Source organism: Artemia franciscana, chromosome 11 (assembly GCF_032884065.1).
Source record: "Artemia franciscana chromosome 11, ASM3288406v1, whole genome shotgun sequence".
Lineage (NCBI taxonomy): Eukaryota > Metazoa > Arthropoda > Branchiopoda > Anostraca > Artemiidae > Artemia > Artemia franciscana.
The window spans coordinates 42,099,414-42,161,513 of record NC_088873.1 but is presented as its reverse complement, the minus strand read 5'-3'; the positions used below and the strand labels follow the sequence as shown (position 1 = coordinate 42,161,513).

At 33.1% G+C, this 62,100-nt stretch overlaps 2 protein-coding genes across 6 annotated transcripts in view; one reads left to right on the top strand and one right to left on the bottom strand.

The window, feature by feature from the left end:
• Positions 1 to 2,577: 2,577 nt before the first annotated feature.
• LOC136033247 (vacuolar protein sorting-associated protein 72 homolog) lies at positions 2,578 to 55,265 on the top strand. 5 transcript variants are annotated; one of them, XM_065713967.1, is made up of 10 exons: positions 2,578 to 2,624; positions 15,166 to 15,319; positions 20,972 to 21,107; positions 25,335 to 25,428; positions 33,367 to 33,555; positions 36,455 to 36,577; positions 39,219 to 39,400; positions 46,263 to 46,440; positions 50,968 to 51,147; positions 55,117 to 55,265. In XM_065713967.1, exons 2-9 carry the CDS (start codon positions 15,180 to 15,182, stop codon positions 51,135 to 51,137), a joined length of 1,212 nt encoding a protein of 403 aa, XP_065570039.1. In that variant the 5' UTR covers positions 2,578 to 2,624; positions 15,166 to 15,179; the 3' UTR covers positions 51,138 to 51,147; positions 55,117 to 55,265. The 5 variants fall into 5 exon arrangements, with proteins under 5 accessions (XP_065570039.1, XP_065570043.1, XP_065570038.1 ...); XM_065713971.1 differs by having other exon boundaries at positions 2,591 to 2,731; positions 50,971 to 51,147; XM_065713966.1 differs by having other exon boundaries at positions 2,591 to 2,731.
• A 5,626-nt stretch (positions 55,266 to 60,891) lies between these two features.
• LOC136033248 (lysozyme c-1-like) overlaps positions 60,892 to 62,100 on the bottom strand; it is a 14,239-nt gene continuing 13,030 nt past the window's right edge. Inside the window, exon 4 of the mRNA XM_065713972.1 lies at positions 60,892 to 62,100. This exon is cut by the window's right edge and continues 277 nt beyond it. The gene's annotated coding sequence lies outside the window, so the exon portion shown is untranslated.

The following is a 62,100-nucleotide window of genomic DNA, read 5'->3' as shown; positions in this document are numbered from 1 at the left end:
GAGACACAACTATTGCATCCACTTTACCACCCCCTATAAATGCATCATTGCATCTAAAGTTGATTACCGTGGACGAGATAAGGGATACCATGTATGCTATGAATAATAATTCGTCTGGTAGTGATTTGATGAGTTTAAAAATTCTGAAATGTATTTTTCCATCTATATCCAGCATTCTAACATCATAAATTAATGATTGTTTCATACAAGGTAAGTTTCCAGATTGTTTAAAGTATGCAAGAGTGACCCCGGTTTATAAAGATGGGGAAAAAAATTGGTCTTGGTAATTATCGCCTAATATCAGTTTTGTCAGTTATTTCTCGTCTGATTGAAAAATATTTTAGTTCTTGGTTAACCACATTTCTTGAGAAGTTTCATATTTTTAATATTAATCAGTTTGGATTCCGGAAGAATAGGAAGACGGAGGATGCATTGATAATTTTAACAAGTATTATTAATATGGCTTTAGACAAAGGACTGCAGGTTGGTGCAGTATTTCTGGATCTGATGAAGGCTTTTGATACAGTTGACCATGTTCGGGATCCGATTTGAATCGTTTGCGAGAGCCTGTGACACCGAGTTAGTTGATGGAGTTCATAAAAAATGCGTTAGGTTTTACCAAATGCTTTGTGAGCAGATCCGAGTCCGAATCAGCGATCAAGACGTTCTTTTACATCACCTAAAGTATTTGGGCCCTACTGTTGAAGTTTCTGGCTCTGTTTCAATAATTACTGAATTGTATGATCGCTTCTCGCAGACAATAGATCTAGAAGTGGGAGCTTTAAACCAAGAATGGCAGTTAATTCCATATAGAAGAGAAATGATTCCAGTGCATGAGAGAGAGAGAAAACATTTAGAAAGGGAATGTTTAGAATGTTTAGAACATTTAGAATGTGAAAAATTCCTCGTGCTCTTGTGGTTTCTGCAAAAAAGTAGAAACATGATGTACAAAACGAAAATATAACAACAATATAAACTTTGTGAGAGCCTGCCTTAATTGTAGATGGATGCAGTTTTTTACCTATGATATTTCTAAATGAATGAATATATAATCGAAAACCATGTTGTTTTACAGCAAAGTAGATTCAGGTGAGCAGCACAGGCTTTTTTTGTAGCTTAAATATTAGAATGTACAATTGCCACCAACAAACAAAAACGTATATGGGAGAAAAAGATTATCTTTGAATCTTTTTTTTATTAAAGAAGCCATATCAAATTTTATCGAAATTTGGGAAGGATAGAACAAACTTTTTCCATTAAAATATGAATAAGTCATTTTCAAAATTGTCACTGGTGTCCCAGTAATTATGTAAGCTCAACTAGAATAAAAAAAGAATAGTTTATATATTTTCCTTGAAAAACTAGGGGTTTTGAATCGACAAGAAAAAAACATTAAAAAGGAAGAGTAAATATTTCGTATTTACTAAAATATTAGTAAATATGGTTATCACCGATAACCAATTTTCAGTGATCATGTTAAAAGCCAAGGGTTCTAATTTGGGAAAATAGGTGAACGAAGCGAGGATTTTGTTCTATTCTCTGCATAAAAATACGAAAAGGCATTTTTTTTTAAATTCAAGGGCGATTTTCGCATGAGCAAAGAACAAAACATCAATCCAAAGGCATTTTTCCACATCTGGGGGGTAATTTTACCCCCTTACCCCTGTGTAGAATATTTTAAGGAAACAAACCTATTGTTAATTAAAATGATAAAGTGTATTATAATTCTAGTGGTTAATAGTCATTAATCTAGCAATTTACTTTCTGATTTAGTGATTTTTTCAAGAATCAAGTGTTTTGTTTCCACCGGGTGGCATCACTTTCGAAGAGGCCAGCTTCTTGTTTTTGGACAGCACAGCCTATATAGAAACAAGTTGCGCAAAAATTTTTCAAATGGAAGACATAGCTATCGTCGCGACACTAATTTGCGTTGAGTCAGAACTAGACACTCTCGCAGTTGGAAACTGAATTCCGAAGAGGCAACATGTGCAGCGTGAAAATGCGCCGTGACAACTAAAAGCTGTGGTGCCAAACAACAAATAAAATGGCGTTTGCAAAATATTTAGTCCTCGGATGTGACAGCAGCAAAAAGAATCGTGAATCTTTGGGACTACGCATGCTGAAGTAGGTCCAGTAATTATCAATTATCGTAACCTTTTTAATTATGCTTGTCACAACGAAATTACCATGCCTTATAATACGTTTTTACGCAATTATTCCTTTCGAATTCCTTTGCAATAAATGGGAGACCTCCACTGCTTTCTTCTGGTAATATTACGCACCCACGGTGGTCACAACAGAAATTTCTGTTTTCACTCCCGGAATAGAGCCAAGATCTTTCCACGCTGATTGGCTGTTGGAGCGCCGGAGGTTAACGCCGAGTTTAAAAATGTGTGTTGAAATCTTTCTATGGGCAACATACAACTCCATGCAACTGTCTATATGGACTGTGATAAAAAAAGCATCGGAAACTATAAGAGTGGAAACTTCAGCGATTTAACATGGAAAGATAGGAGCTGAAAAACTACTAGCGCCAGACGCAGCGTAGTGGCTGGGGAAATCATTAAAAATGTATTTAAATAAATAGAACAATTCATAGTCGAACTGGCTGAATAGGCTAATTGGTAAAGGTCAAACCGAATAGTATTGAAAACTCACAGTTTTCATGCTCTTTGGGCCTGATCTGCATATTTATATAACATTTATACAATAAAAAAATCTCAGGCGCTAGGTAACTTCCAAAAACTAATTTAGCTCAGTAGGCCCTGGTTTGATGGGGGTAAATTGTGGCTAATTAGGCTCATTGAGCTAAGTGACTTTTAACAGATAGGTCAACTAGTTAAATAGTTTTGGGTTCTTTAGCCTCACATGTATCTTAAGCTTCCTAAAAAAGCAAGTATTTGGCTGTTTAGGGTGGGTAAACCTACTGTTTAAAAGACATAGCCTACAAGGCTTAGCTTGTTTGACAATGATGAAGTTTTATTTTTGGTAAAATTCTAGTTCAGTGACTTCTTGCTATCTCAGAAAGAGGTTTGGTTAGGAAAATGAAACTTTCAGGGATAGGTCTACAGGCTAAAGTAAATCCCATAAAGGTATTTTAAAGTACCCACCTCCACTCCTTCTCCCTCTAGAGAGCCCTGAACTTTGCCTACATAATAGGTCTATACCTATTGAAATTTTGACAAAACTTGCTTTTTCTCTGCCTTTAGTTCTGAAAATACAATTCCTGTTAGGCCTATTTGAGTAGAATGTTTGTTTCAAAATTTAGGATATGTATTTGGATATCTTTAAAACCCTATAAATTAGGATTGAGCATAGTTCTGAAGCTGAAAGCCATTTTGTTATACTTCATTCAAGCAGAAGATCTATTTTGCAAGATTTCACTTTTATAACACACATATTTTTGAAGCTCATTAAAGGTCAGGGCCCTCTAGAGGAAGAAGATGTAGAGGTAGGTACTTCAAAATACCTTCCCAGGACATACTTTAGCCTATAGACCCATTCCTAAAAGTTTCATTTTCCTAACCTAGCCCCTTTCTGAGATAGCAAGAAGGCAATGAACTAGAATTTTACCTTATTTTTAATTGACTTGTTGATATAGTTTATTTGATTCTTTTAAAAGGCTAGGTTCAAGATGAAATGCTTTTTGCTAACTTGAAAATATTTTTGAGGTTAGTCTAGCCTATGTAACTTCCCAAGCCTTATAAATATTAAAGGGGTAGAGAAGCAGCTTAAAAGCACCTTCCTAGGGATGAAATTGTGCTTCAAATTCATTCATGAAGGTTTATTATTCTAACTGAACTGCCTTCCTTAAGGTTATAGGTTGCCTTCCTAAGGTTATAGTAGTTGGGCTGCTAATAACAACTTCAATATTTAAACCACTGTATGTTCTTAAATGTGATTACATAAAAAAACTAGTTTTTTAACTGAAATTAAGGAGCAACATTAAAACTTAAAATGAACAGAAATTACTCCATATATGAAATGGGCTATCCCCTGTGCAATCCCTTGCTCTTTACACTAAAGCTTTTAATTGTTTTAAACAGCAGAATTGTGGCAAAGAGTCAGACTTTAGTGTAAAGAGCAAGGGATTGCAGAGGGGACAACCCATTTCATATATGGAGTAATTTCTGTTTGTTTTAAGTTTTAATGTTGCTCCTTACTTTCAGTCAAAAAAACTAGTTTTTTTATGTAGTTTCTGAATGTTTTTGAATTAATGCATGTTTAATTTTGGCTCTCCACACATAAATTATTAAAATGAAATTTGCATATTAATTCCTTTTTTGGCTAAATGGCTTTCTCTTAGTTTTGATCAGACGATTTTGAGAAATAAGGGATAGGGAAGGAGGCCTAGTTGCCAGGCAATTTTTTGGTTACATAAAAAGGCAACTATAAATTTTAATTTTTAACAAATTTTTTTATTAGTAAAAAATATACATAATTTAAGAATTAACTTACATAACAAACTTTTATATTCTTTAATTTTTATTATGTATATGAGGGGGTTTGTACCCTTGTTAATACCTTGTTCTTTACCCTAAATCATAAGTTTTGTCCCAATTCTTTAAGAATGACCCCTGAATCAGAAAGGCCATTGAATAAATAGTTGAAATGACTAAAAATACTTTAGCATAAAGAGCAAAGTATTTATCTCCTCTTAAATACCTTGCTCTTTATGCTAAAGTATTTTTAGAACCCCTCACATGCGTAATAATCTCTGTTTGTTTTAAGTTTCAATGCTACTCTTTACTTTCAATTGGAAAAAACTTTTCCATGTTCATTTTTTCATTGTTTTTCTATAGTAATTTTAGAAAATTCCCAAAGACATAGTTATTGTGGTTTTTGACTATGCAGAACAAAATGGCTATCTCAAAATTTTGATCTGTTCACTTTGGAGAAAGAATGAGTGTGGGAGGGGGCCTAGGTTCCCTCCAATTTTTTCGGTCACTTAAAAAGGGCACTAGAACTTTTCATTTCCATTAGAATGAGCTCTCTTGTGACATTCTAGGCCCACTTGGTCAATACAATGACCCCTGGGGAAAAGAAAAACGAGCAAACAAATAAACACGCACCTGTGATTTGTCTTCTGGCAAAAAATACGAAATTCCACATTTTTGTAGATAGGAGCTTGAAAATTTTGCTAGAGGGTTCTCTGATAGGTCAAATGTGATGGTGTGATTTTCGTTAAGATTCTGTGACTTTTAGGGGGTGTTTTCCCCGATTTTCTAAAATAAGGCAAATTTTTTCAGGCTTGTAACTTTTGATGACAAAGACTAAATTTTATGAAACTTATATATTTAAATCAGCATGAAAATCTGATTCTTTTGATGTATATTTTAGCATCAAAATTCCTTATTTTAGAGTTTTGTTTACTATTGAGCCAGGTTGCTCCTTACTACAGTTTGTTATCATGAACTGTTTGATAGACCTTGCTTGAATATTTCAGCCTTATGTAATGATGAATATTTTAAAAATACTGATAAGCAATGATGGACCCTAATCATTAATGCACATTTTAAGCTCAAGCTTGATCTCATTTCTGACAGTTTTATTTGCCTAATTAAACTACTTTCCAAGGTTGTCAAAATCCCTTCATCTAGAATTCTACCCAACTTGTATGCTGTATCAAGGTATATAAAACATAGACAGACCCAATCTTGCACAGATTTAATATATGGTGAATATTATAAAGCAGAATTGTTGTTCAATCACTGACAGCCTAGGTAATAATGGACCTTAATCATGGACACACATTTTAAACTTGAGCTTGGTGTTACCAAGCTTACCAAACATGAGTTACCAATACTCTTTGCTTTGGGCTATGATGGACAAGAATTAAATCTAGTTTCAGGGGAAGGTATCAGTAGCCTACTATATTGTTCTCTGCTATACCTAATTTGGATTGTAGCTTTTTCATTATGCTTTTCTTTATTTAGTTGATTACTGACATAGAGAAATTGATTAGACCTGTCATATAGCTTCTAAAATAGGCCTATGGAAAGGGTGAGTAGCCTAAATTAGTGTGGCAACATCTTTAACATCATAATTAAGTGCTGAAAGCTTCATTTTGCTAATTTTTAGAATAGCAAGAAGTTCCCCACCTAGGCCAGAACTTCAACCCCCACCCTGCTGGACAAATATAGGTTAGGCCCACAGCATACTATAAATGCTCACAGTATTTTTAAAGTAGTAAAATTATTTACTTCCTGCTAATGATTAGCATTTGCTACATAATAATAAGGAATAGCTATAGAAAATATAGGCTATTCTAAATGGTAAATTTACAGTTTAGAACATATGCTATTTTTGCTAGGATAAAAGTGAAACAGCCCATAGTAGCCGAAAGTTAAAAACATTAATAAAAAAAAACCGTCTAGTGAGAAGAAGTTGCTGCATATTGTTTATATTAACAGACTATTCAGGTAGGTAAGGAACAAATTTCATCTATAGTCACAATTACCAATTCCCAATTCATATATAGGCCTACCAATTCATATATGGGCCAACCAATTCAGGGTATAGTCCTATATTTGTACCACAGCTTAGATACCAATACAGTTATGAAAACCCCTTTCTTACCTATGAGAAGCTTTTGGTACACAGCTCTGAACTTGGTGCCTTCTCCAAGCCAGCACTCCAATGTGTAGATTGTACTACAACACCATAGGTTGGGATGTAATTTTGTTTTGTTGCATACACAGCTTAAATACCAATATCAGTTTCCTGTCTCCAGCTGCTAGCATCACTACCGCACACTGTGTCCCAAAAATAATTCAAGTTTTCAGAACTGTATTGGTATCTAAGCTGTGATTTGTACATTGAGGGGGGGGGGGGTAATGTTTATTGCTGATGCAAATGAATGTTAAATTTGGATTCAGGATACAATTTTTATCATAGAGTTAAGTTTGAACTGTATTCCCCCCTCCCCAACAGTTTGAAAATATACCCTGACTTGCTCATTTCCAAATGCAAATGCACATTAAATTTGGATTCAGGATGCAATTCCAACTATAGATGTGAGTTTGTTTCTTAGCTACCTGAATAGTCTGTTAGATGAAGACAGATATAGACAAAGACAGACTTATTTTACTTATTATATCAATTACATATGCAATTTTATCAGTAGCCTTGTAGAAAAAAAAAACAAAAAAAAAAAACTTACTGATAAGATTAAAGCCTTATATAAAAGGTACTGACAAAGAGAAAAGAAAAATACCAACAGAATAGCATAGATAGTAAAAGAGCAAAATCAGAAAAAAAATTTTTCCTCATCTTTGGAGCACATGGGAGAGCCAAAGGCTTCAATCATGGTTATGGTCAAAACTAAAGGTATTCAAGACAATAACAGTGAGGACAGCCAACAGCAGTGCTGGATGATTATTACTAAAAAATTAAGAAAAAGAGATGGTAGAAATTTTCCAGAGAAAAATTCAGGAGTAGTACATTTTATGTGCACATGTTTTGTGATGAGCCACATAAAGAGCAATTTGGATTGACCCCACTCAGTGAGTGGGCTCTCTGCTTGTAAAACTGTAAGTAAGGATCAAACTGGACTCACAGTAGCCAAAACTCTAAAAAAAGAAATTTTGATAACAATTAGTACATCAAAAGAATTAGTTTGTTATGTTAATTCCAAATATATAAAATCCATCAGGTTTAAAGCTACCCACCAAAAGCTCAGGACTTGAGGAAATTTGCCTGATTTTAAGAAAGAGGGAAACACCCTTAAAAGACAAGAAATCCTGATGAAAATCACAACATCCAATTTAGAATATAAGATAACTCTAAAACGGGTGTATCAAGCTCCTATCTACAAAAACCTGCTCTGTTTGTTTTGAGCTTTAATATCATTCCTTAAGTAACTTGATTCTTAACAAAAAAACAGGCCTAGTCCAAAGGCCCAAGCCCTTTGATATTGATGTTTGAAGGTCCAAGCAAGCAGAGGGAGGTTGAAAAGCCAACTTGACTTGATTCATTGACAAAATAAAAAACATTACATACACTTATTCCCGTACTGCCAACATACCAGAGGCTATAAATGACCAATATGGGAATTTGAGAAATCAATTGTTTGATAAAATGTCGCATAAAATTTGACAAAATATCCTTTTTCTAATATCATTAAGCAGAAAAACTAAACAAACAAAAACTAAACAACAAAAATTGTAAGTATTTTTTTCATCTACTCAATTAGATATTTTAAAATATTTTTTTTCAGAACAAGATTAGCAAAATCAGTTCTTCTATATATTTGAGCAATTTAATAGTTTTCCACATATGAAAGGAAATAAATCACTTTACAAGGCTATCACATATACCTTATTCACAAAAAAAGTAAATGGAAAAACTAAACAAACACCTTTTACCTATTCAATAAGATATTTTTTAAGAACAAACTTATCAAATTTGTCTCCTTTATACAGTGGGGAAACATGTTCAACACCTCTACACCAACATGTGATAACAGTGCACCTCTATGGCTGTAGCTTATTCTTGTTACAAGTAAATTATTTTCAGTTGAGGTTGTTGGGTATGAATAATATTCTAAATCTGTTTGAGACATATTAAGTTGTCTTAGTCCAAGTGGTGCTAAAGAATTAATACATGAGTTAACCAAACTTGCAACTTGGGGCATAAATATTTTTAGAAACATTCAGAACTTTTGCCAGCAGAAGAAATCACTTGTAGAGTATGCATATTTTATACCTGTGTTTTTAATACTATAAACATTACTCAAATTGCCATTTGTAGCTGATTCCAAAATTGTAATTATTATTTTCCTTAGTCTTAGGAGTAAAATATTATTAGGCTAAGGAAACAAATTTGCAAAATAAAAAAAAAACAAAAAAACATGAAGCCCACCAAAGAAAGATGAGCCTAGGATTCCAGCCATACATAAAAAAACATTACCTTAAATCACATTGTCCAGTGAAATAAGGATTAAATCCTTTAGAATCACTGGAGACATGACATAGTACATGTTAAGAAAACAGTTCTTATTTCATAATATGTAGAACAATCCTAGCTAGCACATTTTTGCAGGGAGAGAACCTTTATCTTCAGTTCTTTCACTGTTTTACAATTTTTTCAAACAAAATTCTGAAAAATAAGCATGGATGATACTGCATTTTCCTGTTTAAAATAATCTATGTAATTAATTAAACACCATCAGTGCCATCTAATTATTTCTCACAAAAACATATCAACAGACAAATAGTGATAAATTAGGGTATGGTTAAGGTTATGGTAGATTAGATAGTGTTTGAGTATTTGTATATAAACAATTATCAAAACTTAGAGAATTGACACAAATATTTAGAAGTGTGATAGAAACACTGGAAATACAACTGGAAAGAAGTGAAGATAAAGGTTTTCTCCATGCAAAATCTGTTAACTTGGATTATTCAGCATATTATAAAATAAGATTTGTTTTCTTAATATGTTTCCTTATTCATGGCTGAAAAACCTAGGCTTATAAAAAAAAAACACAGCAAAACTGACATCCTTTTTGAGGGATTTCTAGCTCCTAAAAATATCTGCAAATTTGTTTTTAAAATAGCATTTTATTATTAAGACTAAGAAAAGTTATAATTATCATCCCCAAATCAGCTGCAACTAGGGTCGTTATTAGCCAAAATGTTTCTTTTTTTTTGGGGAGGGGGAGCAAGATATTTTACCAACTGGCAGGTAATTTTTAATGACTGTTTTTGTTAAAAATTAGCATAACATCTGTTTTAAGTACAGTATGTAACAGCACTGTACAAGTCAGTAAAATTGTTGTAGATTCATATTTCAGTACATATCGTGTAACTTTTTTATGCTGTTTATTTAACCAAATGGAAAATTGTGGCACTATCTATAAAATCAGAGCAGGAGTCAGTAAAACTGATGAGTTTACCAACCAAATTAAAATTTCTTTAGATGACATGTCAGTATTTTTGTGTTCTTTATTGAATCAAGCAAAAAATTTTAGTGGCATTAGATGCCACAGTTTAACCAACTTTTTTTTACCAAATGACAAAAAAATTGGGGGGGGGGGTCCCCTCTCCCCTCCGAATGTGACAGCCCTGGCTCTTCAAATAACAATTTTTTATAACTAGTTTAAAAAAAAAACATACTCTTAACTTTGGGGACTATGGGCTGTTTTGGCACCTCTTTGCCCTTTAAGGGCTCAAAATGGAATTTCACCCTGAAGAGATTATTGAATTATGAAAGATTATACAAAAGATGTCAAGTGATACATTCACTTTCATCCTAGCTAAATTGTGTTGTAAAGTACAAATTTTTTGTTTGGATAACATAGGCCTATATGGAAAAGATTGTATATTTATCCATTAGAAGGGGCTGGAATGAGACAATATGCTTCTAGGAGCAAGAATCGTACAAGTATTTATTATTAATTTATAGTAGTTTCTGAAATTTTTGGCAACCATTTTCTAAAAAGGAACAAGATATCACTTTAAGGGCTTGAAATAAAATTTGAAAAAAACAGTATATTTAGAAAGAGTATCAAAAGCTGCACTGAGTTGTGTGTTCACCTTCTACCCTACTAAGCAATGGAATAGCTCAGAATGTACTAATGAATATATTACTCAGTCCTTTTATGTCTTCATTTAAATATACTAATCACTCACCTTACAAATGAACCCTAGCCTCTCCCCTCCCTGTTTATATTAGTTTTTTTTCTTGATTAATCTGCTAGCCTAGTTCAAGCATGAACATAGGCCTAGGCTTAGCAGTTGATGCACCCCTTAACACTCTTGGCAACTATACTAATATGGCATTATTTTGGTAAAATTCTAGACACTTGGCTTTTTGCCATCATGGAAAATAGTGAAGTTAGGAAAATAAAACTTTTAAAATGATATAAGGGTGAGTGTATATTATTAGGCAGAAATCAAATTGGAAAAAAATATTCCGTAAGAATATTTGGCAAATCTGTAGATGTTTTAATTAGCTTGTCAGGTAGAAGTTGAATACCCACCTTAGTACATTTTTTTTATGTTTTATTTATTTAAATATTGATGCATCAAACGGTAAACATTAATTCTTGTCACTATAGACACAAACCAAGAAATAAGCTAATTACCAATACTAATAGATGTTAGAAGAAGAAAGAAAAAAAAAAACAAAAAAAAACTCTTATCCAAAACTCGTAAACTCAAACAAAACTCATAACCAAAAAAATCAATGTAACTAATAACTAAACATCAAAAACTTCCAAATAGAAAGGTTCTTTCCAAATGTACCAATCACTTCGTTTGCAAATTATTTATGGCCCTTAAATGGAGTCTAAGTTTCAACTTGTCTCTTGTTGTTTGAAGTAGAAATGGGTCAAACATAATCATAAATACCTGTTCCTCAAAAACAATTTGCTTCAATTTACTCCAATCTTCTCTGATGGATGGATATACAGCCTTGTATGCATATTCACTCTATATTTTACAGTAGTGTAACTCTTTTTATTATTTTACAATATACACAAATCAATATTAGATTATTTAAGGGAGAGATTGTAGCAAAAAAATATGTTTTTAAAAATGAGGTAAGGAAGTTTTGCAAGAAAAATCAGACTTGTCCATACTGTATCCACTAACTTCAGTGATGGTTTTGAGCTGACTTGTCCACAGTGTCCCAAATGGTGCACCATGGTTGTTTGAACCTATTGCCTTCCACTTCAGCTGATTTTACTGCCCGGGATTTGTTTGTGTACCAAAACCATTTGGTGCACTCAAACGGTGCACCATGGTTTGTTGAACCTATTGCCTTCCACCTCAACTGATTTTGCAGTTCGGCATTTGTTTGTGCACCAAAACCATTTGGTTCACCCAAATGGTCTATCATGGTTGTTTGAACCTATTGCCTTCCACTTCAACTGGTTTTGCAATCCGGCATTTGTTTGTTTTTGAAAAGCTTATGAGGAAGGTTCTGACAGTTTGGGACATTGTGCTAAATGACCTTTTAATTCTCCCAAGTGTCTAATTAGCCTTGGCAAAGGCTGCTTGTGCATGGAGATAAAAGTCAGCGTGTTGTACATCAAGGTTTCTTTCTGCATTGCTGCTGGAGATAATATTGCTGTACCCTTCACTGCACTCCATAAAGTACAGGATAAGCAGGTTTTTTGTCCCAAGATGGATTGTCTTGCAAAGCTTTTGGATTGTCTGAATATTCTCTGCTGTGTCTGCTCAACTGACAAGTTTTAAATCATTGGTGTAGAGACTTACTTATATAGAGATTTACTTATGCATATTATTTTTATAAATATTGTTTAGGATAGGTCCCAAGACTTTTTCTTGGGGCTCTCCATGTCCAACTTCAGCCACACCAAAGAAGAATATCTTTCCTTCCTCACCAAAAATTCTAATCATCTGTTTTCAGTTTGGTAGAAACTACATCACTAGTGTGCAAGTAGTAAGTTACTTCTGGGTAACTTACCTGGTAATGGTAAGTCTTAGGTCAAGCTTACTGGTAAGATTCATAAGTGGTAATTGTAAGTTTTTGATGAACAAAAATGTTCTCAATTGAAACAAATCCATCCCTTAATGAAAAAATTTTCATTCATCAGATTCAATGCATGAGTCATACCCCTTTGAGCTTATGTTAATATCACTCTGTCAGACTACCTCTTTGTCATTTCCTGCCTGAGTAAAAAAAAAGGGGGGTTATGCAATGAGTCAGCCAGTCTGAATAAATAAGATGTTCATAACAGAGATCAATTTAATTTGGTGGGTTTTTGACTTTTGACTGAATTTTTTTGACTGGTTGACTTTTCCTATAGAATAAATGATCAGCAAATCATATATTCGGCTATAATATTGGTAGTAAGGCCTGCTAATAAAAAATCTTTCTATCCAATCTCTTCTAATCTAGCATTGCAATGGTGACGCAGCAGCAACTAGTGCCCAAATATAAATCTTTCCATCATCCCAAGATTCTTAATTATTTCTGGATGAAGCATCATTATAAGGAGGTTTCCACAACGTGAAATTGAATCTTTTCTTTTGATCTTTGTTTTCAAATAGATACTTGTGCTGGCTTTTGCCAATGTTTTCACTTTTTAATCTTATTTTACAATCCTAACCAAGTCTACTTCAATGTCTTTAGTTGTTTTCCATGCTCTCTATCTGTCCATCACTGCATATGTTTATCAAATACTTTTCATGATTTATTGTATTCATTAGTATTGGGTAAAAAAAAAAGGCGGATTTGGTTTCTAATTTGTTAAACTGCTATTGTTGCTAGCTTTTATTTTTCTTGGTTGACCTTGTCAACAAAAAGTGGCTATGTAAAGAAATCATTACTAATAGTAATTGTGTTACCAAAGCTTTCTGCAAGCATTGAGGTTGTTCATTAGCCAAAAATACTTGTCTCCAAAAGCATCACTTTGCAATATGGGAAAAGGCACCAATTGACATCTGTGAATATTACAATGTACAGACGTCATCCATCCATAAAAAAGTTTTTGCATAAAAAAAGAAGTGTATGAAGAAGGAGTTGTATGAAAGAGGCAATGGTGCAGAATCTGAAGATGTCAGCACTGATTCCTACAGTTGTGATGAAGGTGGTTCTAATCAAGCTCCAGTACTTTCAAATGCTTTGGCTAGAATATCATTGCTTCCCAGTACTTCTGGGTCTTTTATTCCAACTCTTTGCCTCCCTCTTCCTTATGTAACCAAAGTGGCATAACGACCAAAAATTACATGTATCCAAAAATTGACCATAGAACAACAGGAAGCCTGCAACAAAGGTTGGGCTAGTGCATTTTACGTATGCAATATACCATTTGCTGTGGTCAAAAATGAATATTTTGCAGAGGCAATAAGAGCTGCATATCCAGCTATGAAGAAAATTTTGGATCACAAAGTGCAAATCAAGTATTTGGATGAATGCTTTGCTGAAAGCATGCTCGACATTAAACTGTAAACTGCAAAACAGGAACTGCAAAACTGGAACTGCAAAACAGTCAAAACCCTTTGTTTCAATGGATGTAAAAATAATGGATGGGGAACTCATTGTTAACTATGTCCTTGTTGCTGACAAATATCTCTTCCTTGAATCATCAGAAACTGGCAACAAGCAGCACACTGCATAATTGTAGCTGATGAACTGGACCTTACCTTAGACCTTAGTTCCTCCAGAGCCATCGGTGGGGCATAGGGCGTCGACAAAGCCTCTCCATTCGTCTCGCATTGGTGTTGCAGCGATGACGTCTTCCCATTCAGGTATTAGTGAGTTGCCGGCAGTACTGGAACTAGTGGCTAAATTCTAGTGTCCTGCTATGATTGGAGACAGGAATACAATGAAAGGGATTGACACTATTTGCCTTGATAATCCTAGTGTAAATAAACTTGCTACCTTGTTATTGAAGCAAAAATATCCCCACCCTCAAACCATTTGGGTGTATCCCTCACATTTTGAATCTAGTTGTTCAAGATACTATGAAAAGCTTAGACCAATATGTCAATAATATCTTTTAGTCTTTTATATTTTTATCTTTTTAGATCTATTAGTCCTTAAATTGAAATTAATAAAAGCTAGTGAAACTGTCCAATCAATTTCGTTTAATCTTGTTGCATAAATTAAGAATATTTGTAATAGCCAAAATAAGCTGATTATTTAGAGCAAAGTGCTCCCTTAACTAAGCTACAAATCATAAACTGTATGAAAATTGTCATTTATAACAAATTAAAAATTGTTATAATTGACAAAGGACAATTTGTCATCTATGAAAATAGTCATTTGTAAAGAAAAGTCAGGATCAGAAGCTTTTTGCACTTTAGATTAAACTAGAGTTTTAATTAAACCTTAATTAAATGATGTTTAATTAATCTAGAGTGATGAAACTAAGATGTAGAGTATTTGCATGGTTTGTTAGTAGAAAATAGTTTTTCTTATTTAGAATTTAAATTAAAAAAAGGGAACTTTTCAAATCCTGGGGAGGGTTAATTTTTTTATGAAATTGTCAAAAAAGCTATTTATGAAAATCTAGCCGGCCAACAGAATATTGGAAACAAAATACATGAAAAATTACCCCCCCCCCTCTAATTGGCGCCACTGGAACTAATGTTGGTTACCAGTACATCTGGGATCCTAGTTTATACTTTTTGTTATCAAAAACTTTTTTTTGCCAGATTTATCTTTGTAATAATGGCTTTTAATTTTTAGCAAATGGTGTGATAATGGCTGCAACAAGAGAAAAACGAGCAACTGCTGGAAACAAATTAGCTAAACTATTAGATGAAGAAGAAGAAGATGACTTTTACAAAACTACCTATGGTGGATTTGAAGAGGAAGAACATGATGAAGAATTCCAATTCAAGTAAGAACTAAATAACTTCTCAAGGAATTTCTTTTCGTTAAATTTATTGTAAGGGTATGAATCTCCCTCTTAGAATTAAAACTCTGGGCCAGCTTTAAATGCTTTAATTCAATATCGTCATTTTGATGCAACATCAGCACAGCAATAAGAAAGCTTAAAAAATATGTGCACTTAACAATCTACAATGCTACTTATTTTTTTGTCATTAATTTATCATAATTCTTATACATTTGACAAAAGTGCTGCAAGTGCAGAATGTCATTTTGTCATTTTGATGCAACATCAGCACAGGAATAAGAAAGTCTGTAAAATATGAACACTTAACACTCTACAATGCTACTTATTTTTTTTTGTCATTAATTTATCATAATTCTTATACATTTGACAAAAGTGCTGCAAGTGCAGAATGTCAGTTTGATACAACGTCAGCACAGGAATAAGAAAGCTTAAAAAATATGTGCATTTAACAATCTACAATGCTACTTATTTTTTTTTCATTAATTTATCATAATTCTTATACATTTGACAAAAGTGCTGCAAGTGCAGAATGTCATTTGTCATTTTGATGCAACATCAGCACAGGAATAAGAAAGTCTGTAAAATATGAACACTTAACACTCTACAATGCTACTTATTTTCTTGTCATTAATTTATCATAATTCTTATACATTTGACAAAAGTGCTGCAAGTGCAGAATGTCAGTTTGATACAACGTCAGCACAGGAATAAGAAAGCTTAAAAAATATGTGCATTTAACAATCTACAATGCTACTTATTTTTTTTTCATTAATTTATCATAATTCTTATACATTTGACAAAAGTGCTGCAAGTGCAGAATGTCATTTGTCATTTTGATGCAGCATCAGCACAGGAATAAGAAAGTCTGTAAAATATGAACACTTAGCACTCTACAATGCTACTTATTTTTTTTGTCATTAATTTATCATAATTCTTATACCTTTGACAAAAGTGCTGCAAGCGCAGAATGTCATTTTGATAGAACGTCAGCACAGGAATAAGAAAGTCTGAAAAATATGAACACTTAACACTCTACAATGCTATTTATTTTCTTATCATTAATTTATCATAATTACAATACATTTGACAAAAGTGCTGCAAGTGCAGAATGTCATTTTGATGCAGCATCAGCACAGGAATAAGAAAGTCTGAAAAATATGAACACTTAACGCTTTACAATGCTACTCATTTTCTTGTCATTAATCTATATATATAAAAATAAGTTGTCTGTCTGTGTGTCTGTCTGTCTGTCAGGTGACGTCATGTTTCTGTGTCGACTGACGTCATGAAGTTAGTTGTCGTCATTTTTGCTATGACGGTGACGTCATTAAAGATATTTAATCATGGACTTAGTTGTCGTCATTTTTGCTATGACGGTGACGTCATTAAATATATTTAAGACATATATGTTCACGTAGAAATCTATTAATGTTTAAGTTTAAAATGACTGATGAACTTACAATGGCAAAAGCCGATGAAGATGCTCAAAGAGTCTATGCCAAAAAACTTGCTGCTGATAGAGAAAGTCAGAAAAGAAAGCGTGCCGAGGAATCAAAAGAACAGCAAGGAAACAGGCTTGAGGCTGATAGAGAAAGAAAGAACAGAAAGCGTGCCGAGGAATCAAAAGAACAGCAAGGAAACAGGCTTGAGGCTGATAGAGAAAGAAAGAACAGAAAGCGTGCCGAGGAACTACCAGAGCAACGCGAAAGCAGACTTGCTGCTAAAAGAGAAAGTGAAAAAAGAAGGCGTGCCGAGGAATCACAAGAACAGCAAGAAATCAGGCTTGCTGCTGATAGAGAAAGTAAGAAAAGAAAGCGTGCCGAGGAATCACAAGAACAACAAGAAATCAGGCTTGCTGCTGATAGAGAAAGTAAGAAAAGAAAGCGTGCCGAGGAATCAGAGCAACCTGAAAGTTATCGCCTGGCATTCAGGTACAGCCCAGTCGATGATTATAGCTTGAGTAGATGTGTTCAAATCGGGACAATGTCTGAAATTTGTCCCTATTGCAAGGCCTTGAAATTCAATGGTGAAACAATGGGAATGTGTTGCGCCTCAGGAAAAGTTAAACTTCCTCTATTGGCTGCACCACCAGAGCCATTGAAGACTTTCCTTACTGGAACTACGTCAGTTTTTAAGCGTTTTTTGTCAAAAATCAGAAAATACAACTCATGTTTCCAAATGACGTCGTTTGGAGCCCAAATCGAAAATCCTGATCAATTTATGTCTACTTTCAAAGTAAAAGGGCAAATTTATCATAGAGCAGGGTCCCTTCTACCTTTCTCAGGCGAGAATCATAAATTTTTACAATTGTACTTCATCAGTAATAGAAATTCTGAATTGAATGCACATTGCGAAATTTCTCCCAACGTTGAAAGGACAATCGTTTCCCAATTGCAACATCTTTTCCACGAAAATAATAATTTAGTGCGTCTGTTCAAAACAGCCATCGATTTGATGCCTACTGTTACGCATAAAATTGTTATTTCCGCTGACAAAACGCCTCCTGGCCAACATGTGCGTAGATACAATGCTCCAACTATCGACGAAGTGGCAATCGTTATGGTCGGTGATCAGTTTTTACCTCGAGATATTATTCTTCATAAGCGAAACGCTATCTATCTATCTATCTATCTATATAAAAACGAGTTGTGTGTATGCATGTTTGTTTGTTTGTAAAAAGAGCGTTTGTATATGACGTCATTATTAGTACATACGGCTTTGTATATGCACAGACAATGGGAAAGCCAAGAATGTTGTATATTCGCAATTTTTACGTAGTTTAACTCCTGCAGACGAAATTAATGCTTGCCTGAAAAAGTCTAATTTATGGGCACACGTAAAAATATTAAAATTAACTACAAATATGCGTGTCCGATTGCAAAACGATGACTCTGGTCAAACATTTTCAGATCAATTGCTGGCAATTGGAAACGGAAAGCCCCCAGTAGACTCAATTTCAGGACGTATACAGCTACCTGCTGATTTCTGTAATTTAGTGACGTCCAAAAATGAATTGATGAAAAAATATTTCTGAATATTCTAAAAAATTATAAAAATAATAAATGGCTAAGTGAAAGAGCTATTCTCGCACCCAAAAATATAGACGTCCACGAAATCAACAATATTGTTTTGACCAAGATTCGAGACCAGGCAGTCCTTTACAAGTCAGTCGACACAGTTTTGGAACCAAATGAAGCGGTTAATTATCCATCTGAATTTTTAAATTCCATATATCCTTCAGGGTTTCCACCACACGTGCTACAACTAAAAATAGGCTTACCAATAATACTTTTAAGAAATATCAACCCACCAAAGCTTTGCAATGGCACGCGACTTGCCGTAAAAAAAACAATGGAAAACCTAATAGAGGCCACAATCTTGACAGGGCCTTTTGAGGGTGAGGCTGTTCTTATTCCTCGCATTCCCATGATTCCAACGGATCTGCCTTTTCAATTTAAGAGATTGCAATTCCCAATTCGATTAGCATTTGCAATCACCATTAACAAAGCTCAAGGTCAATCATTAGAAAAATGTGGTATAGATCTTAATACTGATTGTTTTTCCCATGGACAATTGTACGTTGCATGTTCGAGGGTCGGTAAACCTGACAATCTATTTATATGCAGCGACAATTGGACAGCGAAGAATGTTGTATATTCGCAAGTTTTACGCAGTTAATTTGTATTGTATCTATCTTTCTATCTATATAAAAACGAGTTGTGTGTATGCATGTTTGTTTGTTTGTAAAAAGAGCGTTTGTATATGACGTCATTATTAGTACATACGGCTTTGTATATGCACAGACAATGGGAAAGCCAAGAATGTTGTATATTCGCAATTTTTACGTAGTTTGAAACACATATATAAATCTATCTATATTCACAGGTGGGACACAGGGACACAACTACAATGGCGCGTAACTAATATGGCGCGTAACGACTTACACGCGCGGGGTGGCTTGGGGGGCGCGAAGCGCCCCACCAACTAGGTGTTGGGGTGGCGCGAAGCGCCACCCCAACAGCTAGTTTATCATAATTCTTGTACAGTTGACAAAAGTGCTGTAAGTGCAGAATGTCATTTTGTCATTTTGATGCAACATCAGCACAGGAATAAGAAAGTCTGTAAAATATGAACACTTAACACCCTACAATGCTACTTATTTTCTTGTCATTAATCTATATATATAAAAATAAGTTGTCTGTGTGTCTGTGTGTCGAGTGACGTCACTGTCCGCATATGACGTCTGAATTATTTCATCACATACCAATTCAAAAACGAATGTATTCAAGCCGAAGTAGTTCAGTTATATAACTACCTGTGTTGGCGCAGTGGGTTTGACCTTAGCGTGGTAATACAGGACCCAGAGATCGAACCATGCTGCAGGAATGCACTACAGGGTCGACGCAGGGACCTTAGTAGTCAAGAAGCGTCGTTAATCCAATACAAATACAGTAGCTCAGTTGGTAAAGCGTTATGTTCCAGGTTCTAGGTCCGAGAGGTTCCAGGTTCGAACCTTGGCTTTAGCATTAATACAAAAGAAGAAAAAAACTAAAAAAGATAAAAACTACAAAAAAAAAACTAAAAAGAAAATACTAAAAAAACTAAAAAAGCTAAAAAACTAAAAAAAACTAAAAAATACTAAAAATAGGGTAAAAAACTAAAAACTAAAAAAGTAAAAAAACTAAAAAAAAACTAAAAAAAGGTAAAAACTACAAAAAAACTAAAAAGAAAAAAAAACTAAAAACTAATAAAAAACTAAAAAAACTAAAAACTGAAAAAGAAAAAAAAAACTAAAAAAAGGAAAAAAACTGACAAATAAATGAGAAAAATAAAACTAAAAAAAAAAAAAATAAAAATAAAAAAAACTAAAAAAGGTAAATGTATTCAAGCCGAAGTAGCTGAGTTGGTAAAGCGTTATGTTCCAGGTTCTAGATCCGAGAGGTTCCAGGTTCGAACCTTGGCTTTAGCATTAATACAAAAGAAGAAAAAAAACTAAAAAAGAAAAAAAACTAAAAAACAGGTAAAAACTACTAAAATAACTAAAAAAGCTAAAAAACTAAAAAAGAAAAAAAAAACAAAAAAAAGGGTAAAAACAGCAAAAAACTAAAAAGAAAAAAAACCTAAAAACTAATAAGTAAAATAATTCAGACTAAACATTACAGTTCTCAGTTTATAAAATTCGAAAATTTACAATAATGGTAAGATTTCCTGTAATCAACCTCCTACAAGTTCCTGAAGCCAAGAAGATTTATCAAAAAGCGTGAAACTGACCACCAAATGATGCATAAAAAAATTTCTAATCACAACTAATACCAAACAGGCGATTTTAAACCTGTTTAAAACGAGTTCCTTCCTTTTAGAAGTAATAATTCCCATCCACTTCTTACTTTCTCACTTTCACGTGTTAGGAGAGCGCTGTTGCTAACACTAATACCGCAAATCTTGTGACAAAAGTACGCTTTTAAAAAATTTAAATAGAAATCAGAGCAAAAATTTGTCCTTGAACTCTACCCTGTGAAACTACATCTTCTTTTAGTTTGTATATCTTTTTAGTTTTTTAGTTTATCAACTTCTTTTAGTAAAATTTAGTTTGATTTCTTCTAGCCACATTTATTTACTTCCCTCTTATTTCAGAGAAGACGAAGATGTAGAAGATATTGTTGACTCAGATTTTGATATAGAAGAAAATGATGAGCTTGTTAGCGATCAAGAAGAAGAAGGGGAAAGAAAGATAATAAGAAAACGCGGAGTAATAACTAAAGCGTACAAAGTAAGATTCTGTTTCTTTTTAAGATGTTTTAAAAAAGTTAAGTATAAAGGTGATTGCATTAAAGTGGCAACCATCGTTTTTTTTTTATCTGATGAGTCCTAATTTCTACGGATGTAATATAAGGAATAAAAGGAATATAATAAAATGAAAGGAATAAAAGGAATATAAGGAATAAAAAGTAGCCAGCACTTACCCAGTACGTTGTAGTTGGAGCTTTTGAATAACCAGAAATAAAATTCACCATGTCTCAAAGGTAAATAACAAAATATAATATAGGGGGGCCTCCCAACCAATCTCAAAGAATGGGAATCTCTGCCCCTAGTGTTCAGGTATGTTCCAGAGAGGTGGGACAAAAACTTTTTTCATGGTAATTGCCTTTGTAATATGTAATATTATAATTTCGCCTGAAGCACTAAGGACAATTAATTTTGCTTAGAGGCTAGTATCTGGAGGTCCCTACATTGTAGAAGAAGAAGAAGTATCACAAGAGTGCTGAAACACATGATCTACTACTATGATGTAATAAAGTCCTTTTTTTTCACTTTTCTTGCTGAGCTTGACAGTTTTTTTAAAGAGAAAATGAATCACAAAATTTATCTACAACGAAATTGGGGCCATGCCTTACCTAGGCATTTCTAAAATCCTAATTCTCCCCCTTGTGATATTTAAATTTTGTTATTCAATATTTCACATGTAGTCACCTGTACGAAGCTTAAAAGAGCACTAACTTGTCTTTTTGGTGTGAGGGGGGATCATACCTAGGCTTATTTGATGCTAATAAATAATAATCTCTCTATAAAACACTTTATACAACATATGACGCTATTGCAATACTGCAATGTATCTTTTTTGCTCTTTAAATGCATACGAATATGATGTCGTTCATATAAAATTGTTTTGTCCAAAATTAAGGTTTTAAAGTATAGTCAGCCTTCGATGTGGCCTACACCTCACATTAGGAATCACGGCTCTAGAAATAGTTTTGTGTAATAATTGTTCTAAATCATACTCAAGCGAACTTAGCTGAAATTTCAGATGTGTTAAATTTTTTGGGCTGTTTCTTTGTATATACGGTTGAAATCATGATTCTCGTTAAAAATTCACACGGGTGTTTTCATCCACCGTGTTAAATTCTCAGGAAGGGCATACTGTTGGTCAATTCTCTCGTAAAAGTATAGAAATCTCATAAACTCGAAGTTTCTTGAAAAATGTGTACTGTCATTTTCAGAGTTTTTTCCCTAAGACAAGTTAGTTGATATTGAGAAGTATTATTGGCATTGGTGCCAATTGCTGTGACTTGGTTACCATTGAGTTGCCACTGAGTTAAATCACTTGGCAATTAAATTAAACATAAACCCCAAATTGATAGCTGCATTGGATTCTGAGTATTATTTTTTAACATAATAATTGAGCTCTTATTCAGTTGACTTTAATATCTTATTTTCAGCTGATTCCGTGTTGTGATAGAGTGGCTTATTGAGTGGCTTTAACAGAATAATTAAGCTCTTTTTTTCAGTTGACTTTAATATTTTATTGTTAGCTGATTTCGTGTTGGGATAGAGTGGCTTATTGAGCGGCTTTAACAGAATAATTGAGCTCTTTATCAGTTGACTTTAATATCTTATTTTCAGCTGATTCCGTGTTGTGATAGAGTGGCTTATTGAGTGGCTTTAACTGAATAATTAAGCTCTTTTTTCAGTTGACTTTAATATTTTATTGTTAGCTGATTTCGTGTTGTCACAGAGTGGATTATTGAGTGATTTTCAGAATAATTGAGCTCTTTATCAGTTGACTTTAGTATCTTATTGTCAGCTGATTCCGTGTTGGGATAGAGTGGCTTATTGAGTGGCTTGAACAGAATAATTGAGCTCTTTTTCAGTTGACTCTAATATCTTATCGTCAGCTGATGTTGTCATAGAGTGGTGTATTGATTAAATATATATATATATATATATATATATATATATATATATATATATATATATATATATATATATATATATATATATATATATATATATATATATATATATATATATCAGCTGACAATATATATAATTCCTTTTTTTATTCCTATTTTTTATTCCTTTTTAATTTTGGACTCCTTCCTTTTTTATGTTGTTAGAGGCCTAATTCAGATTCTATCTCAAAGCTGAAGACGCCTTACTGTAAACATGCGAAATATTCGCATGTTTGTCCTGTTGCTTTTCAAAGATCTCTTCTTCATTTTCTCAATCAACAAAGAAACTTTAGAAAAGAAAAGAAAATATTTGACAACTTTGACTTTAAGAAGTATGAAAATAAGCTATTAAAGTATTAATAAGTTGTTGATATTGTAATATAGACTAATTTTATCATTTATTCTTTTATCCAATTATTATTTAGTGTTTTACCTTTCATTTCACGTATATGTTCCAAGTTTTTAACACTGTCTAAGCTTGTAAGCTCGAATATTGAGGCAAAAAAAAAAACAAGCCTATAGTTTAGAAATATGTCAAAATTTGAGCAGGTAAAGTTTAAATTCAAAGTGTCGATATCATTCCTAAATTTGCTTGTGCTTATGTCTTAATAGTTGAAGGGATAGATTTTAACTTATGCCTTTATATTTACAGAATATTACTATTTAATTACCAAGGATATTGAAAATGAAATCTGATTGTTTGATTTGGTAAAGAGGAAATTTGCATAATCATATATATATATATAAATATATATAAATATATATATATATATATATATATATATATATATATATATATATATATATATATATATATATATAATATATATATATATATTTATATTTATACATAATAGTATAGATTATATACTATGGAAAAAAGTTGTGAAGCAGAAAAGATGCGAAATATCAATACGACTGTCTTTAATCTAAAGATTGAATTGGTTAAATGGGAAGAATGTTTTCCTAAAAATTAGGAAAAATATGGAATTGGTTTTATAATGCAAATGACCTTCCCATGCAGTTCCGTAGTTTTTGCTAGTAGCAGGTGCCAAATTTAAAGAGAGATGTCATTAATAATCTGCAGAATAACCTAAAACCACATGGCATCAAACAGTTCATGAATCTGTAGTTTTCCTTAGAAGGTTCCCTATGGGAGGGAATAGATCGTTTGTGTTTGAGTTTTTACGTACGGAAAGTGTTATCAAATCGAATAAAATAGTTTTAGTACTTATTTTCACGGCTTGACGTTGCAACAGTGACAAAAATGTGATACCACCCTAAAAACTTCAGAATTTAGACACAAATGATAGAAAATCTGAGAAGGTCGTTGTTTTCAGGCATGAGTGTCTCCTAAAATGGGTTCAAAGGACAAAAATACTTTTATATTGATGTCCTTGGTACTTTGAAAAGCTATGATTTTTGTCAATATTGATATATTATTTATTTGTTTGTAAATATTATAGGTCACGAGTTGTAAACTGATCCAATGAATTTTTCCTCAAAGGTAATCTTATTGATCTGTTCCATAGCCTTAAAATTAGGTATCGTTTAAGGCAATTCATGTGTAATCCGATGTGAGGATAAAACTTTTCACGAATTAGCATGACAACACTGAAGAAAAAGACGCCACCCTAAAAACATTTTAATTTCGAAAAAGGAAAAAAAAATATGAAGATAATTGCGGTTTTTACGTATGAATAGATATAAGATGAATCCAGGGGGATTAAAAAGATCAATAGCATGTTTTTTTTCAGTTAAATTAATAAATCGGTAGAATCACATCAAAAAGCACTTCAACGTAGTCTCCACTGCAAGGCTCTATACCCAGAAAAAAAAACAGAAGAGAAACAAAAAACGAAACAAATGCATATAAAACATTTCCAGAGATTGCTTAGCCTTCTATTTCCGCATATTCTTTAGATTTTATCGCAATTTTCATCTTAAAAAGACACGGCTCCTGCTTTAAGCTATAATGTGGTGAATATTATACGTGACGAGATGTTTTGTTTTCCCTTGTCCTATTATTTACACACTAACCTTACTAGTTCTGCTCTCTATTGGGGGTTTATGTTTTTTTTGTGTATTTTTAAGTAAACTAAATAAATTTGATTGATTAATAATACAGGGGAGGAAGCTTGAAATTTATAAATGTTTTAGTAAGAATTTCTTTCCATCGAAGTACCCGGATTTTAACCTTCGCTTGAGATTGTGAGCGAGTATTTGTGTTTTGAAAAGCTTTCTTCTTTACATCTGAATTGTTATAGGAGCCAGTAAAAGCTACAAAGTCAAAAGTGAAATTGGAGAGGAAACCAAAACCAAAACTTGATGCTGATACTTTATTAGATTTGGCACTTCATGGTTAGTATCAGTGTATTCTCTAACTTATATTCATGCCTTACTATACTCTCTTATTACTATTACTTGCTCCCTTATTTCTTCTCTCTTATTCTATACTACTTACAGATATTATACTATCCATACTCCAAAGAAAAATTAAAACAAAAGAAACTTCAGACTTGAAATGAGCCCTGGTGGTTGACAGAAAGCTGATTTATATTTTTTTTTTGTTTTATCTATACACCAAAGAAAAATAAAACAAAGAAAATTCAGGCTTGAAATAAGACCTGGTGAAGGTTGACAGAAAGTTGATTTATTTTTTACTTTTTTTTGTCTATGCACCAAAGAAAAATTAAACTAAAGAAAATTCACTCTTGAAACAAGACCTGGTGAAGGTTGACAGAAAGTTGATTTATGTTTTTTTTTTTTTTTTTTTTACCTATACAGCAAAGAAAAATAAAAACAAAAGAAAATTCACTCTTGAAATGAAACCTGGTGAAGGTTGACAGAAAGATGATTTATGTTGTTGTTTTTTTTTGTCTATACACCATTGAAAAATAAAACAAAAGAAAATGTAGACTTGAAATAAGTCCTGGTGAAGGTTGACAGAACGACGATTTGTGTTTTTTTTTTCTATACACCAAAGAAACATAAAACAAAAGAAAATACACTCGTGAAATGAGACCTGGTGAAGGTTGACAGAAGGTTGATTTATGTTTTTTTTTGTATACACCAAAGAAAAATAAAACAAAAGTAAATTCACCCTTGAAATGAAACCTGCTGATTTGTGTTTATTTATCTATACACCAAAGAAGAACAAAACAAAAGAAAATTCAGACTTGAAATGAGATCTGGTGAAGGTTGACAGAAAGCTGATTTCTGTTTTTTTTTTTTACGCTTGAATTACTATTTTGCTTTATTTCTGCTCGTCTTTGGTTTAATGCTGGTCTTAACTGTTCTTTGAAAAACTTTACACACGAAAAGGTTTTTTAAATGAACAAAATTCAACAAGGAAACCTAAGACTTTTACCCGAACACTATACTATACTCTCTTATTACTATTACTTTCTCTCATATTACTTACGATATTATATTATCTTATCTACTATACTCTCTTATAGTTTCGCTTGTTTTTTTTTTCTTTCTGAAAAGGAGAGATGAATCGGACGTATTTATTTGTAAGGATGAGATAAATTGGGTGTAAGATTTTGTTTTTTTTTTTATTTCTAAATAGGAGATCAAGCGATCTCCTCGACCTTTCTAAATCGAGCCTAAGTTTTTTTTTTCTTAGGAGTTGAGTAAACCGAAAGCAATTTCTTTCATCTTCTAAAGAGCAGAGATAAATCGAATTTAAAAATTTCTTTTGTCTTTCTTAAGAACAGAGATGAATCAAACCTAAGGTTTTCTTTTTTTTTTTTAAGAATAGAAAAGGTCGAACGTAATTTTTTATATTTTTCTGAATAGCAGAGATAAATCGAACATAAGATCTGGTTTTATCTTTCTAAATAGCTGAAATAAACTAAACGTAATTTTTTTCTGAAAAGCAAGAATAAACCGAATGTAAGATTTTCTTTTTATCTTTCTAAAGACCAGAGATAAATCCAACCGTAAGCTTTTTTATCCTTTTAAGAGTATAATAAATCGAAAGTTATTTTTATCTTCTAAAGATCAGATATAGATCGAAAGAAAAGTTTTCATTTATCTTTCTAAAGAACAGAGATGAATCGAACGTACGGTTTTTTCTTTTTAAGAGTAGAGTAAATTGAATGTATTTTTTATCTTTTTAATTGGTAGAGATAAATCGAATACAAGACTTTGTTTTATCTTTCTAAATAGCAGAAATAAACTAAACATCAAGACTTTCTTTTATCTTTTTAAAGAGGAGACATCCAAAGGTAACCTTGTTTTATCTTTCTAAAGACCAGAAATAAATCAAGAACGTAGGATAAATCAATCTTTAGCTTAAGGATTATTGATAGCAAGTTACCGATTTCTTCCTCGTCAATTTAAATAGATTTTTACCTAGCCAACTGCTACTACTATAAGCAATGAGCATAAATGGGCATAAGGCCAACTCTGCTCCTCATGTGTCGAGAGCCTCGCCTGCTACTTCTTCCCAAGAATCTCTTTCTTTCGATTTTTTCTTATGGCATCCCCATCCCAGTCAAGGGCACTCTTCTTTTGGTTGGGCCCTAGATAGATTCCCGAAAACCACGCTTTTTGCAAAAATATCATTCTTCGATTGTGCCTAACCATCTTAATCTTTTCTCATTATAGTTTTGAAAAGTGGGTTGAAATACGTTTTTCGTACAACCGATTGTGTGATATACGGTGATTCAAACGGATGCCTAAAACTGTCTTAGAAAATTCTTCTGGAAAAGATTCAACATAACTTCCTCCATTTTATCAATTGTCCATGTTTCAGAGCTGTGCTTGATCACTGTGATCGTAGTGGCATTTAATATTGAAATCTTACTTTTTCATGAAAATGAAAAAGTTTGTGATACCTTGGATGTGAAGGAAGATTTGTTTAGTGAGGAAGAATTAGCGACAGTACTAGAAGGATTAAAAAATAATAAGGCCCCAGGTGCTGATAGTATGATTAATGAGTTCCTTAAATATGGTGGCTCTGAGGTTAGGAATAAGCTACTGAAGATTATGAACATGATTTTTGAAAAAGGGGAAGTACCCAATGATTTTAGGAAAACTTTAATTAAACCACTGTATAAGAAAGGTGACAAGAGTGAATGTCGGAATTATCGAGGCATTAGTCTGGTCTCTGTAGGTAGCAAATTACTGAGTAATATGATACTTTTTAGACTGAGACATGCTGTAGACAAAGTTTTAAGGGAAGAACAATGCGGTTTTAGAAAAGGTAGAGGATGTGTCGACCATGTTTTCACTCTTAGGTTAATAATTGAGAAGTCCCTTCGTTGTCAAACACCTTTGGTCCTTAGTTTTATCGATTCTGAGCAAGCTTTCGATTCTGTTGATAGAACAGCGTTAACAAAGGTCTTATCGTTATATGGTATACCAGAAAAATACATTAAAGTGATTTGCGCTATGTACGAGAATAATACTGCTGCGGTTAAGGTAGGAAATGAGGTTAGCAACTGGTTTTGTATTAAATCAGGAGTTAAGCAGGGTTGTGTTCTATCCCCCTTTATATGGATCATTTTGATGGACTTCGTCTTAAGGAGCACAGGAAAGGCAATTGGAGACCATGGAATCAAATGGGGAGGAAGAACGCTCCTGGACTTAGATTATGCTGATGATTTAAGCATATTAGATGAAAGTGTGAGCAAAATGAATGAATTTTTAGAGGTTTTACGAGTTCAGGGTGCTAAAATAGGCTTGAAAATTAATGTTAAGAAGACTAAGTCACTAAGGTTAGGAATAAGTGAAGATGAACAGGTGACCTTAGGTAACGAAAAGATTGATCAGGTTGGGAGCTTCAGTTACCTTGGTAGTATTATTAGTAAAGATGGTGGGAGCAGTGAAGATGTTAAAAGTAGAATAGCTAAAGCTCAGGGTGTTTTTTCACAGTTAAAAAAAGTTTGGAAGAATAGAAAGATAAGCCTACAAACCAAGATTAGAATATTGGAAGCTACAGTGATGACAGTGGTCAAATATGGCTCTGAAGCATGGACACTCCGAAAAGCAGATGAAAATTTACTAGATGTTTTCCAGAGAAATTGCCTACGGATTGTTCTGGGTACCCGGCTGACTGACCGTATTTCAAACAGTAGGTTGTACGAAAAGTGTGGTTCAATCCCGCTTTCTGGGGCTATAATGAAAGAAAGGTTGAGATGGCTAGGCCACGTTCTACGGATGAAGGATGACAGATTACCGAAGATTGTCCTTTTTGGCCAACCGTCTGGGGCTACACGGAAAGCAGGTCGTCCTTGTCTGGGTTGGGAGGATGTCATAAATAAGGATTTAAAGGAAATGGGAACTTCCTGGGAGGGTGTAAAGAGGGAGGCTTTAAATAGATTAGGTTGGAGGAGGAGCGTGCGTAGCTGTGTTGGCCTCAGGCGGCTTGGTGCTGCAGTGAGTTATTAGTAGTAGTAGTAGTAGTAGTTAGTTTGAAACTTATCATCACATTATAAATGTATATACGAACGTTAGCGAAAAGTTTCTCTAGACATGATACACATTCATAGCGCGCTGTTCGGGAAGTTACCAGACTGTCAGAGCAATAGTTTCTCATCATGATGCGCTAAAAACATTTTTCATTGTGCGTGCCCGAAGGTGGGGTCATGAAGAGTGGTTTAGCTTGTGTGGTTTTAGATATGTTTCTAAAGTTTTCAGTAGAGGCTATAGGAATTTTTGCTACTATTCGTATATATTTATATTCTGCTTGTCATCCTGTTCTTCAAACTCTTTTGACCTTGATTAAGGTCTTCAAATATCGTTAACTTTGAGAGGACCAAGAGTTCCTGAAAAGAAGAATATTTCAGTCGAAAGAAGTGAAGCTGATTTTTTTTTAAAGTTGATATTTAAATTATAATATGCTCTATAAAGTACCTAGTTTTACCCAGGGATTCTTTCAGTTTCTTCAGCGAAACTGTGATTAGAGTGCTAGCACCTATTCTCTTAGGTCTTTTGAAAAGAGCAAATTTCCTTTAGGGGTTGTAAGGCTCCTTATTCTCATTTTCAATGTTAGAGTGCTGACTGTTGAACGGGAGTGGCAAGTTGTTGCTGTTACTGACTTCTATAACATCGCCCTGATGGTAAAATTATGCTTCCAAGTAGGCTTCCTGTTCAGTTTAGCCATTATTGTTTTGATTCAAAACATAACCGGTGGGAATCTAGTAATATTTTTAAACCGAATAATTACCGAATGTATATCTTATCTGTTTCTACAGCTGTATAAAACGGACTATGGTGAAACCGAATCTTGTTTTTTTTATGGGTCGTGTTATTTACTGGATCGATTTGGTTTTACCCTCAAGCGTACCACTCCTCCTCAACGCCCTTGGGACCAAAAGGGCTTGGTAATCATAATTTCTAAATTTTTAGCAGCATGAGAAAAAGGAAAACAGCTGTTAACTGAAATTTTCCTTTAAAAACAGCCAAATATAGAGTACGACCTAGAGTCAGTGCAAAACAGGGCAGTTAGGATTATCCTGGGTTCTAGAGATATTCCTTACCAAGAAGCACTCATTACATCTAATACTCAGTGCCTAAAACAAAGATCGATTTGGTTTTACTTTTGATGGATATCCAGTTGATGTGCTTTTGATGGATTAGTGTCTAGGAGAAAAATGATTCCGAAAGACGGGATTAAAACACGGCACATTATTATAGAAACGACTGACAATCATTCTTTGACAGATAGACAGACAGTAACATTTATCAAAAGTAACATTTACTGGATATATATTTATATTTTATTTATTTATTAATACATGATATTTATGAATAAATTTTCTCTTTAACGGGTGAGGGGTCGATGAGGCGAACAGAGGGCCTAAATATTACAAAAACGAGATTATCATTTCTTCCAAAAAATTGTATGCCAACAGAAAGAGAATCAAAAACTAAACTCTACTTATAATGAATAATGCGGTTTAATGTAAAGTAACATTTTTTTTCTTTTGAAGATTATCACGTATTTCCAGAGTTATAAGTTTGTCACAGTTTCTACTAACTATAATTGCTTCTCAGACAGTACCTCTTTTAATATTTAATCAAATTAAATGGATAAATCAGTATATAAGGGATAAATAATTGCTTCTCAGACAGTACCTCTTTTAATATTTAATCAAATATAATGGATAAATCAGTATATAAGGGATAAATAATTGCTTCTCAGACAGTACCTCTTTTAATATTTAATCAAATTAAATGGATAAATCAGTATATAAGGGATAAATAATTGCTTCTCAGACAGTACCTCTTTTAATATTTAATCAAATATAATGGATAAATCAGTATATAAGGGATAAATAATTGCTTCTCAGACAGTACCTCTTTTAATATTTAATCAAATATAATAAATAAATCAGTATATAACGGATAAGTAATTGCTTCTCAGACAGTACCTCTTTTAATATTTAATCAAATATATTAATTTCTTAAACCACATTGGCCTGCCATAACATGAAGCCATTTGGGCAATAATATGCCATTCTGTGTTTTCTTCAGAATTTTCATCTGGTCTTTAAAAACCCCTTTTTTGATTGTTTTCTTTCTTCATATAAAGTATAATGGATAAATCAATATATAATGGATAAATAATTGCTTCTCAGAAAGTACCTCTTTTAATATTTAATCAAATATAATTGATAAATCAGTATATAATGGATAAATAATTGCTTCTCAGACAGTACCTCTTTTAATAATTAATCAAATATAATGGATAAATCAGTGTATAAATATGTTTTATCTGAATGGGCTCAATATAATACTTTAAATATTGGTGCTCAGTGATTTTGTTTCGAATGGTTGATAGTCCTGAAAAGTATCGATACTTCCAATACAATCATTACCGTAGAAAAAATAGCCCATAGCTCGATAAAATGGGTTACAAAGAAATGGAAGTCAGTATTGTCTTCAACTTGTTTTGACCATCGTTCAAAATGTAGTTGCGTCATTTACCTGTATCACCGTAAAAGAAATTCTAGCACCGGAAACCACAAATATGACCGTAAAGCAAGTTTTACGAAGTGATTGTACTCATATCTGGAATGCGGTTGTGTCCAGTATATGATTACTTACTATTGTTTTAATAGCTGGGCGAATTTTATCAATAACAAATTTTTACACCTGTCGATTGTAATATCTGAATCTGTTGTTTGCAAAAGCTTTCTTTTAAACGAGAATGGGCCTATTCGTTGACAAAGGGATATTTAAGGATTTTAAATGTATGCAATGAAATTAAAATAACCTACCAAAGGCCTCAAAATGGAAAACGTTTCCTCCCCCTGGCTCCATCTCTGATCTATTCATCAGGAGTTTCTGTTATATTTCTTTTGTTAGAAAAATATTTCTACCAAAAAAAAAAATTTCTTTTGGATACAACTATTAATACTTTTTTGTTGCGTAAAATTTCTTCTTTGTTTTACACTTAATCATGAAAAGAAACAAGCGGAAACTTTTCTTGTTTACAAACTAGCCAATCAAACAGTTGTAACACCCAATTTATCTGCATCTGATCCTTGAGCAATACAGCACTCAATTGGGCTGTACAACTGTTATGTTTAGTCTTGGCATTGAACAAGTGTAGGGTGGTGGGATTATGTAAACATTAAGTAGTAAAATCGATATTTTAAAATCAGAAGAAAATAAGGATTCTATTGATATGCCAGTTGTCAACTAAAGGGATAAACATAACTGAAAAGGTAACCTAATTTTTACTTTCTAAAAAGATTTTTTTTCTTTTGGCAAGTCAATTAAGTAATAAGCTGAAGTGTTAAATCTTGAATAGTTGTAATAATATTCATTTCGCTACATATCTTAGATTTATGGAAGTGTTTGTCTTTTTTCGGAGCAGTCAGGAAACTTACAGTTTCTAGAGCTCCATTATGATATATTTTCTCACTTATTTTCGGCTTATTTTTCACACATGTTCCTTATTTTTAAACTTTACGCCCACTAAGCGTAAAACTACATTACTGTATGTGGATTTTTTTTTCGTAAAAAAATTGAATTCCCGGGGTTTCCTAGTTTTTGAAGACGTATATGGTTGTGTAAGTTTCCACTTAACCAGTTTAAAGAAATAATTTTTATTTTTAATGTCCTTCATCCTGAGGATAAAATTATGCTCGTGCCTCAACCTTGTGGCTTTTTGCATTGATTTGTTCATCTTCTTTTAATTGATTCGTGTACCGCCTCCCAACGAATATCGGACAAAACAACTTATTATGATAGTCTGTATTAAATGTCATAAATATTTCAAAGTATTAGAATACCCTAAAACTAGTGGCAAATTGATAAGAAGTATACATTTTGTAGAAAGGAAATCCGTCCGGAAAGCAACAGCCACAAAATCTGCAGAAACAGTAAAACGACTACAGAAAAGAAAAGTTGAAGAGGCGAGAAGGAAATCTTCGCAACCTATTAGGAGGGAGGAATATATGCCTACACAAGAAGAACTTTTAGAAGAAGCTAAGATTACCGAGGAAGAAAATTTGAAGTCTTTGGGTAATATTGGCAACTATTTATTTAACAGTTTTATTTTCATAAAAACTATTTAAGTTTTTCTTTTGCCAAACTGTACGTTTTTCCACTTTTCGGAAAAGGTCTACTTTTGTTTGGTAATTTAATACTGATTTGTATATTTATAATAATATTTTGTTCACATATTTATGTTTAATCATGATACATCATTTTGTTGAATTATTTATGTTATTTTTGTATTTATATTAACATGTTATTTATATATTTATATTTATCAATGTATCGATTAAAACATAAAGGTGGAGTAACAATAAGAAAGAAAAAAAAACGAAAGAAAAGCACAAAAGAAACAAAACGAAAAAAAGAAAAAAAAAAGGTCAAAGGACACAAAAGAAAACGAAAGAAAATAAACAAGAAAATTGGATCGGACGATGGCGAGAGGACAAGTCCGCCTGAACCATACCTGATAATTTCCTACGTCGTATTGCTATTTGTGAAACGGTATTAGAGGCAATGTTTTTTTTTTTTTTTTTTTTTTTTTTTTTTTTTTTTTTTTTTTTTTTTTTTTTTTTTTTTTTTTTTTTTTAGTAATACTTCTCATGATACTTCAAGCTATACCCGGATTCTAAGTGTAAATAATACCGGCTTTTAAAGGGTTAGAGGCGTTAGTCCCACTCCTTGACAACTTTATTAGTTATAAAAAAATTTCAACTCAAGTGAATAGAGAGTAGAGCTCGAGGTGTCAGCTTACCACATAGAAGGAAATATCTTAAGCCGAACTGGCCAGCCATGATAAAGAAAAACAAAAAGAGAAAAAACTCAATGAAGAACAAATAAACGAAACGATGCTGCTGCCAGTAGAGAGAAAAGAAAAACAACTAAAACGATGTGGATATTTCGCCTCTGTGAAAACGAGATTAAAACTAAAATAAACTAAAAACAAGTAAAACCACCACCAATATTAATGAAACACAATTGTAGCAACTGCTACACATAGGTCATAGAAGCTAATAGAGTTGCTTCGAGGAGAACACTAGAACAACTGGATAAAAAGTATAAACATGGAAATGAAGTTGGTTACTGGTTTCGAAATAATTCTTTTCTTTGCTACCATTTAAGCAATTGTCCTTGTTTTAGTAGGTAATCTCGTTCCCTGATGATTTTGTAAAATCTTAATGCCCCTATTAACTATTGGATCTTTTTTCTAAAGGGTGTTATAAAATGGGTCAAAATTTCAATATCCTGTGTCCCTATTTATTGAAAGATTAGCCAACACATGTTTTTTTTTCTTATCACGATAGCCTCCCTCAACCACTGAAAAAACCTCTATCATTTTAAATAGCCGTGGCCTCATCAAATTGTACAAAATAGTCAGGGTGAAAGAAGGTATTTTCAGCCAAAGACGAAACAAAGGTGTCGGCTTGCTCAGTTGTGGAGATTTTTTTTCTATTGAGTTGCGACGTGCATAAATCTTTCAACTAATTGCTGGTGAGTTCTACCAACGTAAATTTCCCACAAGAACAAGGAATTCTATACACCCCATTTACTAAATTGTATCTTATTAATATTTTAATTGTGAAAATTGTATTTTGTCAATATTGGTGGTGGTTTTATTTGTTTTTGGTTATTTTAGTTTTTATCTTTGTTTTTTTCTGTGTTTTAGACGCCTCGTTTTCATACAGGTGAAGTATCCCCGTCCTTTTTTTTTGTCTTTTCTCTCTACTGGCTGCAGTCTTGTTTGTTTGTTCTTCATTAAATTTTCTCTCTTTGTTGTTCTTTAGCACATAGAATGTAAGGTAAAACTAATACATCTGCAGGTAAAAATGGGAACATCTAGCGAACAAAAGCCAAAAATTAGAAAGAATAAAGAACAGAGAAAAAAGTAGAGGCCATCCCAGTGTGAATACAAAACAAATAAAAATTAAAGAAAAATCTTTCATGTGGAAGTCCCCTCATTCCATCATCATCCTCGACAGTCCATCATCAAAGTTTTTTCGTTTACAAACGATCCTTTGGAGTTTAAGTTTGTTGCCAGATGAAAGGAATATCATAATATTCCTTACTAGACAACTTTAACTGCTGTCTTCGGATTTCATTTGTACTTAATTGATGATTCCTTAATTTTGAATGTGATAGTTTCTTTAGTGGTAATGAAATTATAGAAGAACTTCTATTGAATTTCTTCTTCTTCGACTGAGAAGATTTCAGGAATTTCAAGAAGAAATTTGGAACTTCTTAGCTTTAAACATTGCGAAGTAAGTTGTTGCCCATCCGAGCAAAACTATAGTTTTGGGACATCATTTACCTAGGATAAAATGCATTTCACAGGCCCCTGCCTCTGTCCTTCCCCTTTTAGAATTGTGATATAAGATCTACTCTCTACGATTATGCTGGGAATAAATATAATTTAACCCCCCAAATCGGTGTTCTTGATTAAACCCTGGTATTTTGTTTTTATTGACTTAGTGGCTTTACTGAATAGAGTTAGTGTCCCAATAAGTTTTGTAGGAACGATTGGCCCGCTTTCATATAAATACGTGAACTTTTCCATAGTAATAAATATTTCATAATTGCAAGCTGAATCAAAAAAGTTTTGTACACGCATTTGACATATTGTAAAAGTTTCAGACACACACCTGACATATTGTGGATATATTAATTTGGTGTATGGTGACTCGAAGCATATCCTGACTGGTTACTAATTATCAATAAAAGTTTTTTCTTCTTTTTTTAGTACTGTCGTTACTGAGGGGAGAGGAGGTGGGATTTTTGAAAATAAAAAAGAAGAATACATGCAAGGTTTTTGCCACAATAATTTATAATTATTATTTTCATTTAATTGTTTTAGGTGATGCCTTAAAGGATACTATAAAAACTTAATAAGTTGAACCCTTTTTAACCCACTGACATCTTTTGATTGCAGCAAAGTATCAGCAACTTGAACTTGAAAAGAAAAAGGTCCGTATGGTAAAGAAGGATAGAGTAGGGCCCCACGTCCGGTATGTATCCTCTACGATGCCTCTTGTCGAAGAAATAGAACCTGGAGGTATGTAATGCAAACTAATTTCTTCGGTAATGGACTCACTGGAGATTTATTTCTCAAATTGTTTCTCTTCTATTCTTCTCATCTTTGGCCCTTCTTTTGTTCTGTTGTATTTACCTCTTTTGTTCTTTTTCTTTTTTTTAATTTCTTCAGGTTTTTTTTTAAATGTCTTTTGTACTATGAATTATGTTAGAAATGAACGTCAAGTTCTTTCGATGATATATATATATATATATATATATATATATATATATATATATATATATATATATATATATATATATATATATTTACTAGTACTTGTTTGACGTAAAATTCAAATTCAGCAACCGTGTTATGATAGAAATTTTAAATTAAAATTCTGTATAAGCCATACATTGTACTTTATAATTTTTCCACACAGAATATGGTACAAGGTCTTATAAACAAATGTTTTACTGATACCCCCTGGTCCATCTATAAAAAAAACACTTTTCCCAGCATAATTAGATTCATTGAAAGCATGTAAAATATTATCAAAAATTTCAAATTGTTTTCCTTGCAGAAGCCGATATGTACTATCTCAAGTAACAGCTGACTCACTAGAATTTAGAAATTCTAAATTTTGGTCATTTTCGTTGGTCTCAGTGTTATCCATGCCATATCGTTCCACCCAAAACTAAAGTGTTCGACCTTTTATTGCCATCGTATTTAACTTGGATGCAGTAATGCGATATGCACGCTTTACTGCAAGATTTTCAGATGAATTACTTCGTCTTGCATGCCGAATAAAATCCTCTGCCAACTGATTTTTTCAATCCTTCCCAAAAAGGTTTTGGATCTGCAGGATTATCCAAAACAAGAATCTGTGTGAAGAGTATTCGCATTACAGAAGGTATTTTGGACAGTGCCGATTCTTCTAGGGTGCTGAACCACTGTTTATCGCCGAATTCAAGGCCATGAGCCAGGCATGCTTTTTTATATGTGGAATAAAAAATATTGTCAACTGTTTTAAGATCTTTAAAACTTTTTCGCATTCTTCGGCATGATACAAAAGTACTCGCAAATAGAAGCACTCGGGATTAGCCACAAAATTTATGTCGTGAATTCGTCCAATGACACGCAATCGACGGATTCTTTGTTCCTATATACTGGTATTTCCATTCCATCTATAGGGTTCAGGCATTCCCAATAATAGAGAAATTTGTTTTAACGCCTATTTGTGTCAAAAATACGCTTCTAACATTAAGCCTTTTTGTCCAATATCTACTAAATATTCTTGGGCTTGGCTAATATTTTGCATTAGGCAATTCCCGGGCAAATGAATATTTAAACGTTGAACGACATGGCTCTTTTTGGATGTTGTAACTAAATAGTCGCCAGCATGCTTCAGTTCGTATAATGCAGCGTCTTTCCACATAGGCTTCTGCTTCATTGTAAACCATGCACCGTTTATTTTCGACGATCTTTATTGAAGCACAATCGTGTTCCTTGTTGATGTATTTTATATAGATACTTTACCGGACCTATATTTCCAACATATTCGAGATTTATTTGGCATTGGAATTTTTTAAGCGTATTAGGATTATATGTGGCGACATGACGATTATCACAAGTAATTGGACGATTATTGGAATCTTTTCGATAAACACTAGGGTCATGTGAGGATTCTTCAAAACCGGTATATATATATATATATATATATATATATATATATATATATATATATATATATATATATATATATATATATATATATATATATATATATATATATATATATATATATATATATATATATATATATATATATATATATATATATATATATATATATATATGTATTAATTTGTATTAAGATCCGATCACTCCTTCGTAAGTTAAAAATACCTCATTTTTTCTAATTTTTCAGAATTAACCCTCCCCCCAACTACCCCAAAGAGAGTGGATCCGTTCCAGTTATCTCAATCACGTATCTAGGACTTGTGATTATTTTCCCCACCAAGTTTCATCCCGATCCCTCCACTCTAAGCGTTTTCTAGGATTTTAGGTTTCCCCCTCCACCTCCCCTCCCCCCAATATCACCAAATCCGGTCAGTATATAAAATAAGAGCTCTGAGACACGATATCCTTCTAAATATCAAGTTTCATTAAGATCTGATCTCCCGTTCGTAAGTTAAAAATACCTCATTTTTCTAATTTTTCCGAACTAAACGTCCCTCCACTCCCCCTCAGATGGTTGAATTGGTGAAGCAACTATTTATAATTTAATCTGGTCTGGTCCATGATACGCCTACCAAATTTCATCGTCATAGTTTATCTGGAATTGCCCAAACTAGCAAAACCGGGACAGACAGACTGACAGAATTTGCGATCGCTATAGGTCACTTGGTAAATACCAAGTGCCATAAAAAGAGGCAAAGAGTTTAAATAAAGATGGGACATCTGTACTTCCAAAAAACAAGTTCATCAATCTACACTGCCCCATTCACTTAGTTATCAGCAGTAAAACATAAATTTTAGACAAGTTTTAAAACACATTAGGCTACGCTTAAAACAAATTTTCGATGCGTTTATGGAGTTTTCATACACCGATGTGTTTATGGGGTTTTTAAGGTTTTTTTTTCTTGTTTTATGTTTAATTTTTCTTTCTATCTCTTTCTAGTTTTTGAAGAGACTGGTGAAAAGTGCTGCAGGACATTTGTGTCATTTTCTGACAAAGAAACATTTGATGAATTGTTTGGCAAGCCAAAAGCAGCTTCTTCAAGAAGACATATTTGTCCGATTACTCGACTGCCAGCAAAATATTGGGATCCAGTTACATGTCTACCTTATGCAACAATTCCAGTAAGTTCTTTATATTCCTTACCACTATAGCTACGTCATGTTCTAGTTAATTTACATAATAATCCATGTCCAATTACATTGCTACCTACGCAAGAATTCTAGTAAGTTGTTTGTGTTTCTTACCACTATAGCTACGCCATGTTCTAGTTAATTCACATAATAATCCATATCAAATTACATGTCTACCTACGCAAGAATTCTAGTAAGTTCTTTATATTCCTTACCATTGTTGTTCAAATCTAATTACATTAAGTTACATTCTAATTAAATTACATCATACACATATTCATTTACATGTCTACTTTTTGCAACAAGTCCAGGGAGTTCTTTGTATAGATATATTTACACACATGAAGACCCTATTTGGCCCTGGTGATGCACAGCAAACAAGCAAAAAAGTACAACAAAAAAACATAAAATGACAAACACTGAAGCTGAACACTGATTCTAGGAAGTCGCCACGATGCCACATACCTACCCGGACGAAAATTAAGCGGGTTTCAGATGAGAGCCACACGCAATTATGAGGTGGAATATATATATATATATGGAATATATATATGGAATATATATATATATATATATATATATATATATATATATATATATATATATATATATATATATATATATATACTAGCTGTTGGGGTGGCGCTTCGCGCCACCCCAACACCTAGTTGGTGGGGGCGCTTCGCGCCCCCCCAAGCCCCCCCGCGCGCGTAAGTCGTTACGCGCCATAATAGTTACGCGCCATTGTAGTTGTGTCCCTATGTCCCACCTGTGAATATAGATATATATATATATATATATATATATATATATATATATATATATATATATATATATATATATATATATATATATATATATATATATATATATATATATGGTTTTAACTACGTAAAACTTGCGAATATACAACATTCTTTGCTGTCCCATTGTCTTTGCATATAAATAGATTGTCAGGTTTACCGACTCTTGAACATGCAACATATAATGGTCCATGGGAAAACAATCTGTATTCAGATCTATACCTCATGATTCTAATGACTGCCCTTGAGCTTTGTTGATGGTGATTGCTAATCGACCATTCCCTGTCCCGGTGTCCCGGTCGTCATTTACATCCCCCTGTTTCCCCCGGTGTCCCCGTTGTAGTTGTGTCCCTGTGTCCCGGTCGTCATTTATATTCCCTGTGTCCCGGTCGTCATTTGTATCCCGGTGTCCCGGTCTGTATATACATTCGTTTTTTAGTTTTGTTTTTCTCCTTTATTTTTTTCCTTTTTTTTCTTTTTTAGCTTATTTAGATTTTTAGATTTTTTAGTTTTTTTATTAGTTTTTAGTTTTTTTTTCTTTTTAGTTTTTTTGTCCCGGTCGTCATTTATATCCCCCTGTTTCCCCCGGTGTCCCCGTTGTAGTTGTGTCCCTGTGTCCCGGTCGTCATTTATATTCCCTGTGTCCCGGTCGTCATTTGTATCCCGGTGTACCGGTCTGTATATACATTCGTTTTTTAGTTTTGTTTTTCTCCTTTATTTTTTTCCTTTTTTTTTCTTTTTTAGTTTATTTAGATTTTTAGATTTTTTAGTTTTTTTATTAGTTTTTAGTTTTTTTTTCTTTTTAGTTTTTTTGTAGTTTTTACCTTCTTTTTAGTTTTGTTAATTTTTTTTTTTTACTTATGTCCTGGTCGTCATTTATACTCCCTGTGTCCCGGTGCTTTGTTGATTGCTAATCGAACATTCCTTTTGTCCTGGTCGCTTTCTCTTTGAGTGTCGTCATTTATTTTTTTCTTTTTTAGTTCTTTTAGTTTTTACCTTTTTTAGTTTTCTTTAGTTTTTTAGATGAAATTTTTTTTTAGTTTTTTCCTTTTTTTCTTTTTAGTTTTTTATTGGTTTTTACCTTTATGTTAGCTTATTTTTCAGTTTTTTCCTTTTTTTTTAGTTTTTTTTTATTTTTTATTTTTTTTAGTTTTTTACCTTTTTTTAGTTTTTTTAGTTTTTTTAGTTTTTTTAGTTTTTTAGCTTTTTTACTTTTTTTATTAGTTTTTAGTTTTTTTGTAGTTTTTGCCTTTTTTTAGTTTTTTCAGTTTTTTTTTTTAGTTTTTTATTGGTTTTTACCTTTATTTTAGCTTATTTTTCAGTTTTTTCCTTTTTTTTAGTTTTTTTTAGTTTTTAGTTTTTTTAGTTTTTTACCTTTTTTTAGTTTTTTTAGTTTTTTAGTTTTTTAGCTTTTTTATTTTTTTTATTAGTTTTTAGTTTTTTTTGTAGTTTTTGCCTTTTTTTTTAGTTTTTTTAGTTTTTTAGCTTTTTTATTAGTTTTTAGTTTTTTTTGTAGTTTTTGCCTTTTTTTAGTTTTTTTAGTTTTTTAGCTTTTTTATTTTTTTATTAGTTTTTAGTTTTTTTTGTAGTTTTTGCCTTTTTTTAGTTTTTTCAGTTTTGACGTCACCTGATCCAGTTTTTTCAGGTGACGTCACCTGATCCACGATCCACAGATCCACAGACAACTTATTTTTATATATATAGATAGTTTTTTTTTTTTACTTATGTCCTGGTCGTCATTTATACTCCCTGTGTCCCGGTGCTTTGTTGATTGCTAATCGAACATTCCTTTTGTCCTGGTCGCTTTCTCTTTGAGTTTCGTCATTTATTTTTTTCTTTTTTAGTTCTTTTAGTTTTTACCTTTTTTAGTTTTTTTTAGTTTTTTAGATGAAAATTTTTTTTAGTTTTTTCCTTTTTTTCTTTTTAGTTTTTTATTGGTTTTTACCTTTATTTTAGCTTATTTTTCAGTTTTTTCCTTTTTTTTAGTTTTTTTTTATTTTTTATTTTTTTTAGTTTTTTACCTTTTTTTAGTTTTTTTAGTTTTTTTAGTTTTTTAGCCTTTTTACTTTTTTTATTAGTTTTTAGTTTTTTTTTGTAGTTTTTGCCTTTTTTTAGTTTTTTCAGTTTTTTTTTTAGTTTTTTATTGGTTTTTACCTTTATTTTAGCTTATTTTTCAGTTTTTTCCTTTTTTTTTAGTTTTTTTTAGTTTTTAGTTTTTTTAGTTTTTTACCTTTTTTTAGTTTTTTTAGTTTTTTTAGTTTTTTAGCTTTTTTATTTTTTTTATTAGTTTTTAGTTTTTTTGTAGTTTTTGCCTTTTTTTTTAGTTTTTTTAGTTTTTTAGCTTTTTTATTAGTTTTTAGTTTTTTTTGTAGTTTTTGCCTTTTTTTAGTTTTTTTAGTTTTTTAGCTTTTTTATTTTTTTTATTAGTTTTTAGTTTTTTTTGTAGTTTTTGCCTTTTTTTAGTTTTTTCAGTTTTGACGTCACCTGATCCAGTTTTTTCAGGTGACGTCACCTGATCCATCCACAGACAGACAGACAACTTATTTTTATATATATAGATATATATATATATATATATATATATATATATATATATCATGAATGAATACACAAACCAATAATGAATGCACAAATTCACTGTGCGTGACCAGGAAGCAATAATAGAATATATAAACACAAATAGTACAAAAATATAGTATTATTAGTTACTGCTATATAAATATATATATATATATATATATATATATATATATATATATATATATATATATATATATATATATATATATATATATATATATATATATATATATATATTTGGCTTTCCTGGGGTGGCTTATTTTCACAAATGATGTTAGGGTATTTTACCTCCCTATTATGCTCAAAATTCTTTTGAACTAAGTCTAGAAGAAACGTTATTTATTGCTAAAGAATTAGAGAACCATACAATTTGCGTAAGCTCTTCTTGGAACTCCGCATATCGCCATATGTAGACGTCAAGGAGAACTGGGGAGAAGAAGTTTATCGAAAAATGGGACGGAAAAAGTCCGGAAGATTTAAAATAGGTAAGGTCTGTAAGGGTGAATTTTATGCCTCTTAGAGAACGAAGGAAATATTTAGGGAGGGCTAGATTGAGGGACGATTCCTACAGTTGCACTGTGTATGGAGAGTTGGATGAGACTTTGCATTATTTTTTAGAGGAATGTAAGGAATTTAGGGTTTGCGGCTTGAAATTCTTGGTAGGGAGGTCGGGGAAAGAGATTGGATTTTGAAAATTTGTAAATGTATGTAGTATTTAGATATAATTAATATTAGAATTGTTAATATTAGAATATTAGATATATATATATATATATATATATATATATATATATATATATATATATATATATATATATATATATATATATATATATATATATATATATATATATCATGAATGAATACACAAACCAATAATGAATGCACAATTTATTTACTACGGTTGTTCTTTTTGTCGAGGTCTGTTGTTCACCATTTTGTTATTGGGTAATGTGGGCTAAGTGAAATTGGTAGCTACCAGAACTCTATATGGTCGATTGTGATAATGAACCCTAATGATCAGAGAGTAAACTCATCAACTTCGCAGAGAGAGAAAAAATTTATAACATCAACATCAGAGAGACAAAAATTGAAAAAAATATATAAAAATATCAGAGAAAAATCTTCTGTAAACAAAAAGAAAAATCAGAGAAAAGAAAATTTAAAATCGTGAGATTAATTTCGGCTAATCATTTCTGGTAATGGTTCGGTAATTAATCATTTATGTTAATTGTGGTCGATTGAGATTGATATTAACAATGTTCCACGCTAATAAAAAATGATTTTCTAGACTCTCTTTTCGTTTAGGTGACGCAAGTTATCTAATTGCCATTCCTAGAATTTTTTTGTTAAACTCTTGGTTGTCTTTACTTCTTTTTTCGAGTGTTGCCGAATGCTTAAAACGATTCGTAGTAATGTATGGGTATGTTTTGAGAAAAAGAAAAAGAGGGAAAGGACTGAGAAGGTTTGGTTTTGTTTATTGTAGAATGATAGTGAGTATGTATGCGGGTGAAAGATGAAAATAACTAGTGGATACTGAGTGGATAGAGTCAGTTGGGTGAAGATTTTATTGGAGTTTGTCAAACAGTTCGTAATAACGAACTGTAAGTAAGGAGCGATGCAGTCGTGATAATAATAGATACATTCAAATAATCAATAAATTCAAAAGAATCGAATTTTGAGGCTTATTCAAAATACATATAAATCATGAACTTTAATTTTACCCATCAAAAGTTAAGAGCCCGAGAAAATTGGCCTAATTTTCGGAAAGGGGGAGAAATACCCCTAGGAATTCAAATGATCTTAATGAAAATCACACCATTGGATTTAGCATATCAGAGAACCCTGCTGTGGAGGATTCAAGCTCCTATATACAACAATGCAGAATTTTGAAGTTTTGCCACAAGTAAGATCACGGATGCGTGTTTATTTGTTTGTTGTTTTTTTTTTTCCATGGGTGATCGTATCCAACCAGTGATCCTAGAAGATCGAGAAAGGGCTCATATGATCGGAAATCAAACGTTCTAGTGCCGTTTTTAATTGGCCAAAAATATTAGAGGGCAGCTGCCCCCCTTGACTTGACCCCCCACTAAAGCGCCCGTGGGAAAGGCTGCAATTTATGACTGCCCATTGCTTACATATATTATTGGCTATTGGGAATTATAAAGATATTTTCGAGGGAGTGAGGGAGTTAGGGAGGATTTTCTGGTTGGGCTGCTTACGCGGGAGGATTTTTTCATGGAGGAGGTTTTGTGGGGAAAGGGAGCTTTCCTGGGGAGGGGGAGCTGGATTTCCCAGCATTACCTAAATATCTATCAGAAATAAAAACAAACAAGGTTTTTCAACTGAAAGTAATGAGCAACATTAAAACTTAAAACGAACAGAAATTATTACGTATATGTGAGGTTTGCCACCTCCTCAGTACTACACTATTTACGCTTAAGTGTTTTTTGAATTTGTGAAATGCTTACAATTCCAGTTAAACGTGTCATTATGTATCAGAAATCATCCTTAAATAATTTGAACAAAAAGTCAAACTTTAGCTCAAAGAGCGAGGTGCTGAAGAGGGGGCAACCCTCGTATACTTAATAATTTCGGTTTGTTTTAAGTTCCAATGTTACTCCTTGCTTTCAGTTGAAAAAACCTATTTTTTTATTTGATGTTTAAAGAAGATGAGTTTTACGAGAGCGAGAAAACAATGTTGTCATTTTCTATATAGTAATATTTTTTATACAGTAAAATCTGAGTATAGTTAAGACGGTAAGCAAGGTAAATTTAAAAAAAAGTATTATCACTATAACGTCCTTTGAAGTTTTTGTATTGTCTGTAAAGATGATTCTTTTATAAAAGGAAGTTATGATGATACCTTTCTTTTTCTTAGGCAGGAAGGGTCGTCACTAGGAAAATGATTAAAAGATGATAATGAATGACCACCATAAGAAGAGCTTCCGTGAGGGAAGGGGGAGGACCTGTTTTAGCATGAAAAAAGCACGTTTTGTCGGTTCTGTGGACATTTTTTTAGTATAGTTAGTATATTTTTTAGTATTTGAACCATGCCCACTTTTGCTACTAATTACCAGTAAAAGTGTGGATGGGGGCTAAAGTTAAAATTAGTTTTTTCTTCTTTTTTTAGTATTTTCATTACTGAATTACGGGAGAGGAGATTGTTAAAATAGATTATAAAAGTACTATGATTGTTTTCGTAAAAGAAACTTATAGTGACGGATTTTCTTTTTTGAAACATCACTAGGAAAATTATTAAGAGATGGTTAGGAATTGCTACCGTAAGAAGGGCTTCCGTGACGTGGGGGAACGTGCTTTAGTATGGGAAAGGCAGGTTTTATCAGTTCTGTGGATATATTAATTTGGTGTATGTTGACGTTCTGTTGGGCGATTAATTAACAATAACAGTACGTACTTGGTTTATGTCACCTAGTTTATAAATATTATTTTTAATTTTTTTTTAATAGGCTTTTAGAATCCTCCGAGAAGCTTATTATACACAGTTGGAAGCTAAGGGAGACATGGAAGAGACAGATGTGCGACAATGGGTTGAATGGAGGAAGAAACTTAGACAGGCGAAACTGGCAGCAAAGGCCAAAAGCAAAACTTTGTCCCCTGCCAGCTCACCAGCTCAGGGCTCCTTAAGTAAGGCAAGCTCTTTTTAGTTACGCCCCTTCTCTATTCTTCATCTATTTTCACTAGTTGTTTGCATATGAGATCATCAGACTTAAGCTAGGTTCTGAAATCTTCACGATGGATTTCCTGGCCAGGTTTTATGTGGCCTTCACTATACCCAAATCTTCTTTTGAGCGAGTGTTTGGTTCGTATTTTTTTAAATCTATTTTCGAGTTTAAATATATATTATTTCGACCATTAGAGCTGTGTATCCACTTTCTAGGACTATAATGAGAGAGAGATAGGTTGAAATAGTTAAGGCACGTTCTGTGGGCGAAGGTTGACAGATTGCCAAAGATTGTCCTTTGCGGCCAACCGTCTAGAGGCTAGAAAAGATTTTGTATGGAAAGATTTGAGGGAAATGAGAAGTTTCTGGAAGGGTGTAAAGAGAGAGGCCTAAATAGAATGGAATGGAAGAGGAGCCTGCGCAGTGTTTTTGGCCTCAGGCGTTTTGGTGTTGCAGTGAGTTTTTAATAGTGGTAGTTGTAGATGAAACACAGAACATAATGTATAGTACTATGCACTGTGTACACTATATATACAGTGTATAGTACTATACTACTATACACAATACAACTGTGTAGTTGTAGATGTGTATAAGATGAAAAGAAGCTTTGGTTTTAAGTTTATACTGCTTGGTTTATCTAAAGCTTTCGATCTATGATAAAAATTAATAAAGATCTTCTAATTTACTTTTGTTAGGCGGGTCACAAATTTTCCTTTCAATTAGATACACCTGCCTGAATTCTTTTAGTGATGTTGCCTGGTCATTTCTACCATCTTCTGTCTCAATTTGGCTTTATTTTCCAGGCTGGTCTGCCTTAACCGCCTTTTTAAACTGCTGATAGAGTAGGAAGGGGTTCTAGAAGACCAGTTTTCTGTCAACAAATGATCTATTCTAGATATTTATCCCTTGCCAGCTGAGAGTAAAAATCCTTAAATTCTTAATTCTTTATGACGATGCAATTCAAAATTTAATGCCTTTTGTTTGAGAACTTCGGATTAATACCTGGAGTAATAGTTATCAGTAGTTTGTTTTTTGTTAATATGTTTAATAATTGTTAATCAAACAGCTCTTGGTAGCGAACTGTAAGTAAGGAGTGACTCGGCCCAATAGTAACCGAAACTATAATAACGGAACTTTGGTAAAACAGTAGATAAATAAAAGGAATTGGCTTTTTATCGTGATTCTACATATATATAAAATTCATTTAGTTTGATATTACTCATCAAAAGCTACAAGCGGAAGAAAATTTGTGTGATTTTCGTAAAAGGGGAAAACACCCCCCAAACAGGTCAAGGTATCTTAATGAAAATCGTCCCATTAAAATCAGCATATCAGGGAACCATACTGTAGAGGTTTCAACCTCTCATCTACAAAAAGTGGAACTTTGTATTTTTTTTGTCCACAAAAAAGGTCACGGTTGCGTATTCATTTGTTGTTGTTGTTTTTTTTTCGGCAGATCTATCAGCATTTTTTGGAAAATCAGAAATTAAATTTAAAACAAACACAAGTGTTTTCCACTGAAGTAAGATGCAATATCAAAACTTAAAATGAAGAGAAGTGATTCTCCTTATGAAGGGGTCTGCCCCTCCCTTAATATGTCACTAAAGTTTGACTTTTTGTCCCAATCCTTTAAGAACGACCATGTAAACACAAGGGTCGTTTATTTACTTAGAATAAGAAGTTTTTTAAAGTCCTAAAAAACTTTGGCGTGAACAGCGGGGGATTGAGGAGGATAACCCTCTTATATACAGAACAATTCCTGTTTGTTCTAAGTTTTAATGTTGCTCCTTACTTTTAGTTGAAATTTTTTTTTAATTTAATATATATTAATGGTTGTTAAAATTTTGTTTCGAACTATCAGGGTTTTTGTCTTTAATACCTGCACACACAGAGGGATAGGAGGGAATTTCAGTGATAAGGGTGAGGTATCACTTTGTGAAAATCGAAAAAATGAGGCCGGTAAATGTATCTGAGATTCCGTAACTAACAAAGGGACAGGGTTAACACGCTAATTGGTTTCTTTTTTTATGCTATTTCTAAATATAATAATCAGTTCAATCGCAAATGCACCCCCCTTTCCCTGATGATCCATATATAGCCCTAATGATGTAATTCTCCCCTTGCATAAATCTAGCCATGCGTCATAGCTCCTATATTAAACTGGTTATATTCTCCGTTTGTAATATACCTTTGTGTGTGATTGAGCGTGTAATTTACCAAAATCTTCTTTAAGATGATTTTTAAAAGTGCGTAATAGTGGAAGGAAATATTACAGTCTTTAATAACATATTATACAGTAAAATTTTCATTATTTTAGTACTTTCTTGTATTTCTTCAACATTCCTTGGGCTATATTTGAGAACATCAGGAGGAGGAGAGGGTGCATATCTGATGGAATTGATTACTATATTTTTGGAAAAATATGAAAAAAAATCGAATCTTCAGACTCGGGACATTCATGGACTGCAAGAATTTGGACTTCTGGGCTGCATGGAGGAACCTCCTTGAACCTTCATGGAGGAATCTCCTTGAATATACATAGAGGAACCTCCTCGACGGAGGAGGGTCGCACAGGAGTCAGTTGAAGGTTTAGTGATTCTATGGATGATGACTAGGTTGTAATACTTATAAATGCAGTCTCATTCATATTAATCTTTGTCCTAACCATTCTAAACAATCCTGAAAGATTTTTACAGCTAAGGAAGTGATAGATTGGTTACCGATTCATTTTTACTGGCATTTTGTTTAAAGAAAATATATGTTGAGGCGGAGAAAAAAGCTTTTCAATCGCCAGATTAGAATCCCCCTCCCCAAGAAAAAAGAAACTGCTTAGATTCCAGCTGTCTCAAATATTGGGCTTAAAGACCTCCAGTAGAAACTACAGCTGATTTCAATGTCAAAGAAATTTTGCCAACTTCAACTTAAAAAAAAAAAAAAAAAAAAAAAAATTGAAATCACGTGTTTTCAATGTTGTTGTTTCGTGTTTGATTTTTTTTTTGTGTTTCAATGTTTTTTTTTGTGGGTTTTTGAATTGAATAGTATTTATTCTTCCACCAAAAGAGAAACTTCATTTTATGGTCTGAGGTTTACGGGAATATTTTGAAGCAACCCCTTTTTTATGTGAAAACACTATTAGTTTGTGCATTAAGAGAGTGAATGCATTCTAACAACTTTATTAAGTTCAGGGTGCAAGAGTAGGTGTGAAAATCAGTGTTAGGATGAATTCATGTCTTGAATTGGTAGCAAACGGAAATGAAAAGTTGATGTTAGTTATCGAGAAGATTGGCCAAGGGGACTAGTGGGTGGAGTTTTCCAGGGGTGATTATCTGTGAGCGGGAATCTTTAAGGGGAGAGGCTCAGCCTAGAACCGTGTCAATTATCTAAGCTGTAGTATTAGTAAGGCAGGTGGAAGCCGTGAAGATATAAACAGAAGTTGCCCAAGTGCGTGATTTTTTTGCAGGTGGAAAATGTTTGGGAGAATCGGCAGATGTCGTAGAAATAAGATTAGAATACTTGAAGCCACCTCAAAGACAGGTATTAAGTATAGTTCTAAAACATTGGCAATTCGAAAGCTAAGGAAGATATGTTAGATATTCCAAAGAACTAACACTAAGGGAAGTTTCAGGATTAGTTTGAGCCACTGCATATAAAAAAAGAAGTTGTATGGAAAATACGAGATGATCTCAACGGTCTAGGGCTGTAATGAAAGAAGAGTTTAAGATGGTTTTATCACTTTAAGGATGAAGGATGACTGGCTCTCAGTTTTTTCTCTATCAAGCTTGGGCCAAAAGCGAATGTGGACATTCTCGAACTTGGCGAGAAAAGAGCGTTTGGAAATTTATTAAGGAAGTGGGAAGAGCACAAAGAGCTAAGCACTGAATAGAGTGAAGTGGAGCGGGAGACTGCACAGCTGTTAGAGCGGGAGACTGCACAGCCGGCAAAAAACAGCTTTGTAGTTTTATCTGCAAACTCTAAACAAAGAAACACAAACAAAACAACACAAACAAACAAAGCAACAAAACTCTAAACAAAGAACCCATTTTGAACTAACTCTAAACAAAACCAGTGGGACCGATAGATGAGCTTGGATTAATCTCAATTGTTTCTCCATTATCAGAGACTGCTATATTTTTAGAACACAACTTTCTATTGCACTCTAAACAATGAAAAGACCAAACATTTTTCATTACTAAGATCTGTTTTCAGGCCACAACGTGCTAAATTTTGTCTTTCATCATATCAATCAATAAGGAAAGCTTTGTAACCAAAAAGGATAGTGGGGTAAAGGGGAATAAATGAAATTGATCCATAGCCTAGTGTTGAATAGGCATATGGCCAATTGGTTTTTATTCAAAAACTGAACTTGAATTGGCTGTTGACTCGTATCTATTCTGTGTCTCCTCTTAGAAAGCCACCCTCGGCGTTACTTTATTGGACTTTTAAATTGGTATATGGTATAATGGTATATGGTAAATGGTATATTCTTTTAGTAGCTCGACCCCGGGCCAATGCGTCTATTATTAATGGAGTTGGCAGTGATTCAAATGCAAGGACTCAAATAATTAATGCAAGAGCATTACAAGCTATCCTCGCGGCTAGAGGTGCATCACAACCCAGTTGGAATTCCGGGCAGCCCATTCGAATCGTTAAAAATCAGTAGCAGTAATGAGGTATATACGTTTATCTGTATTTGTATAGGTGTATTAACGAGAAATACATTGAAAATTTGTATATATTGTAATCGCTAAATAAAGTTAGAATAACAAATCTGGTTTCTATCTGATTTAATTTCTCTCTTGCTATAGGGTTTCTGCTCTATAAGTAAGATTAATCTGGGATTCTACCTCCATGTAAGTGCCTGTAAATACTTTGAATTAACTTTTCTACATAGACATAGATGACGCACCTGGAGATTTTTTACCTATTTAATCATGCAATTTTTTGTAGATATTTCTTTTTCTGTTTAAATATGTCTATGCCTGTTTATTCAGAAAATTCACAGACACAAATGGCTAAACCTGTTGTCAAAATCAGTACATCTGTGAAATTCCACGCTCTCATTCCATGGATGAAACTCTTGAAGAATCTAATGAACTTTCAAAGAAAAGTAAGGAAAACCATGTTTATGAAGCGCAAAAAATATAATTTTCACGGCCCTGGAGGTTTGGTTTTGGGACTCGTTGTTCGGTTTCTAATACTCGCTATGGAATCACTTTTTTGCTAATAACGGTCCAGAATGACGATGTTCATTTCTTCTGAATGCTCATTCCAGTGCTCATATTCTGATCTGATTTTATTCATTCATTTCAGGTTCATTTCATTCCATCCCGATTCGCTCCCTTGATAACAAAAACTGGCTCAGATCCAACTTAATTTTATTTGCTTAAGTTGCCTGAATTAGCTGAAAATGTGCTGGTTAGAAAAGCTGTAATTGCTGTATAAAACAAGTTAACCACTAATTTTAACGGACAATAACGTTCTGAAGAATAAACTTTGTCGGCATAAACAAATGGACGGACGCTCAACTTGTATTATTTTTTTAAGTACAATAAACTTCTTACGTATATAGACAGAAAGTATTCGTATATAGACAGAATTATTAAAGGCTAGATAAATGTAAACTTTTCCTAGAAAAATGATTTTTCTTTATTAATAAATCTCAATTTGCGATCTTAAAGCATATTCCGCTTCTGATCATAGTATTATTATTTATGTTTAAACAAAAATATTACATTGGTTAATATTATTAATAATAAAAGTAGCATCTTAAAAATAGACACATTAGTTTAGATATTCCTTTTGCTATGCTAATGTAGGAAACACGGATATTAAGCCTTTTAAGGAAAGAAAAATCTAATATTTCAATTATGCTAAGACGAAAATTCGTAGTTTAATGTTGTATTCTTAACCCTCTCCCGGTTTTCTTAACCCCCTCTCGCTGCTCTTTGACTTTAGTAAACCGTATAGACGTATCCTGTGTATCTTTTTCGCTATAGGTTTTGAGAGAACAGCTTATGCACGAGGCAGCGAAAATTTAAAATTCATCTTTATTTTAGAGGTATTTTGTCATTTCTAAACTATATACGAAGTTTCTAATAAAAAAAAAATGTCAAAAGACTAGGAAATTCCTTGTGTAAAAATGAAAAAATGAAATGAAATGCGAAAGAATGAAATGAAAAATGAAATGAAATGAGAAATGAAAAAAGGGTCTTTAGAGCAAAGTAGAGTTTTGTAGCCTCAATAGTGTTGAGTCTTTTTCATCTTCAGATTTCTTATAAATTGCTGTTCCTTTGTCTTTTGTATAATTAAATAAAAAAAAAACAAGTCTTTTTAACTGAAAGTAAAGAGCGACACTCAAACTTAAAACTAACAGAAATTATTCCGTATATGAAAGGGACTGTCCCCTCCTCAACGCCCGCCCTTTGCGCTAAAGTTTGACTCTTTCTTACACCTCTACTTTTTAAAACAATAAAACACTTTTTTAAACACTTTTAAACAACAAAACACGTTTATAATCCAACTACAACCTACCTGTTCATATTGATATTTACTAGAATTGAATTTTGCGTTATCCCTTGTCCCTCCCTTTCTTTAGCTATGACTTCTTTTTAACTTGATCTTTTCCACAGGCCGGCCGAGAAAGAGTTTTGTAGTAAATTCAATATTATTAAAACAAGGTCAAGAAATGCAATGACGAATAAATGTATTGGAGCATTCGGGCCAAAAAAGTTCATTCGTCTAAAATATTCATCGGAGCTTGGAAGTTATCCAAGTTTTATCGGGCTTGTGAATTCCATTGTAAGAGGCCAAGCTGCTAGAGAAAACTGAATCGATAACATTTTAGTAATTACACATAAAGGCTCAAAACTATGATTATGTGTTTTACAAATTCTCTTCCGTTTTTTTGTTTTTCTACAGTAGTAAACTCAGCAGTAATATTGGTCTTTGAATTGATCCAATTTTTTTCTAGTATTGTAACCTTGTTCGCCAAGGGCTTTGCCTCTTCCCAGTTTGTCTATCTGTTCATAAGCTGCGAATTTTAACCTTTTCAATAAGCTTGATTAATTAATAAGCTTTTTCAATTAATGAAATTAATCGTAAATTAAATTGATTAATTGGGCTATTAATCAAAAAGTTACTATCCAAAAAGTTGAGTATGGCTAATAAACTTTTAATCTTTTTTTTTGTATCTCTTCTGTTTTCAATAATATAGAACTGGACTTCATATACACTAGACAGACCGAACTAGGGTGTCAAACACCCTGCTGCCACCCCTTTGCCTAACCCCTTTGCTTTGCCACCCCTTTGCTTTGCCTAACCCACCTCGGATAAAGAGAAAGTACATATTTTCGATCATAATTTTGGGATAATTAACCAAATATTTTACTCAAAACTTCTTCCTAAAGGCCTTTTATCTTTTCCCAATTCTGTGAGTGCAACAAACCAAAAATGCATTATTATCAAACTTGAACCACATTGCCATAATTTACCACACACAACAACATCACTGGCTATTACTACAATTATGTATTCAATCACCTTTTTTTCATTTTATCTTACTTTTGCTCTTCATATTTTATACATTTTTGAAAAAATAAATCAGATATTTTTCTCTCTTATTCCCACCATTCTCATAATTGCAAGTCTTATATGAAAAATTGCCATCCTATCTATCCTATACTATCTATAAAAATATTCAATTGATATCTGGTTGCATTTTCAGACTAATTTGTGTAGAGGCGGGTTGTGGGCGAATTAATTCACACACCTGCTTTTTTTTTGTTAGCCTTCTTGTACGGAATTGTGTGAAAATTGGAATGTTCGGGCCTGGACTTTTAGGGAATCGATTCATATTCCTTTTTTATTTTTATAATTTTAAAAATCACCTATTTCGGTTGATATATTATTGTATTCGACTGCCCTCTGCTAAAACCTAGTATCTCAGTTTTTTTCAGCATTCGAAAAGGCAAGAAAATGGTGATTTATTCTATTTTCGTTTTTAGACTCAGTAAAACTGATAAAAATATAGAATTTTATCATTACGTTTTCCGAAGTAGCCTACCACCTCTTCCCATCTTTACAATTCCGTATTCGGTTAGACAAAAATACTTTGTTTTGTAATACTAGTATGTCCGTACTAAGAATTTGGCTAGGGAATCAGTATCTTTTTTTGTTTTTCATCTATATATACTCGATTATGTATCAAAAAGAGTACCATATAGGAAACTTAGGAATGCGCCATTGGCTCGTCTTGGCAAGATCAGGGGAGATCCATCCTTAAATTGGATTTTTGAGTACTGGCCATGTTTTCGCAGAGGAGAATCGTAATAATGTCTAGTAAATTTAAATTTAAGGTTTGTAAATGACTCGGGGGTGTACAAGGTTTTTATGGAAAGGATGGTTCTATAAACTTCGAAAAGGGCTCATTGGATTGGAAATGGAAATTTCTAGTTTCCTTTTAAGACCTTTCCAAAAACATATGAGGTCCTGTAGAAATAAAAAAAAGATGTTTTTATCTGGGCAGTAATATAGTTTCCCTTATTTCAGATATAATCCGATTAATTGCAACATGGGACGTAACAATCATCTTGTAGACTATCTTCAGTAATATATTTATTCTATAAATGCTTTATTTTTAGCTATGTATCCATCGTTAAATGTTTGCACCCTGGCTTCTACTCAAAATGGATTCCAAACTGTAAATAGATTAAATAGATGTGTCAAGGTGAACTTCTTTTCTATATATTTTGTAATTGTAGCACATAAAACTCTGTAATCTTGCACAAAATGTGTTTAGTATAAATTAGGGTTGCAAGCCCGAAACGGCTCAAGAGTCTGTGTATATCACACGTGGATTTTTCTTTCCAAAATTTATTTGTTCTTATATGTACTGTCATAAAAATCTTAAAAGAAAGCGTTGCATGCGAATGGTATTAGTTGGAATTTAAGCTTAACATGTTTTGTCGTGTGGAATAAAGAATATGGATAACTTCTAAGAGTGGAAACTGCTAGTATCAGCAACCCATCAACGCTGTCTAGCGTCTGGTGACGCCTGGTATTTATTCAAGCTTTGTAATCGTTTTTCTGTCAGGATTGAGGTCAGACGTTTATTACTACACTAATTTTGCCATCTGCACAAACTAAATTAATCATTCTTATTATTATACTGAAGAAAATGCCAAGTGTCGCCAAATGCTAGATGGCTTTGAGTTTTTTTCTGTCGACACTAGTGCCAGTTCCCTCTCTTGTAAGTTACCTATTCGCTTTGGGAATAACGTTCTATGCTTTGGAGGGTCGTTTGTGTGTGGAGGGTCAGGAAAAGGAGTAGGACTGCTTAGGTCACTTAGGATGCTAAGAATTGTTTTTCTTTCAACTGGGGTACGAGGCGTTCGAGGGAAGCCAGAACGGGACACAGAAAGACCCAGAGAAGAATTAAGGTTTACTTTCAACTGGGGTACGAGGCGTTCGAGGGAAGCCAGAACGGGGCACAGAAAGACCCAGAGAAGAATTAAGGTTTACTTTCAACTGGGGTACGAGGCGTTCGAGGGAAGCCAGAACGGGGCACAGAAAGACCCAGAGAAGAATTAAGGTTTACTTTGGATTTAGTGGAGCAGTCACGGCACGTCCAGGAGTTACTCCAATTGGTAATTTCTATCCTGGCACACTTTTTGGCTTCTGCGTGGAACCAAGAGTCACAATTAGCGCATTCAATTGAGTTAGATGTAGCTCGTAGTCAGCACTCTGGACAATATTGTTTTGTTTTGCCATTAGGCTTCTGTATTGCTGGTTTAATTCTCCTAAACTAAAGGATTTCTGCTCAGCTTAAGGAGAGGATGGCCCACCCTCAAGTAGAATTTTAACGTTGGCTAGAAGCTTTTTTTTTTGCAATCTTCGCATCTTTCATGAGTGATGTTCCAGGTGGAGCAGCTACTCTTCTGTGCTCTCCTATATCGCCCTTTGTCAAATCATGTCAATATTTAATGTGATCATGTATCATGTATTTTTTTTTAATGTGAAACTCTTGTACTGTGTTACTTTAAGTTGGAATGTTTGGGAAAAACATAGTTTCCTTCTTTATTCTTTCTTCAAGTATTTCAGTGTACTACTCTCAAACGAATCCAGAAACCGGGTCAAAAAGAGGGTAGGCTAAAACTGTATATTCCTTTCCGGGACTGTATAGTCCTGGGAAGACTTTTAAGGGTACTTAAAGTCAGGGCAAAGTGGCAGTTTTCCTTCTGGGTAGTAAAAAAAAAAGAAAGGAACTACGCACAAATCTTTGTGGTGCTTGAAATATTTTTGATATTTTCATTAGTTTTTTCTCACCAGTCCTCTGTCACCGATGTGTGTTGGTCTCTATGCATTATACGATTAGACACATTTACGAAACAAAGAAACCCCTCAAGTAGCATTACGATGGCCACAAGTTTTTTTTCTTATAAGCCTTGCACTTTGCGTCTATTCTGCCGACAAATACGTTTTAATCATACGTTTAAGGTATTGAATCGCAGCAGCCCCCTTTCTGGATAGTCTGCTTTCTTTTTTCTTTTTTTTTTCCGAAAATATAGTAAGCATTTCAGTGAAGCTCAGGTGCGTCAATAGTCTTCCTATATCTCTAGTTCCTTTTACGCTGAGAAATAAAGCGATTCTTTTCCTTATAAATTACATAGTTTTTTGGTAAAGATCTAGAGTAGTGGTTAGCTAGAGAGAGACATTCTAGAGCAAAAAAAATATATTTTTATATTGCTAATTCTATGTTCCAGTTTTATGGTTTTGTTCGTCTCACTGTCTTTATCTTCAGGTTCAAAGAAAGCTGAAACTTTTGCATGCAGTGCTTCCAAGATAGGAACTCGTATTAGCTGTAAAAAACTATTCTGAAACATCCTGGGGAGGTGCAGTGGACCTGCTGTTTGAATTCAGCTGAAGCAACCCGCCGTAGGGAATAGAATTTAATTCTGGTGATAAGATTATGCGAAAGCGTCTCCAGTTTTCTGGATTCGCTCATGTTCAGAGTAGTACACTGAAATACTTGAAGAAAGAATAAAGAAGGAAATTATGTTTTTCCCAAACATTTCAATTTAAAATAATTAGGAGCAATAGTTTTACATCATACAAATGCAATTAGCAATGGACAATATAGCCCTTTTGATTTGACGAAGGGCAATATAGGAGAGCACAAAAGTGTAGCTGTTTCACCTGGATCATCACTCATTAAAGATGCAAAGCTTGCAAGAAAAAATAAACTTCTACCCAACGTTAAAATTCTACTTGAGGGGTGGGAGGTGGGATCTTCAAAAATTTTCTATGGACTATAAGAATATTGAATCCATAGAGGAACAAGAGGGATTGTTCTGAAAGTATGAGCAAGAACAACCGAACAGTCACTTAGTGAAAAGGCAATACCAACAAAAAATAGATGTATGTTCTCTTATATATGATCTTCGACCTTCCACTCGTCCAATTGACTCTCTGCAAATCTAAGGGTCGGTGTGAAGTGAAGGTAAAAGTCCTTAATTGTAGGGCACAAGTAATCTAATGTGCCTTAAGCACCGATTACTTAAGAGTCTACAACCATGAAATCAAATAAGAAGTATCAACGTAGTCCTACTAACATCTTGCTGCAGCACCAAGCTACCTGAGGCCAACACAGCCGCGTACGATCCTCCTTCATCCCATTTTATTGATATCCTCACTCTCTAAACCCTTTCGAAAAGTTCTAATTTCCTTTAAACCCTTACCTTCTGGACATGAATGAATGAGTGAATTTTTTTATTGCTCACTTAGAGATACGATATCAAGTGGAGTAATGGAAAAAAGAAAGAGAATACAAGAAACTACATACAACATACTACATACATACATACATGCGGGTCAGAGTCCAGCAAGGACTGGTAATAAATAGATTTTGATTGTTAAAAATTCATGATTATTATAGATTCAGACAACCCAAAGTTAATACAGTTTTGTTCTTCTATAAGATTTACCGGGTAGGCTATATTTATTTATTATATTTTTTTTTGAATTGGCAATACTTAACCTTATGATCTAACTGTTAATGAAAAAACAGTAAAAACCATGCAAACCGACAGAATCAGTAAAGCTATATGTATATCCTAGCTGGCCCTATGACACTTTTTAAACAACAGAGCTTAACAAAGTTTTTATGATAAATTTGTCGGTAAAATCACTAATGGGATAGCTAAGAAATACACAGACCTCTAGACTCAGAATTTTTTATTGCTCACTTTGAGATACGAAATCAAGTGGAGTAATGGAAAAAAAGAAAAAAAAAATACAAGAAACTACTAAAGATAGACACTAATAAAGAAATATGCCAGAAAATGTTTACTTGACCAAACTATGCCGAAACTTTTGAATTCTTTTCTGTATAGCCAGATATGGATCAGGAATGCGCTTATTATAGAATTTTCAAAACCCTTTTACACCTTTCCAAGTGGGAAAACATAAAAGAAACTTTAAAAAACGGTAAAGACAAGACCGGAGCGTACACTTATTTTCATCCGATTGCAGAGGCCAAAAAGTAGAAAGAGCAAGAATTTGAGTCATAATAAGGGGAAAAATAACAATTTTGTGCGAACTTGACGATCCCAAGAAATTTTCGATGGTATAAGCATCCGAATGTCTTACGGACTTACTCGAAAAATCATCATCAAATAAAAAAACATATCGTAACCAATTGGGAGACCGAGGTACACTAAACTAGAAGCTAATTTAACTGTCTGATTGCAAAACTTCGCATCGGGATAGGAAGTATTACTCTTACGATTAAAAACAATAACTTCAGTCTTATTTTCACTAAATAATGCTCTAATTTCCTCATATGTCTCCCTAAGGGCTGTGCAATTTTCTTCCATGGCAGCAAAAGACCGACTTAAATTAAATTAAGGGTTGTTAGATCACTTGAACTGTCGCTTGATCCGAACCTACCTCGGACTACACAATTTTAAGCTGTTTAATTATAAAACGTGACAAAGAAATTCAAATCTGAAGCTTGTGCGTAGCAATTTCTTTTGTTGGACTTCAGAGGTGGAAGCCAAAATATTCGGAAACGCTAAAACAGGCAAGTTATAGGGAGTACAAGGAACTGGCGAAAGAAACTATCTTGATACAGTAGGAAACATTAGCATGAGGCTTCTTTTGTGTTGTCTTTGAATTTGTGTCAAAATTAAAGAAAAACGAGGAGGGAAGGGGGGGGGGGATATATCTTATAAAATAGATAATATTATATGAAAGTTATTTTTTAAAAGAAACTTTGCCAGACACTTCTCAACCAAAGATAATTCAACTAAAATGTGGAAAGAAGAGAGAAAAGATGAAGTGATATGCCTTGGTAGCAGGAATAAAATGAAAAATAAAAAGGAAACACCAAGGCATCTTCTTTGCTTAGATTTTTTTATAGGAAAGTTGATGATTTTTCATGGAATTTATTTTAAAAGAAATTTGTCAAAAATTTTTAATTGAGATAATCATAATCGAGTTGGTAATCTTGTTAAAATTGACTTAAATCGACAACACGGCTCCTCAATATACGATACTGATCATAGCTTTGCAAAATACAACTGTCTGGTGGTGGTGGGGGGGTGTATTTTAATGAAAAAACAAGTTTACTCTTTTTACATTCTTAGGTGCAGTTCTTAAAACCCTCCATGCCACTGATGACGTTTCAGGTCGAAATACCTTCTAAAAGATTTCAAGATAGCTTTGTTTATGATGCCTCGGGTGGTTTGTTGGTTCTTAAAAACGGTTATACCTCCATTGTCAAAAAATATTTAAACACAGAACTTCAAGTTCTATATCACAGAGAAGGAAAAATTACAGCCTCAGCAAAATGTAAAATACGTGGTTGTGACGTCAAGTATAGTTTTAAATCGGAATTGGACCAGACATTATCATGGAGGGTGATAAGCCATTCGCAAAGTTTACCGTAATACAGAATGGCGCACCTTCCCACAGAGAAGTAATTTCGAAGTCAAAACCTTCGATATTGCCTGTATTGTTACAGGGAAATGACACGCCTTACCACAACAAAGTGATATCTAAACCCTCGATGTCCATGACAATGCATCAGGTTGATATACCTCCAAAGAATTTAAAGATTGCTTAGCTCAAGCTGCTGCGGGTGGTTTGTATTTTCTTAAATAAACTTCATACCTCTATTATCAGAAAACGTGTAAACACAGTATTAAATGGTGTTTTTAGTCAATTGGTGTTTTTGAATAATCACAGAACAGGAAATTTTACAACATCCGCAAAATGTAAAAAGCCAATGTTTTGAGAAAATAACCAAAAACAACCTTTTCTCTATTGGAAAATACGTTTTAAAATATGATTATCGGAAAAAAGTGGAATGCCTTTGATTGACAAATATTTCTATTTCTCTTTAAATCGATATATGCTTTCAATTCCAACTTTTATTTCTTTAAAAAACTTTTATTCGGTAAAATGCGACTATATCAGGTACACATCAATAACTGAAACATATAGCTTGACCGTGATTAATGAAAAAGCAGTCTACATTATCTGGATTTTATACTAATCCTTAGAATTATCATCAAAATTAAAATAATAATGGAGTTAAGTCAGAAAAGTATTTGACACAAAATAATTTGGATGTTAAATTTTTCCTATGAAAATACCCCCAAAGGCATTTTCAATGACAAAACCTCCTAAATAAACTATTTTTTTTTAAATCTTGGGATAGGGAGTGGATTTCAAATTTGAGTTCTGCTTCCCCGTAAATCTTTCGCTTATTAGTCCATTGGCACGTGTTTTCTTTCAAGAGGGGGAAGGGGTGCTGAAAAAACTGAGAACCTTTTTATATGGAGAACCTATGACTCTCTCGGGAAAACTGGAAACATATCTAGATTTAGAAACATCGTAATTTGTGTGTGTCGATACTTTTCATGACTATTGATTCGCGGATGCGATACAACTGAGTATCGTCACTTTTGGTATCGTACTAAGGGATTGGCAATTCTTAATTTAGTCCGGCGTAATCGTCAAATTATTTTGCAGTATTGTTAAATTTCAAAATGATATCGCTCATTGAAAGTATAAAAGATAAAAGTTTTGCCAATGTAGTGAATATTGGAGGCTATAGGGCGGAAGAGTATTCGAATCTTTTTCTCATTCCTTTAGCTTTTGACATTTTGATTAAATGTTTTATATTGGTAAAGTTGAAATGTGCCTAGATTTAGTTAAGCAGTTTCGCTTATTTTTAAGCGGTTTAGTATATTAGATAAGCAGTTAGTTTATTTGTGTATCTATACTTTCAAAATTATTGATTCGCCGATGTGATACAGCTGAGCATCGTTATTTGTGGCATTGTGTTTTATTGTTAGGTAACTCAATTTAGTCTGGAGCAGTTGCTAAATTATTTTTAATTACTGTTGAATTTGTTTAATTTATTAAAAGTCCAGAAGTTGAATAAAGTTGCATTTTTCTTATTTCTTTTGTTTTGGTTGTTATGTGGTTTTAATTAAATATTTAACAAGGTAGGACCCAAGAATTGACCCTAGCCTAGAAAATGTCAGGTTCAATTAGGAGGGGGCAAATTTGTTGTTTTTTCAATGAAAATACCCTCAAAAAATTAGTTTCTAAGATTT

Bases quoted from the DNA above. Each gene is read 5' to 3' on its own strand.
- LOC136033247 (XM_065713967.1), top strand. From the start codon at position 15,180: ATGGCTGCAACAAGAGAAAAACGAGCAACTGCTGGAAACAAATTAGCT. The intron at 33,556-36,454 runs GTAATATTGGCA...TTTTGATTGCAG, and splicing joins AGAAAATTTGAAGTCTTTGG to CAAAGTATCAGCAACTTGAA. The intron at 36,578-39,218 runs GTATGTAATGCA...ATCTCTTTCTAG, and splicing joins CGAAGAAATAGAACCTGGAG to TTTTTGAAGAGACTGGTGAA.